Source organism: Schistocerca piceifrons, chromosome 6, assembly GCF_021461385.2.
Source record: "Schistocerca piceifrons isolate TAMUIC-IGC-003096 chromosome 6, iqSchPice1.1, whole genome shotgun sequence".
NCBI lineage: Eukaryota > Metazoa > Arthropoda > Insecta > Orthoptera > Acrididae > Schistocerca > Schistocerca piceifrons.
The window spans coordinates 483,137,844-483,209,932 of NC_060143.1; the positions used below are offsets into that span (position 1 = coordinate 483,137,844).

Sequence of the window (72,089 nt, forward strand, 5' to 3'; positions counted from 1 at the left end):
GAGATTCGCGGAAGTTCCACGGTAATGAGGGATCTATTTCACAATGTCGCAACCGCAAAGATGCGAAACAGATTTTACAGTCCTCATTGGTCACGTCCACCACAACTGCTCTGAGTGTCATGTCTAGTCCCTCAACACGTTCTTCCTGCCATGCCGAACTAATACAAAGGATGCAACCAAATCAAAGAGGTGTGGCACTTTCTCCAAGTAAGGTGACACATACACATCTCGACAGTAAAATTACAAGCACATTTACGTAAAACGTATAAACTCAGAGTTAAACATTTGTAGACATACCTTATTAAGGTACAGCGTACCTAGAGGTTCAAATAGACACCTTTCCTTACTGTATGCCTCAGTCACCAAGCTTATACTTTCTTTGTTTTGTTCCATAGGATGCTATCATTAGTACACAGCTTTTCTAAATGGCAATTCGAAAAAGAGAATGTTTATTTGTTTTATTACTGTATTTACAAAAAATTACTCACTTAAAAATGTGTTGAATATCTCGCTCAATAACCAAAAGAGTCCTCAAGAGCTCATGTATTGCTAATCTGCTGACCACAAGTGAAAACAATAATAAGCAGAAAGCCCACTCAAAAATCTGCGTTCTGCACATGTGCACATACTTCTCTTCTCCAGCACATGTGCAGATCCATGGCAAAATAGACCGGTTCATATTTCTCCCCCGTCAATGAACCATCCACTAAAATCGCAGCTCCAGGCCGCCTACACCTGATTTGTACATGCTATGTGCTTTGTGTAATACTGGCTTAATGATGACTCCTTGTGGGAGACCTTTTGTAAGACTATGTGAATCAATTCATTCATTCTGGATGTGAACTCATATGTTTCTTTTGGCGAGAAAAGTGTTAATTTCGTAAATGAAATGTGGCATGATTCCATTAGTTTACAACTTCCTAGAAAAACAGGTATGTGAACATTACCACATGCTTCAATGACGTCAAGAAAGACAGATGTTACATTATCTTTTCTTGTTGCTGTACTGTGTCAGAAGCCAAGATATTTCAGTCATCGATTATTCACTTGCCTTTTATAAACCCAAACTGACACGATTGCAAGATATTATTTGAATCCAGTCACCAAACTAAACGATTTTTCACCAGATGCTCTAAATTTATGCCTATGCAGGAAGAGAGAGAAATAGGTCTGTATGATGTGCTTTTCAGCTTTATGTGGTTTTAATGTAGGTATCATTATATGAATTTCCAAGTGCTCTATTAATTGTTCATTCATCCATATTTGTTTAAATACCTGTAAAATTTTTCTGAGCGTTACATTAGAGAGATTCCCTGTCGTTTGTTAGTGTATTCTACTCATACCAGGTGAGGGACTTCCCACTTCATTGATGACTTTCATCAGTTTTACATTAAAAATTGTGCCACAAGAGGGTAACTGTAATCCCTTTGCTTAGGGGACGAAATGTCTGCTTGACTGTGGAAGCTAGAAACGATCATTTCAAAAATTCTTCAAGTCATGTATCATTTAATGGCTGGTCATTATTTGAACCCCTGGTTTTTTTAAACGTTACTTTCCTTCATAGTTCAGCTATACTAATATAATTACTTAAGGATTCACAAAAAATTTCCATGTGTTCTTTTAACATTTTTTTAACTTTCTTCGAACTCTCGCCACTGTCTTCTTGAATGCAGTGAAATTTTCTACATCTCTAGATACTCTGCTGTCCACCATGCTGTAGGCTGTTGAGTCAACAGAATGACTTCCTTTTTTCTTGGAACTGAAGTTGATACGACTTTTTCTGTAAATAAAATGAGCTGTTTATACACATCATTCGGACCTCATAAATTGTTAAAGGGTTTAAACTCCTCCTGGGTTGTAGTTACATAAGTCAGCTTCTTTGATTTTACACATGCGTTTGGATAGATAATTTTAATTGGATTTTTATTAAATCTATTACGATTTGCAGTGGGGGGGGGGGGGGGGTCTGAGACAAGAGAACCACATTTGACTGTCGACTCCATTACACATTGGAGGTGAGCTGAGAAGAGCGTCAGATCCATGGTCGATATTCTGTGTGGATTAGGTGTAGTGGTAGAAGATCCACCGTTTACAGTTGTCAAATTGAATTTTTGTATAAGTTCAGTCAAATCTCCGCCATTTGCACATCCCCATGCTGATTGGTGTGCATCGAAGTTTGTGCAAATGAGAAACGGCGTTTGAAGGTGGGTAATAATTTGATACAGTGCGAAGTTTTGTATTTTACTGTTAGAAAGTTCGTAAATGGGACGATGGTAATTGCATCTTTAGATAAATAAATTACAGCAGCTACTACTTGGTAGTCTGCCATCCTAAATTTGATGTCATATTTTTAAAGTGGATTGTTATTTAATTAAAATGGCTGTACCTCCTTTCCCATTATATTTGTCGTTTCTAACTGCTGCATTACCTTCGGAATGTATTCGATTGCATGGCTTAAGTTTCACGTTTACAAGCAACTGACATCTAGCTGCTGCTAAGTTTTATATAAAGGCTTTCTTTATTTGAAATTGCTCACCACACATTCTACTTGAGCATTTTAAGGACGATTGTCTTCAATAGAGTTCTATATAAGAGATTAGTTGTGTACATACCACTTTAATTTTTTTAGGGAAAGAAAGATTTGCATTATTAGAACACAAAAACTATTAACAGCAGCTTCTCAGTCAGGGTAAAATGAAGTAAAGGGGGTGAGAAAATATGAATTGTTTTGTATAGAACGATTTGGACCCTGAAATTCATATTTCATATTGGAATAGCCAAGCTCATACAGACTGTGAGCGGTTGTTTCAAATCTGTCAGATCTGGGAGTTGTAACCAATGTAACTGCATGCTTTCATCACTGCTGCAGCTGTTTTTCTGCCATGTTCATTCCTTCTGGTTTCTCACGTACTTTAAGTGAGTTACAAGTAGAGAGATGTCATGACATAGGAACATTAGCAGCAAGCTGAGCAAATGACAGTCACAGTGATGAGGTGTCACACATGTAATAAATGCTGTAGGCTTCACTGACCATCTGCTGTTGTGGGTGTAGGATAGTTGAGCGGAGGTATGGAGGTGTGGTTCTGTGATGAGCCAAAGCTCTAATAAGATGCCATTCAACTAACAGTCATTTATTTCCGAGAGTTTTACAATCGCTCTGCCTTCTTCCCAGTGCAGCCAATGCCCATACTGCACAGAGGTGCATGGAAGTGCATCAGTGCCTGCTGAGAAATCTTCTGGTGCAGCCACTGGCATAGCCTGAGATCAGTGTCACAGACACACTGCAGTAAGGTGTGACAGCCAGAATGTCTCTGAACCTGCCATAGCTGTGAATGGCTGTTGGAGCCTCAATGTTCTCGTATGCTTGATCCTGCTGTTGGTTGTCATGATGGCATGTAAGTGGAAGACCCAACAGCAATGCAGAAGGCAGGCCGAGAGGCAATGCGAGCATACAGTTGTCAAGGCAGTATATGTAAGTCATGGGGCAAGGCCAGCATAAGGACAATTTGCTAGTGAGGGTTGCCTACATCAGGGGCAAATGTACATTCAAGGCCATCACTATAGCTTTCTTTTGATTGACAGGTCCTTAACCTATTGTTCTGCTAATTGGACTATGGTCTCTGGGGATAATCTGACGTTCTGAGAAACATCCCCCCTCCCCCACACCTTCCTCCTCACAACCCCTCTGGAAACCTTCAAACCTCCCCCCCACCAGTACAAGTACACTTTCAGGCCTGAGTTATTCGAATATCCCCCTCCTGCTCTATTAATGTGATTGAGCAGTTAATTAAACTGATCGATTAATTAACCCCTCCCATCTGGAAAGAACCCCAGCCCTCCCCTCCCACAACCTACCTGGAAATTTATTTATTTACTTATTCATCCTGACAAGATTAGGGCCATCAGGCTCTCTCTTACTTGGTGGGTGTGTGCTGGAGAGGAAAGAACTCAAGACAGGAAACTCAATTACATAGCAGAGAGTACATTATTTATTTACAAAAAATTCAATCTCTCTTGCTCATCATTCTCTGCTATCTGGGAAGATGTAGTTCTTGTAAAACACATCAAAAATCGATCGCTTTTTTTACTCCGATCCCACAAGGAATACTATTCTGAAACACACATCACACACAAGTACACTGTTAAAAATCCTTCAGTCACGAAGCACACGCCGTCCAAAGACGCAGCAGCTAGCTGGAACGAAGAGTGTGGTGTCCAGTAGACTGCACTGAATCTGCTTGCGATCTCGGGACTGCTGTCATCCACTGCCAGCAGCCTCACAGACTGGATGTCATGCTAATCCCTGAACAAAAGCGTCAGGTGGCGGCATCATTTTAATATTTGATGCCTGATAAATTTCCATTGAAACACATACTCTCTCTCCCTCCCCTCAAGCGGTCACATACTGTAGTGTGCCACAGCTGGTCCTGGACACACCATCAGTCGTGATCAGACCGAACTGCAAAAAAATCAATATGTACCTAGGAAACTCTTTGCTGTGGATATCTTGGAAATATCGCTTCACTCTATCAGATTGATTGACTAATTAATTAATCGATACCCTATGTGTGGGACACTTTTTCCATGCTTCCTACTGGTGGACACTAGGATTGGAATATTTGGTGGGATTCAATCCTGCAACCACACGGTTTCCAAGCCCTACTGGATTTCTTTTCCCTAGCTTCCAGTTGGTGGATACTAGCACAGTCAGGTCATTTGGTAGGAAGTGCATCACTTTCAAATTTCAACTTAGTAGCTTGCTATGTCCTTAAACAACTTGCAGGAGAGGCTGGACAGATACGTGCTCATAATGCAACAGAAACAATAAACTGGTCAATCGGTAATTTGACGTGGATATAGGGTTTTAAAGCACTATACAGTTCCTCAACTGGTCCTCTCCGCTACATTCAGAAGGTGGATGAATGATCTACCATATGATGGGATAATAACAACAACAACAGATACCTCCGTAAGGCAGAGTCCACTGTGATGTATTGAGAAGCACTAAACATGACACACTTAAGCCGTGGTCCAATCTGTAGTAATAAGTTGTCATGGCTACATGTCAGAGATTGCTATCAATCGGGAATTTGATGTCGCGATTGGGTTTTTAAAGCACTATCGAATTCCTAAATTATTTCTGTCCTCTACATTCACAAGGGGGAGGAAGGATCTACCACGTAACTGGATAGTGACAACAGCAACACATACTTCTGCAAGACAGAGTCCACTGCAGTGTATTCAGAAGCACTAAACACGACACACATAAACCACAATCAAGTCCATAGCAGTAGTTGTCATGGCTAGATGACAGATATTGCTGAAACTCTCGCGCATCCCTCACGCTCACGTACCAATGTCCACACGCAGTGTGCCAATCCCCTCATATCCCACTGGTGCTAACACTCAGAGTCCTGTCGAAAGCTGCCACCTCCGCTGCAGCCTGACTCGTAAGGGGACAAAGCAGGAATCAGGGCATATCGTGGATTGCCTACATCAGGGCCAAGTATACAGTCAGGGGCAAACCTGCTGGTCTCTTTTGATTGACAGGTCCTTAACCTATTGTTCTGATAAGAGGATTGAACCCCCATGGGGATAATCCATCCCATTCATTGACAGGCCCTTAACCTATTGTTTGGTTAAGTAGTTTTTCAAGTCACCCCTAACTCTCCTAACCTCTTGGAAGTGCAGCAACATTTCTGATATCAAATTCATTGACAAATTAGTTAAACTGATTAAAAAAATTGCTGAGAAATAGCTCAATTGTGTCACTTCCGGTATTCATGAGCTGCTTCGGGTTATTCAAATACCCCGCACTGCACCCCTACCACTGTAACAGTTTGATTGACTAATTAATTAATTAAATCGACATCCCTCAGTTTTCCTTGCCTCCCTCCCCCTTCTGGAAATATTGATTGATCAATTGCATTGTACCAAATATTGTTTAAACAATTTGGACAATGTGTGAAATATTGTTTATTTTAAAAAAATTAACAGTACGCAGGGTGGTGTATGGAATAAAACTTATTTAAAGAATTTGTCAGGAAATCGATTGCAGTGTATGGAATATATAAACAATTGCATTCTGATCGCATAAGGAAACACGTAATTACACCATCACAGATTGCTTAGACATATATGAAAAAGCTTCTTGCGTCTCATCACCCACACAGGTTGCCGCAGCCATGCCCCGCCGGGCTGCGCCTCATCAGCGAGAGCCTGAGAAGCGGCAGCGTGCTTGGGCATGCACTAATCCTAAGCACACTTCCTGTTGGCATCGAAAGCCATCTGTATGCGTGAATCTACTTGTCGTTACCAGCGCACAGGAGAGTCGCCTTCGTTCCAGAGCAAATGACTGACTGGGAATCGATCCAAAAATACTGCTAAAGTTAATAAATAATTAATTCCTGGTCACATAATCGTGATGCAGAGGAAATAAGGCGGACATGGCAGCTACATCAGACATGCGAATTGACGATGTCACAAAACTTGTAACAGACTGATTCGAAATAGACTTTAAAAAAAGATCGTTGCATACAAAGAGAGGGAGATAGAGAGAGAGAGAGAGAGAGCTGTAGTTTGCTTTGCATATGACGTAGGAACTAGCATGAGATATTTCATTTCGCCATGGACTCTAAACTGCCCCAGCTTTCCTAGTGCACTTTTCATATGGTACACTTCACGAAATGCTTGAGGAGTTTTTAAATCTGGTGCGGAATATCACATCTTGAAGTTTTCACAAATGTTGCTTCAGAAGATGTGCCACAGGAAATGTTAATTAAATCGTTAATATAGGCATTTAAACAATTTGCTTCACACAGTTTAAAATTACTCGAAATAAAAAAAAAAAGTCCGACGTTGCACAGTAGATTGCGTGTATAAACAACAGCGTTATTTTTTTTCACGAGAAATTTCATTGAATGATACAAATCTATTATTATTTGACGTCACGACTGGAAGTGGTGATGTCTCAAATGATAGTCGGAATTTATACCATCACGGTTATTGAGTTCCCCACCACTACAGAACTGATAATTGTATTTTCCTATTAAAAGTACTATAACATTCCTAACTTGATCACTTCTATCTGCTACACCGGAACGAAGAAGGATAGAGAAAAGGGTCTACTGCATGATAGTACAGTAACAGCAACAGTACCGCTACGAAGTATTGAGAAAAACAATCCATTCATGGCTAGATAATCAAGACCGTTCGAAACACCCTTATGTCCATTATACGCTTGAAATAAAGTGAAATAAAGCATTCTTTGCATTCAAGTCAACGGAAGTTTTCACATAACATGCTATTCCTTTTCGAAAATCCGGATCCCACACACAAATGTTACATGATCTAAACAGGTCTGTATCGTTAAGTCACCGTTTCTGACACATATAACGCACATATAACAAACAAAATCTTTGTATGACGCCTTAGCAGGCTCTTGGCTCTTTTTTTTTTTTTTTTTTTTTTTTTTTTTTTTTTTTTTTTTTTTTTTTTTTTTTTGCCAAACTCAGTTTTGCCAGCTGTAACATCATACCAGTCTCGTGATGGTCGTTCCCCTGATCCAAAGTGTTAAAGGGGTACAATGCTTAGCAACTGGAACTTAAAAATGTGATTAGACTATAACTGTTTTGCAGTTTCTCCACCCATTCGCTTGGCCCCCGAAAATTAGCTTTGAATGAACGTACTCTAGTGTATATTGCACTTGCAAACATTCTTTAGTCAGGGGAAATGTGTATGATCTGGATGGTGCTAGGTAGATCTATGGTAGCTATGAATGGAAAGTACTGAACCATACCCTGACTTACGGTCTGTGTACACATAAGCCACTGACCATGATGGTCAGCTGCTTACAGTAAACGATATCAAACTGTGTGATAAACAGAAACACTCCTTTAAAACTGTCAGGCCTGTCAATAATGATAACTTATAAATCTTCAAACTTCTCTGAATATTAATGAAAAACTTAATCAGTTTTCTAATGAGTTTGTGTCAATGTTTGAAACTGTATTTCCAAAAATAATTTTGAGAAACAATCTTCAGGCCGCAAAATGGACACCTTGGATTACTAGAGGGATCAGAATTTCCTGTAGAACAAAAGAAATTTGCATGAATCCCTAAAGCTATGTGATGATCCCATCAAAAAGGAGGACTATAGATTGTATTGTAATATTTTAAAAGGAGTAAAAAAAACCAAAACGATGCATATAACATCTGAAATTGATAACTCAACAAACCAAAAACAATCTGGCAAGTTATAAAAAGGAAGAGTGGTAAAAAAAGTAGAGTACATGACTGACATAGAATCAGTTCAGAATGGAAATATTGTACAAATGCTGAGGAGTTCCTAATATCATCAATATACATTTTTTAACAGCTGCAGAAAAAATTGGCTGTGAAGGCTCAGTGGGTGATGTGATAGCACTTCTGCATAAAGCTAACAATGCCAGTGTTTGCCAGATGCAGATAACCCCACAACAATTAGTGAGACCAATAAGCAACCAGAGAGATGAAGTCAAAAAACTCTTGTGGGGTTTATAATATTACAACTAAGATACTTAAGCACTGTCATGGCTAAGTGCAGTCTTGTGTCACATTTTTAATGAATCCTTGAAAAAAGGTATTGTTCCACCTAGATTAAAATATGCCTGTGTGAAACCACTTCTCAAGAAACGTGAAAAAACTGATGTAACAAACTACCACCCAATATCCCTGCTAACAAGTTTTACAAAGGTCTGTGAGAAGCTGGTATACAGGAGAATTGTTAATCACCTGAACAGCCACAACATTCTCAGTCAATGTCAGTTTGGTTTCCAGCAAGGCCTGTCAATTCATGATGCTATTTTCTCTTTCCCTGACCAAATTCTCGAATCTCTTAGGAGGAAACTGATACCAACTGGAATCTTATGTGACCTAGCCAAAGCTTTCGACTGTGTCAACCACGTAATTCTGCAAAATAAAGCAGACTATTATGAGTTAAGTGGAATAATGGGGACATGGATTAAGTCCTACCTTACAGATAAGAAACAAAGGGTAATAAGTACTGGCAGTAATGGAACCTCAGCTTTGTCGAAGTGGGGCACAGTCAGCACTGGAATGTCTCAAGACTTGGTACTGGGACCCTTACTGTTTCTTATATTTATAAATAACCTCCCACACTGCACCACGTTAGTGAGCAAGTTCATCCTGTTCACTGCAGAAACTTCTCTTCTAGTTGATAAAGAAACAGGGAACACTGGGAAACATTTGTAAACAATGCATTTGATGACATTCCTAAACGGTTGAACAGTAATGGACTCTCTCTGAATATCAAAAAAAACTCATTACATAAGGTTTCATATGGCACGTAAAGAACTGGAGGATATACGCTATGTGATCAAAAGTACCCGGACACCTGGCTGAAAATGACTTACAAGTTCGTGGCGCCCTCCATTGGTAATGCTGGAATTCAATATGGTGTTGGCCCACCCTTAGCCTTGATGACAGCTTCCACTCTCGCAGGCATACGTTCAGTCAGGTGCTGGAAGGTTTCTTGGGGAGTGGCAGCCCATTCTTCATTGAGTGCTGCACTGAGGAGAGGTATCGATGTCGGTCGGTGAGGCCTGTACAAAGTCGGCATTCCAAAACATCCCAAAGGTGTTCTATAGGATTCAGGTCAGGACTCTGTGCAGGCCAGTCCATTACAGGGATGTTATTTTCGTGTAGCCACTCCACCACGGGCTGTGCATTATGAACAGGTGCTCGATCATGTTGAAAGATGCAATCGCCATCCCCAAATTGCTCTTCAACAGTGGGAAGCAAGAAGGTGCTGAAAACGTCAATGTAGGCCTGTGCTGTGATAGTGCCACGCAAAACAACAAGGGGTGCAAGCCCCCTCCATGAAAGACACGACCACACCATAACACTACCGCCTCCGAATTTTACTGTTGGCACTACACACGCTGGAAGATTACGTTCACCAGGCATTCGCCATATCCACACCCTGCCATCGGATCGCCACATCGTGTACCGTGATTCGTCACTCCACACAACGTTTTCCCACTGTTCAATCGTCCAATGTTTACGCTCCTTACACCAAGTGAGGCACTATTTGGCATTTACTGGCGTGATTTGTGGCTTATGAGCAGCCGCTCGACCACGGAATCCAAGTTTTCTCACCTGCTGCCTAACTGTCATAGTACTTGCAGTGGATGCTAATGCAGTTTGGAATTCCTGTGTGATGGTCTGTACAGATGTCTGCCTATTACACATTACGACCCTCTTCAACTGTTCACATTCCCTGTTTGTCAGCAGACGAGGTCAGCATGTACGCTTTGGTGCTGTATGTGTCCTTCACGTTTCCACTTCACTACCACATCGGAAACTGTGGACCTAGGAATGCTTAGGAGTGTGGAAATCTCGCGTACAGACGTATGACACAAGTGACACCAAATCACCTGACCACGTTCGAAGTCCTTGATTTCTGCGGAGCGCTCCATTCTGCTCTCTCACGACGTTTACTGACTACTGAGGTCGCTGATATGGAGTACCTGGCAGTAGGGGGCAGCACAATGGACCTAATATGAAAAACGTATGTTTTTTTGGGTGACAACAAATAAAGCAAGTCAACTCAGCTAAGTACCTGGGCGTGTACATAGACTGCAAACTAAATTGGTCCAACCACATCCTAGACCTGGAAAAAAGCCTACATTCTGCAACATTTGCCTTATGCACAATTGCATCAACCACACATAAGGAGGCCATAAGATGTGCTTACTTTGGTTATTTCCATGCACTTTTGTCTTACAGAATTATCTTTTGGGGCATCCAGACCTTGGCAAAAAAAGTTTTTATTGCTCAAAGAAAGCTATACATATCATGAGTGGTGTGCAACCAAGGCACCCATGCAGGTATCCGTTTAGGAAACTACATGTATTTACAATAATATCTCAGTGCATATACTCCCTCGTATGTTTCATTAAGAAAAACCACTGTCTCTTCAAAACCATTAGTGAATATCATGGTCACAACACAATATCAAAAGAGGACTTTCATAGTAACGATTCAAACCATACCCTTGTACATAAATTAGTAAATTATTATACAGGCATCAAAACTTACAATGCTCTACCCAGTGCCATCAAAAGCCTTGCTCCTGAAACACCAAAGTCCAAGAGAAATCTGAAGGAATACCCAATACAAAAGTCATTCTATTCAATTAGTGAATTTTTTAGTGCATAGGAGCAAGTTTTTATTATACAACCCAGTTAGCCATGCAATGTAAGCATAAATGTGAACTATTTGTTGTTGTAATGTTATATTGTTCCTCAAATACTTTGATATGTTAATCTGAATGTGTACACACAAGTGTTAATTCTGATTTATGTAATATGTTTTTATTTCTTCTAGTGTCCCATGTTGTTACTATGATTCTTGTCATGAATTAACCATATAGTGTGCTGCTGTATTGTTAACATTGTAAAAATACTAACTCGTTTCATATTCTTGCAACTCCATTGATATCAGGATCAACGGAACTTGCAATACAATAAAATAAATGTGTTGGCTGGATTTACAAGTATCAAAAATTACGAAAAGGTTTCGTGGACTTGATGAAATTGGCAAAGCAAAAGATGTTGGGCTTCTTTAAATTATAGTAACGTTCTTGATCCATCGACAAAAATGTAATGGCGGGAGGCTTTTTTGCAGTGTGAAAACAACACCCAGCTGGTGCAAGTGCAAATGTATCACTACTTTTTTAAGAGGAGGGGGGGGGGGGGGTAGGACGTCAAACAGGCTGACTTGGAGCAGGAGAGGCACCACAGGACATTTATTTTCCACTGTCTATAATTTTACAAATAAATTCGTAAAGGTTTGTCAGCATGACCAGGAAGGACTCAGGATTCACACTCATAGCAGTGGAATTTCAAAAACATAACAAAATAAATTTTTTTACATGTGAAATTTCATCATTTTTTCACTTGCTATTGGCTGTACACTTTTCTTCGTAAGTAAGAGAGATTCTTCGATGAATTTTGAACAGCATACAAACCATACTCACAGCTGTTTGAAACTCTGGAATTTACCAAGTCTATTAAAAACTGTGGTAAAAATTGAGATAATTAATTATTAAATTTGAGTTTTTTCTGAACATTAAGTTTAAAATGTAACAGCTCATTCAGTTTTTCATAAATTAAATAAATTCTAGAGTTTTATAGACCTGTAAGTATGGTTTGTATACTGTGCAAAATTCATCGAAGAATCTCTCTTACTTATGAAGAAAAGTGTACCTATAGCAACAAATGCAGCCAATAGTAACAGAAAAAAAGATGAAATTTCACATGTAAAAAATTTATTGTGTTATGTTTTTGAACTTCCACTGCTATGAGTCTGAATCTTGAATCCTTCCTGGCCATGCTGACAAAGTTTTATGAATTTATTAAAAGTATAGACAGTGGAAATTAAAGTCTTCTGTTGTGCTTCTTCTGCTCCAAGTCGGCACGTTTGACGTTCTATCCCCCTTAATACACTTACAACAGATAGTCAGAAATGTTATGCTGCTGCTTGAACATAAAGATACTGAAGCTTATGTTCCGACATATCGCCAGACGTTTATGGGAAATAATCAGGCCACTATGCATGTAAAAATAATTACACATGTCTAGTCGTAAGGGAATGATTGATTTGACTTGATGAATTGTGATTTCAATGCATTGAAGGGTAGATCCGAATGTAAGGAGAGACACATTCATTTCTGCTGTACAATAAAGCAATGTTAGGGTTCAATTGGATCTGCTATAGTCCACAAACGGGATGGGCAATATGGCTGTAACTAAATGGATACACAGAACGTCCCCTCATCAGCTCCCCTAAGCGTATCCTCACGTTTTCTTTGTTGCGCTATCGACTCCGACATTGATTACAGTACGCCAACCTGTAGTGGTGATATCTTTCGAACCCTTTCGTCCGCTGGAGCGCTGTTGATTATCACATAGTTCTGGATGCCTGTGCTTTTAGAGCACTTGTCTGAGAGAGTCTTGGCAGGATGCAGCACATCGCAGAATAATTTCCTAGAACTGAGGAGAACCGAGACACATAGCCGGTGTGAGTGTGGGCATGCCATAATGTTTTTGGGTGTTGTAAACATGTCAATGATAGCTGCACTGCTAGTGTGAAATGTCTTTATTTTGCAGTGTAAAGTTACTGTGGCTTATGTTCCGGCATGTCCAAAGAAAATGAGTGTATGTTCTATGATGAGGGAGGTATAGATTCAGCACATTGATAGCCATAAGGGTATGAGATAGATTTTATGTGGAAAATTATTTGCGCTATGGATATTGCAATTTCAATGTGAGATTCATTCCAGAGCCACAGCTATGAAGAGGAAACATTTCCAGTACATCGACAGGCGTCAGGCTGCAGCAGCATTCGTAATTTTTAATTGTAGTAACACTGATAAGTATGTGTCTGGTTCCCAATATTCTTGTGGGTCTGGAGATGAACGTAGAAAGCTTACCAGCAAACAAGCAGGTCAGAGCCCGAAACAATATCTCAGTGGACGCCTTTGTTCTGGACTGGGGCTGGCCCATCCTTTCTACAACAGTTCAGAGATTCAGAGCGAACTTCCGGCTTATGATGATTTGGCCTCCGACTCCTCCTAGACGGGTGAATAGTGAACTAATACCCAGATTGTGTTGCGCCGTCTTCGGGATCGCGTGTATCTCCGTCAAAATTTGAGAAAATTCAATAGGATGAGTGTTCGCGCTGGGACTATTGATAGCATTGGAACTCCTACCACTTGGGTCCTCCTGGGATGAGGACCCTCCACGTCTGGCGGGCATCTCTCTGGCTGACACACTTGTGCAGCTGTCATGCTGGGCCGCGTTTATGGCAGCAGTTTCGTCTGTTGGCGCCGTACTGGGGCACGGTTCGCGTGAGTGTCCGGAAGGCGAATCAGTTATGTGAAGGGGAAGGAGGAAATCTCATAGATGCGTCGAATCCTAAAGATTCCTGCTACTGAAGACCTGAAATTCTACAGGTGTCCCGCTCTCCAACTCAAGAAGAAGAAGAAGAAGAAGAAGCAGAAGCAGAAGAAGAAGATGTCTGAAAATAGTGTTGCTGATTTACCTGCTTATGAAAATATAAAATTACTTTGAAAAAACCGAGCGAGGTGGCGCAGTGGTTAGCACACTGGACTCGCATTCAGAAATATGAAAATACAGTTATCCTAATTTAGGTTTTCCGTTATTTCCCTAAATGGCTTCTGGTTCCTTGAAAGGTCATGGCCGACTTCCTTCTCCATTCTTCCCTAATCTGATGGGACTGACGGCCTTGCAGTTTGGGCCGCTTCCCCAAATTAACCAACCAACAAACTTTGAGAAGTAAATGAATTTCTACCTCATAATATACACACCAAAAAAGTTTTCCATCATCACAGTATCACAGACACAGTCCCTTTGACCTGCCCAAAGATGTAAACAACCATCTGTGAGCAGCGACTATTAGACAGAGGGGGTCCAACAGCCGATGAGTTCCAGTCATTCCACCAGGAAGGAGATACACGGCTCGTGTTGTCTGTAGGTCAACAATGCCTATATGTTCAATACCGTGGTTCGATTGCATCCGCATTATTACTCTGTACCAGGAAGGGCTCTCAACAAGGGAGGTGTCCAGGCGCCTCGGAGTGAACCAAAGCGATGTTGTTTGAACATGGAGGAGATACAGAGAGAAAGGAACTGTCGATGACATGCCTCGCTCAGGCCGCCCAAGGGCTACTACTGCAGTGGATGACCACTACCTGCGGATTATGGCTCGGAGGAACCCTGACAGCAACGGCACCATGTTGAATAATGATTTTTGTGCAGCCACATGACGTCGAGTTACGACTCAAACTGTGCGCAATAGGCTGCATGATGCGAAACTTCACTCCCGACGTGCACGGCGAGGTCCATCTTTGCAACCACGACACCATGCAGTGCGGTACAGATGTGCCCAACAACAGGCCGAATGAACCGCTCAGGATTGGCGTCACGTTCTCTTCACCGATGAGTGTCGCATATGCCTTCAACCAGACAATCGTCGGTGACGTGTTTGGAGGCAACCCGGTCAGGCTGAACGCCTTAGACATACTGTCCAGCGAGTGCAGCAAGGTGGAGGTTTCCTGCTGTTTTGGGGTGGCGTTATGTGGGGCCAACTTACGCCACTCGTGGTAATGGAAGGCGCCGTAACGGCTGTACGATACTTGAATGCCATCCTCTGATCTATAATGCAACCATATCACAGCATATTGGCGAGGTATTCGTTTCATGGACGACAATTCACGCCCCCATGGTGCACATCTTGTGAATGACTTCCTTCGGGATAGCGACATCGCTCGACTAGGGTGTTCAGCATGTTCTCCAGACATGAACCCTGCCGAACATGCATGGGATAGATTGAAAAGGGCTGTTTATGGATGACGTGACCCACTAACCGCTCTGAGGGATCTACGCCGAATTGCCGTTGAGGAGTGGGACAATCTGGACCAACAGTACGTTGATGAACTGGTGGGTGGTATACCACGACGAATACAGGCATGCATCAATGCAAGAGGACGTGCTACTGGGTGTTAGAGGAACTGGTATGCACAGCAATCTGGACCACCACCTCTGAAGGTCTCGCTGTATGGTGGTACAACATACAATGTGTGATTTTTATGAGCAATAAAAAGGGCGGAAATGATGTTTATGTTGATCTCTATTCCAATTTTCTGTACAGGTTCCGGAACTCTTGGAACTCAGGTGATGCGAAACTATTTTTTATGTGTGTATATGTATGATTTCTCTTCAGCTTATTCCCACTTTGATAGGATTTAGTTTCGTAGAGATACTATGTCTGTGGTATTCCTAGATACAATTTTGGACTTGTTTGCTGTATGTCTTTGAAAGCAGATGCAGTCACATGCCTCTTGCTCCCGTAATCCAATATATGCTGCACAATAGGCATAATTCCATGCAACCATTCTATATGTTTTGTTATTCTCTGTCTTCAACTTCAGCACTTTAATAGCGCTCATCTTCAGAAAAACTAACGTCATTTGTGTCCTGCACAGCATTCATATATACAGAGTGGTCCATTGACAGTGACTGGGCCAAATATCTCACGAAATAAGCATCAAATGAAAAAACTACAATGAATGAAACTCGTCTAGCTTGAAGGGGGAAACCAGATAGCGCTATGGTTGGCCCGCTAGATGGCACTGCCATAGGTCAAACGGATATCAACTGCGTTTTTTTAAATAGGAACCCCCATTCTTATTACATATTCGTGTAGTATGTAAAGAAATATGAATGCTTTAGTTGGACCACTTTTTTCGCTTTGTGGTAGATGGCGCTGTAATACTCACAAATGTATAAGTATATTTTATCACGTAACATTCCGCCAGTGCGGACGGTATTTGCTTCGTGGTACATTACCGTGCTAAAATGCACCGTTTACCAACTGCGGAAAATGTCTATATCGTGTTGCTGTATGGCTATTGTGATCAAAATGCCCAACGGGCGTGTGCTATGTGTGCTGCTCGGTATCCTGGACGACATCATCAAAGTGTCCGGACCGTTCGCCGGATAGTTACGCTATTTAAGGAAACAGGAAGTGTTCAGCCACATGTGAAACGTCAACCACAACCTGCAGCAAATGATGATGCCCAAGTAGGTGTTTTAGCTGCTGTCGTGGCTAATCCGCACATCAGTAGCAGACAAATTGCGCGAGAATCGGGAATCTCAAAAAAGTCGGTGTTGAGAATGCTACATCAACATCGATTGCACCCGTACCATATTTCTATGCACAAGGAATTCCATGGCGACGACTCTGAACGTAGTGTACAGTTCTGCCACTGGACACAAGAGAAATTACGGGACGATGACAGATTTTTTGAACGCGTTCTATTTAGCGACGAAGCGTCATTCACCAACAGCGGTAACGTAAACCGGCATAATATGCACTGTTGGGCAACGGAAAATCCACGATGGCTGCGACAAGTGGAACATCAGCGACCTTGGCGGGTTAATGCATGGTGCGGCATTATGGGAGGAAGGATAATTGGTCCCCATTTCATCGATGGCAATTTACATGTATGCTGATTTCCTACATAATGTTCTACCGATGTTACTACAAGATGTTTCACTGCATGACGGAACGGCAATGTACTTCCAACATAATGGATGTCCGGCACGCAGCTCGCGTGCGGTTGAAGCGGTATTGAATAGCGTATTTCATAACAGGTGGATTGGTCGTCGAAGCAACATACCATGGCCCGCACGTTCTCCGGATCTGACGTCCCCAGATTTCTTTCTGTGGGGAAAGTTGAAGGATATTTCCTACTGTGATGGACCGACCACGCCTGACAACACGCATCAGCACACTGTCAATGCATGTGCGAACATTACGGAAGGCGAAATACTCGCTGTTGCGAGGAATGTCGTTACACGTATTGCCAAATGCATTGAGCTTGACGGACATCATTTTGAGCATTTATTGCATTAGTGTGGTATAACAACATGCGTTCTCAGAAATGATAAGTTTACAAAGGTACATGTATCTCATTGGAACAACCGAAATAAAATGTTCAAACGTCCCTATGTTCTGTATTTTAATTTAAAAAACCTACCTGTTACCAACTGTTCGTCTAAAATTGTGAGCCATATGTTTGTGACTATTACAGCGCCATCTATCACAAAGCGAAAGAAGTGGACCAACTAAAACATTCATATTTCTTTACGTACTACACGAGTATGTAATAAAAATGGGGGTTCCTATTTTAAAAAACGCAGTTCATATCCGTTTAACCTATGGCAGCGCCATCTAGCGGGCCAACCATAGCGTCATCTGGTTTCCCTTTTCAAGTTAGAAAGTTTCGTTCTTTGTAGTTTTGTCGTTTGACGCTTATTTCGTGACATATATGGCCCTATCACGAACAATGGACCATCCTGTATAATACAACTACTCGCCTGACGAAAGATCCGTACCCAAGACTGGAAAGTTGCACAGGTCACACCAATATTCAGGGAAGGCGGTAGGAGTAATCCCCAAGATTACAGGCCCATATCATGAACGACGATATGAAGCAGGATTTTGGAACATATATTGCGTTCGATCAATGTGAATTACCTTCAATAAAGCGATCTAATGAGACACAGTCAACGCGGATTTAGTAAATATCTGTCTTGTGAAACACAACTACCTTTTTACACACTCGGAGTGTTGAGTGACATTAACGAGTTATTTCAAATATATTCATTATTTCTAGATTTCGAAACGGCTAGTGAAATTGCGTGCTTGTGGAACATCATCCCCGTTATGTCACTGGATTCGTGATATCCTGTCTGAGAGGTCCCCTGTCGTTTATCGTCTAGTAAACTTATCAGAAGATCAAAACAAATTGCAAAACGATTTAGAAAACATATATAAATGGTGCGAAAACTGGCAGTAGTCTCTAAGTAATGAAAAGTGTGAGGTCATCTACATGAGTGCTAAAAGGAATCCATTAAACTTCGGTTACACGATAAATCAGGCCTTAAATTCAACTAAATACCTAGGAAATACAATTATGAACAATTTAAATTGGAAAGAACACACAGAAAATTTTGTGGAGAAATTAAACTAAAGACTACATTTTATTGGGAGAACACGTAGAAAATGTTGTGACAGATGGTTACATTGGGGTGAATGTAGTGGCATGGGAATTGGGGAAGTAAATGGGTCTCTTCCATGGTATTGCAGATTATGTTCAAGGGATAGGAAAATAGCGGAACAGGAAGGGAGGATTAGGGCCCTTCAGGTTGAACTGGATAGTGCTAGGGAGGAACTGATGAGGTTAAGGGGGGCAGAGGGTGAAGACAGGTGGGAAGTGGTAGCAATGAACGGGGGCCACAGAGAGAAAGATCAGTATCAGACCGTTTCATCATTGGCACAAACAATAGATTGGCCTTGCTACCTCAGTCACCTAAGGAAGAGGCTCAAGTAGATGTAGGTGTAGTCAGCACTCAACAGGCTTTCACTAGGAAACCAACCATTGCGAAAAAAGTAGAAAGTAGGAGGAAAGTTCTGTTGTTAGGTAGTAGCCATGGAAGAGGCGTGGGCCAGACCTTGCAGGAAAAATTAGGTGACAGGTACCAGGTCACAAGTATTTTCAAGCCCAGTGCATGTCTTAGCCAAGTGACAGAGGCTGTAGGATCATTGTGCAAGGGTTTTTCGAAGCAGGATCATGTTGTGGTAGTGAGTGGCGCGGGAAATAGTACTGGTAGGGATCAGGGCTACAATATTGAGTGTGACCTGGTAAAAGCAGCATCTGCAACAAGCGATAAAATGTTGGCTTGGTCCCTGCTTTCATGCGGCATGACCAGCCCCAATTGAATAGCTCTGTCAGGAGGGTCAATATGGAGCTAGATCAGCTGCTTTGGGCGGTTACTTTGTCGGGCATAGGTTTGGTTCCTGTTGATGGTATTGGTAGGTGGTACTTCACATGATATGGGCTGCATCTCAATAGAAAAGGGAAGGGTAAACTGGCTGGGATGTTAACAAAATTTTTAGGGGGGGGGGCACTGAAACTCATGGGAGTACTTTTTTAGGCTAAGATCAGTGTCCAATGGTCCTACATTGACTGAAATTAAGCTTAATGAGAAGTTCAGACAGGCAGATACTAGAGATGCGAAAATATCACCAGATCCTCATAACAGTACAGTGAAAAATAATGTTAGTATGTAACAAGATTCACATAAAAGCACAGTGAAAAATAATGTTAATATATTGCATCAGAATATCAGGGGATTAAAAATTAAAGTAGCTCAGCTTCTTATTTGTTTAGAGACTGAGGCTGGAATACATGTGCTATGACCGTCTGAACATCATATAGTCACAGCTATGGAAATGGTAAATATAGGTGGATGTAAGCTTTCAGCACATGTAAGTAGAGACACTATGGAGAGAGGAGGAGTCGCCATATATGTTAAAATCAGTCATAGTGTGAAAAATTTGGAAACTAAAAAAAAATTGTGTAGAGCAACATATAGAAGCATGTGCATGCAAGCTTAAACTAAATAATGGCACTTTTATAAATGTAGTCGGTTATAGATCCCCATTGGGAAATTTTTCAACTATTTTTGGAAAACTTGGATTCTTCATTGTACTACCTGCCAGACAAAGGAAAGAAAATTATTGTTTGTGGGGATTTCAATGTAGATTTTCTGAAAGAGTCCGAGAGAAAGCTTGACCTTGAAATATTACTTGGTTCTTTCAATTTGACATCAGTTATTGATTTTCCTGCTTGGGTGATACAGGAAAGCAGCACACTGACAGATAACGTTTTCATAGACCAAGATAAATTTAATCAAATAAAAACTTTTCCTGTTAAGAATGGTCTGTCTGATCACAGATGATGCACAGCTAGGTACAGTATATGATATAGCTCCATACAATAATGCAAAAGAGTTCTCCAAAATAGTGTGTTCCATTAACGATTTAACAATTCAAAATTTTAGGGAAAGCTTGCAACACTTCGACTGGGATGAGGTATACAGGGAACATGATGCTAATTTAAAATTTAACCTATTTGATGTTACCTTTGTGAGTATATTTGAAAACAGTTTCCCTAAGAAAACAGGGAAATATAGCTGTAAGAAACCATGTAAAAAGCCTTGGCTTACTAAAGGGATAAAAATATCTTGTAAACAGAAAACGGAAATGTATCTTATAGCTAGGAGGAATAATGATCCCAAAACAGTGAAACATTCTAAAAACTACTGCACTGTATAAAGAAAAGTTATTAAAAAGTTCAGAAGTACATGCATTATCTCTGAGATTAGCACATCTGATAGTAAAATAAAACAATTTGGAATATTGTGAAAAGGAAAACAGGGCAACCAAGAGCACAGGAAGACTGTATTTGTATCAAACGCAAGTAAAAGTTTGTTAACAAGAAGTCAGAAGTAGAAAATATTTTTAATAATCATTTTTAAGTGTTGTAGAGAAAATAGAATCCAGCTATTCATTAGAAAATGCAAGGCAGTATATAGAAGAGGCAGTACCTATAAAATTTGATAAAATTGAAATTCAACCCACCTCAACTGAAATTAGGAAAATAATAAATTCACTTTAAAGTAAAAGCTTACATGGAATAGATGGCATTTCCAACAGAACACTAAAAGCTTGTTCCCAAAAAATAAATAGGATTCTCAGCCACATATGTAGTAGCTCACTGAAACAGGGCATTTTTCCAGATAGACTGAAATACACTATTGTTAAACCATTGCATTAAAAAAGTGATAGATCTGACACTAACAACTACTTTCCAATCTCACTTTATCCAAAATTCTTGAAAAAAGAATGTATTCAAGAGTAGCATCACATATTTGTAAAAATGAAGTACTAACAAAATGTCAATTTCGATTTCAGAAAGGCTTTTCGACAGAAAATGCTGTATATGCTTTCCCTGATATTAAATGCATTGAATAACCGAACATCACCCACTAGGATATTTTGTGCTCTCTCAAAGGCTTGCGATTGTGTGAATCATGAAATTCTTCTAGATAAGCTTAAGTATTGTGGTATGAGTGGGACAGTGCACAAACTGTTTCATTCATACTTAATTGGAGGAATGCAGAAGGTTGAAATTAACAGTACAGAAAGTTTGCAAAAACCAGTGGAATCCTCTAACTGGGGAGGTATCAAGAATGGTGTCCCACAGGGTTCAGTCTTAGGTCCCTTATTGTTCTTAATGTATATTAACTACTTGACACTAATTATTCATGAGGATGCAAACCTAGATCTTTTTGCTGATGATACAAGTATAGTAATCACACCCAAGTAGCAACAATCAGCTGAGGAAATTGTAAATAATGTCTTTCAGAAAATTATTAAGTGGTTCTCTGCAAATGGACTGTCACTAAATTTTGAGAAAACACAGTTTATACAATTATGTACAGTAAATGGCATAACACATTGATAAATATAGACTATGAATGGAAGTCTGTTGCTAAGGCAGAATACTCAAAATTTCTGACTGTGCATTGATGAGGAATTGAATTGGAAGAAGCACAACGATGATCTGCTGAAACAGTAAAGTTCAACTACTTACGCTATTAGGGTGATTGCAAATTTTGGCGATAAATATATCATTAAATTAGCCCACTATGCCTATTTTCATTCACTGCTTTCATAAGGCATCATATTTTAGGGCAATTCGTCATTAAGAGAGAAAGTATTCATTGCACAAAAGTGTGTAATCAGAATACTAGCTGGAACTCACCCAAGATCACCTTGCAGACATTTTTTTGAAGAACTCAGGATATTCACAGTACCTTCGCAATACATGTATTCACTTATGAAATTTGTCATTAATAACCCATCCCAATTCAAAAATAATAGGAAAGTGTGTAGCTACAACACTAGAAGAAAAGATGGTATTCACTATTCTGGATTAAATCTCACTTTGGCACAGAAAGAGGTGAATTATGCTGCCACAAAAATCGTTGGTCATTTGCCAAATAATAGGAAAAGTCTGACAGTTAGCCAACCAACATTTAAAAGCAAATTAAAAGAATTTCTGAATGACAACTCCTGCTACTCAATAGATGAATTCTTATATATGAAGTAGTAACTGTTAAAAATTAATTAATTAATTAATTAACAGATCTATGTATGTATGTATATATGTATGTATGTATGTAACAGATCTACTAACGAGACTTCCTACACTCCTCTCGTCCATCCTTTCTTGGAGTACTGCTATGTAGTCTTGGATCCTTACCAGATAAAATTAGTGGAGTATATCGAGAAAATTCAAAGAAGAACAACACATTTTGTATTATCGCGAAATAGGGGAGAGAATGTCACAGTCACAATACAGGACTTAGGATGGACACCATTAAAACAAAGACGTTTTTCGTTGCAGCGAAATCTTCTCACGAAATTTCAATCACTGACCTTCTCCTCCGAATGTGAAAATATTTTGTTGATGTTGACTTATGTAGGGAGAAACGATTACCATAATAAAACGAAGTCAGAGCTCACACAGAAAGATATAGATGTTCATTTTTAACATATGCTGTTGAAGAGTGGAATAATAGACAATTATTGTGGTGTCAGGCACTTAAGTGTGATTTGCAGAGTATCCATATATATATATATATATATATATATATATATATATATATATATATATATAATTTTTGGCTTAAGATACAACCAATAATAAACTGTCCTGCGTTGAGAGGAAAAGGATGTGTTTTCAGTAACAAAATTTTGCTTTCCCCGGAGATATCTGGAGAGGATAAAGATTTGTATGATAATTAAAATAGATCATCCTAACCCACCTTCCAATAATTGAAGCACAACACTATTAGTAAAAAAAGGGAATTTGATGGTGGTGGAAAGGTAAGCCTAGTATCTTTTCTGCCAATTGTTTCGCCTATTATCATTATATGTAGGCACATGAGAAGGGACAACGTGGTGGGTAATGAGTTACTAGTGATTTCACATGATACTTTACACAGTTCCTGTTTGACAAGTTTATTGTTCACTAAGGATGTGGTGAAGACTAAAATGTTATAGAGACTAATCTAACTCCAGATTTTTTAAATATCCTCAAAACTAATCGTTTGAAAATGGTGTTTTCATTGTCATATGCCCACGCAACTTTCTCAAGGTAAAGATAGCATGGGTAAAATGCACAACATATGTGACTGTTTGTCCGGATGCTTCACTAGCACAAATGACAGAGATAGCTCGATGCTAATACTCCTGCACGAAATTTTATTGCCAAGTGTTTGCATTGAGCAGGTCTGAACATTTCTGAAGGTATACCATTCTGCTCAAACTAAATGAGCAATATCTGTCCTATCCATAACCGACGTTTAATTTTTAAACTTAAAAAAAGAAAATTTGCTACTTAAAAGGTGCACAACTAACTTCAGAACGATAATTTCAGAAAGCAGCTGCACTATTCCGCACCTTTATTAAACTGTGCCATCTGCTCTAGCGCCAATGTGGTGACTCCACAAGGAACACTGCAGTCCAGACTTTCCCTATGTAGACCATATTACTCACAAGTGACAACAATTTGAAAGCTGCAACTGGCATTCGAATTGGGTCACGTGAAGTCCCTGGCTCGCTGCTTTGTAGATGCCATATTGAATTTTAGTGTATTTAGTTGTTTCCGGATTATAACCTGACTGTTACGACAGTACGTCATTCAGAGCACTGGCGCATTTAGGATTTATAACAAATTTCACTCTTTGTGCGATTTGATACAATTAAATGTCAGTTAACAAGATATCGACAGTAAAAATACTTCGGGAGATCCTAGGATAAACAATACTAATGCTGCAAACTTCTTGTTATCGATGCGGTTAGCTGATTAGAGTCATGCGGGTGTGGAGCTGGAGGAAGTAGGTTCACATCCTGCTACACACTAAAATATTTCCCCATCTTCGGGTTTGTCTGGTTCTTTCTTATTCATGTGATAGATCTATGTTCTGCAACATTCACTGTTACTTACAGATACGAACTCTCTCTCTCAGGAACCATTTTCTTCGATTTTGTGACTTAAGTCTGAGAAAACAGCGAAAGACGAAACTCCTGCAAGTGAAACGATCAGCAACAACGTGTATGTTCTTGCTTGTCACGAATATTAGCTGTGATGGCATCATTAATAACGATGTCGTAAATGCGGCGGTCAAGGCAAAGATTGCACAACACAGTGGACTAGCATTGCCACATGATGTGAACGTCATACAGATGCCGAATGCGGGTTGTGGCTTCAGAATTTCAGTCACTCGTCCTTTGCTCTCTTCACTTTGTTCAAACGTTTCTGATTTAAATAATGAAACATTGCACCAGGTACATATTTTTTCATGTTTAGCACTACGTATTTCGAGAATATATTGTCATTGTCAAAAATTTATCAAGCATTTTGTGCGATGCTTGTATGTGTGTTGTGCCTCTCTTGCACTGTGCTATCTCATCACTCACATTGTGTGTGAAATTTCACTCTACACGTGTAGTTTTCCGCATAATGCAGGAGGTGCGGTACCTTATAAACGCTAAAAGACGACTGCAGTCCAAGAGAAGCAGAACACCACACAAAACACTTCTGTAATGGAACTTCCTGGGAGATTAAAACTGAGTGTTTGATCGAGACTCGAACTCGGGAGCTTTGCATTGCATGGTCAAGTGCTCTACCAGCTGATCTACTCAGGCATGGATCACGACCTGCACTCACAGCTTTACCTCCGCCAGTACCTCATCTCTGACCTTCCATACCTCACAGAAGCTCTCCTGCCGAGCTAGCAAAACTAGCTCTTCTGGAAGGAAGGATATTGCCGAGACATGGCTAGCCACAGCCTGGAGGATGTTACCACAATGACTTTTTCCACTCCACCGTGGAGTGTGCGCTCATATGAAACTTTCTGGCAGATCAAAACTGTTGACTGGACTGAGATTCGAAATTGGGAGCTCTGCCTTTCTTGGTCAAGCACTCTAGCGACAAGCATGACTCACGACCCATCCTCACAGCTTTACTTCCGCCAGTACCTCATCTTCTAGCTCCATCCCAAATTGACAGAAACTCTTCTGTGAAACTTACAAGACTAGCACTCCTGGAAGAAAAGATACTGTGGAGACATGGCTTAGCCACAGCCTGGAGAATGTTTCCAGAATGAAATTTGCCACTCTGCAATGGAGTGTGCGCTGATTTGAAATTCTGTGGCAGATTAAAACTATATGCTGGACTGAGACTCGAGCTCAGTGCCTTTGTTTTTTCGTGGACAAGTTCTCTACTGACTGAGCTACCAAAGTCTGGCACACAGTTTTAATCTGCCCAGATGTTTCATATTAGTGCACATCCCGCTGCAGAGTAGAAAATTTCATTGTGGAAACTTCTATTAACATTAGGTCATGACTGAGACGTTCTCAAAACGCGTTGTGCTAAGCATGAAAAAATGGGTTACTGCTGCAGTGTTTTATTTTCAAATAATGACTGATACAGCTTCAGGCTACCCAGAAACATCGATTAAGATAAATGAAAGAGTCAAACGTTTCTGGTTCCCATTTGTGATCAGCATTTCTTGGAGCAGAAGCGATACAGAACGTTAACTGAAGAAATTCTGATTTAGTTCTGACACTTACTGCTTTCAACATTAATATACTGTTACTAATAAACAGTTTTTAGAATTTTTATACATAATTTTATTATATGTATATTATGACAATTTGTTGCTGATTGTCAGTACTTAGCAGATAATTAGTACCAATGCTAATAACCTAAAGTGTAGTAAATGCCCAAATAGTACAAATGCTGGAAATTATCTAATTTCAATAAAAATAATCATTATTTAAGTTGGTTTATAGGGAGTGGCGGCAATGTATCTGGTGGTTATGAATCTGGTATGAAGCTTAATTTCACCAATATGTATGTAATGGTATAGCACACATATTCCTACCAATGCCACCACCCATCTAATGTGGGCCAAGTTAATGTATGCAAGTCGTTTGTAGCAAGGAGTATAGTATATGACCCACAATCATCCGACCTTTGTGATCCGATCTTTGCTTTCAATGCCCAAAAAATAAAAAAAAATAAAAACCCCTCAAGGAAATAAAATTACACTGGGATCTATTAAATTTCCACAATATTGTGATGTACCATCCCTTTAAAAGGCTGGCAGTAACAGGAACCTAGTACTAGAAGGCTACAAGACAGCACAAAAAGATTTGTGCTTGTATTGGTGTCTCTCTTTGGAGCAACGCTATTAAAGCCTTTCTATGCATATATCTGTACTCCGGGGAGGGCTGTGAAGTGCATAGCACAAGGTGTTTCCTACTGTACCAGTTATTAGGACTTCTTCCCATTTCATTCACGTAAAGAGTGCAGGAAAGATCACTGTTTAAATGCTTCAGTGTATGTGTAATCTATCCGATCTTATTCTCATGATCCGTATGGGAGTGATATGTAGGGGGTTGTGGTATATTCCTAGAGTCATTGTTTAAAGCTGGTTCTTGAAACTTTATCTGTAGACTTTATCAGGATAGTTTCAATCTACACTCCTGGAAATGAAAAAAAGAACACATTGACACCGGTGTGTCAGACCCACCATACTTGCTCCGGACACTGCGAGAGGGCTGTACAAGCAATGATCACACGCACGGCACAGCGGACACACCAGGAACCACGGTGTTGGCCGTCGAATGGCGCTAGCTGCGCAGCATTTGTGCACCGCCGCCGTCAGTGTCAGCCAGTTTGCCGTGGCACACGGAGCTCCATCGCAGTCTTTAACACTGGTAGCATGCCGTGACAGCGTGGACGTGAACCGTATGTGCAGTTGACGGACTTTGAGCGAGGGCGTATAGTGGGCATGCGGGAGGCCGGGTGGACGTACCGCCGAATTGCTCAACACGTGGGGCGTGAGGTCTCCACAGTACATCGATGTTGTCGCCAGTGGTCGGCGGAAGGTGCACGTGCCCGTCGACCTGGGACCGGACCGCAGCGACGCACGGATGCACGCCAAGACCGTAGGATCCTACGCAGTGCCGTAGGGGACCGCACCGCCACTTCCCAGCAAATTAGGGACACTGTTGCTCCTGGGGTATCGGCGAGGACCATTCGCAACCGTCTCCATGAAGCTGGGCTACGGTCCCGCACACCGTTAGGCCGTCTTCCGCTCACGCCCCAACATCGTGCAGCCCGCCTCCAGTGGTGTCGCAACAGGCGTGAATGGAGGGACGAATGGAGACGTGTCGTCTTCAGCGATGAGAGTCGCTTCTGCCTTGGTGCCAATGATGGTCGTATGCGTGTTTGGCGCCGTGCAGGTGAGCGCCACAATCAGGACTGCATACGACCGAGGCACACAGGGCCAACACCCGGCATCATGGAGTGGGGAGCGATCTCCTACACTGGCCGTACACCACTGGTGATCGTCGAGGGGACACTGAATAGTGCACGGTACATCCAAACCGTCATCGAACCCATCGTTCTACCATTCCTAGACCGGCAAGGGAACTTGCTGTTCCAACAGGACAATGCACGTCCGCATGTATCCCGTGCCACCCAACGTGCTCTAGAAGGTGTAAGTCAACTACCCTGACCAGCAAGATCTCCAGATCTGTCCCCCATTGAGCATGTTTGGGACTGGATGAAGCGTCGTCTCACGCGGTCTGCACGTCCAGCACGAACGCTGGTCCAACTGAGGCGCCAGGTGGAAATGGCATGGCAAGCCGTTCCACAGGACTACATCCAGCATCTCTACGATCGTCTCCATGGGAGAATAGCAGCCTGCATTGCTGCGAAAGGTGGATATACACTGTACTAGTGCCGACATTGTGCATGCTCTGTTGCCTGTGTCTATGTGCCTGTGGTTCTGTCAGTGTGATCATGTGATGTATCTGACCCCAGGAATGTGTCAATAAAGTTTCCCCTTCCTGGGACAATGAATTCACGGTGTTCTTATTTCAATTTCCAGGAGTGTATTTTCAAGAATCTGCCAGAACAGTTCTTTCAGGAATCGTCAGAAAATGTACCTCTGCTCAGCCAATACTCGTTACCACCAGCCACTGGTCGTCACTCGAACAGTTTTACTTGTGTCTAGGGGCAGTAAGTCCTGGTGCAGATTGGGTGAGCCAATCGACTGCTCTTGGCTGCATGTCATAACGTTTTCTTGGGGCAAACAGCGAAAGTTTACATTCACTTTTAGGATAAGCAATTGTTTGATTCATTCCACATGAAATTCAAAATTGTTAATTACTGAAGTTTTTAACCATGTGTAATTTATCACAATCTCTATGTTTTAGGACCTACAGTTCACTTTACAAAAAATTCCTCAAAAATTATTATCTTAACTGACTAATTCTACACATTCCTGAACATAGAAGACTACACAGTTAGATTGGTCTGAATCTGATGTTAGTCATCGATGTCTGCATAAACATCATGTCCTTTGGTTTCCTTTACTAACCTGGAGCTTAATTTGATCTTTAAATAATGGAGCTTTGTGTACTTCTCTCAAGAAGTTCATATCCAACTACAGTGGTTTTTGAGTAGTTATGTGTTTTTATGTAACATTCCTTTTAGTTGACTGAATTTTCCAATAGCACTAAATATATTGTAACTATAACTTATAGTCCTTGAGATGGAGAAGTATTTATTAATGTATTGGACTGGAATGGAGAATCAGAAACAACTGACAGGTCTTGCGATATAAGCTAATTAGCTTAAGGAATCTATTATTAGAGCAAGATATACACAATTTCAGTGTCTACGAATTTTTATAGGTGTTCGAAATCTTTGTAAATTGGGTGAACTGTTTCTATAGACCATAGTCACAATAGCTGTGACTTACAAAATTTTCTTGTTCAAGATGGTTCGCATGAAGGAATTGCCTATAAGATACACTGTGTTGTAGTAATTAAAGATTATTGATATTAAGACTACTTTAGTACAACCATATGAGTTTGGAATAAAACTACCTGTGCTGTCTGATTACCATTAGTGTTTTGCCGATAAATAAAAATGAAATGAAAGTTATCACTGTGAATGACAGTGAGTTAAGAAGGTAAAGCAAATTGTTAAAGCACAATTTTTATGGGCAGAAGCGTGATAAAACAGGTGACAGTATGTTTCTTTGATACGATTTGTAAACTTATGAAGGCCTCAGAAATGAGATACTTAAATTGCACGCACATCAAATGAGACAATCCACATCAGATTCTTCAAATACATCTTTTTTATTTCATCAGTTTCGGTTTTGACGAAATTCTGTATGAACTACACACATGAAAAGTCTAATATTTGGTATGCGGAAAGGAGAACCTTGTGGCAACATCATTCTTTCCGTAATTTTTGGGGATAGCAAGGTTTGAGATGTTCAAGTCAGGGAGAGTGATCTTGAAATGTAATCTGTAGTATGGCTATGCACGTTAACGGGAAACCTGTATTTATCTTGGACAATTTGGCAATATAACTTTGTATTACTGTCCTATGTTTCAGTGCACAAATTGCAACTATATTTTTCAAATTTCAACTATATTTTGACGTTACCCAAATGAAAGTAGTATTAACATAATCAACGCACAATAACCAAAACACGTGAACAATACACAGGATACTACTGGCTTTCATCATCTGCTACGAGCTGCAAAATCCGAGCGTAACAGATCGGCATCAAGATTTGCTGTTCCTAGATACAAGTAATGGCTTTCGGCCAATTACAAGGAGAACTAACTGGAATTGGGGACTGTCGCTGCCGGACGAAACCGCTAGATTACTACAGCTGCAATCGTTAGTCGAACAAACGCAGTTTGTAAACTGGTTCTGCTACGCATGCGCGGCTCGGAACAGTTTGGGATTTCCGCTGCGTTCGAAAGCTCCCCGTTTTCGTCACTTACCGCGTTGAGCGCTGCACGTCATGAAAGCAGCAGGAGTGGACAAATCCGCTAATATCCTCACTGCGCATGCGCAAGACGGTTGGAAACTGGTACATAAACAAAATTGGTATTCCGCTGCAAATTGCGAAAATCGTGATGGAAAGCGCCAAAGGTAAAACATGCTGTACCACAATAATTAATAGACAGTTGTTAGTTGTGTATGTGTATGACTCGTACAGTGTGACAGCAGATGGGAGTTTGTAATTTTGTGCTTGTATTTGCAGATGTCGGCGTACAGAGCGACCTTCCAGTATTCTGGAGCCGAGAAGCGACGCTAGCTTTGTTGAACGCGTATGAAGTACAGAGGGATCGCTTAGGTAAAGACTTTCGTTTTAAGAACTACATGTGGGTTGCAATATCCCTTGCACTGAAGAATGAGATGGGGATGAACTTCACACCAGCCCAGTGCGAGAACAGGTGGAGAGTTCTTTTGCGCAGTTACAAGAGAGCGATGGACAATAATTTGAAGTTATCGAGGAGAAGAAAGGACTTTGTGTACCAAGATGCGATGCAGAAGATACTGAAGGGAGAAGACATCATCAGACCAGTGTCGCAGTCGGATGAGACAGGTGTGCTTTCTAGTGGTGGAAAATCGAATGTACAGGTAGGGAACAGTGGTAGTGAACCTGAGACAGTGCCAAATAGTGGTAACGAATTACTAATTAATAGTGGAAAATCTAATGCGAACAGTGAAGTGATTAGTAGTGAACCTGAGCCAACAGCAGGTAGTGGTAAACAATTATTCATTATCAGAGGAAACTCCAGTGTGAATAGTGATGGGATTAGTAGTGAACCTGCGCCTTTACCAAGTAAAAATTTCTTCATTATCAGTACAAAACCCACTATGAACAGTGATGTGATTTGTAGGCCTAGTGAAACCGAACCCTCACTAAATAGCGGTAAACAGTTATTCATTATCACTGGAAAACCCTGTGTGAACAATGATAGGATTAGTGGTGAACCTGAGCCAGCACCAGGTAGTAATAAACAATTATTCATTATCAGTGCAAAAACGAATGGGAACAGTGATAGGATTAACAGTGAACCTGCGCTAACACCAAGTAGTAGTAAACAATTGTTACTCATCAGTGGAAAATCCAATGGGAACAGTGATGGGATTAGTAGTGAGCCTGAGCTGACACCAAGTAGTAGTAGTAAACAATTATCACTCATCAGTGGAAAATCCAATGGGAACAGTGATGGGATTAGTAGTGAACCTGAGCTGACACCAAGTAGTAGTAGTACACAATTATTACTTATCAGTGGAAAATCCAATGTGAACAGTGATAGGAGTAGTAATAAACCTGAGCCACCACCAAGTAGTAATGAACCTGCACCAGCAGCAAGCAGTAGCAAACAGTTATTTACCAATCCTTCTGAATCATCAGTTAGTCCACCAGAAAAGAGAAGGAAGCTGAAACAGTCGTTCTTACAACAGATAAGAGCTGACAGGAAACTTTACTACGAGAAAAAACTGGAAGTAGACAGGGAGAGACTTGAAGGCTTAGAAAGGAGAAATGATGAGTTACTGCAGTTAAAGAAAATGAAGCTTCAACAAGCAGAGAGAATGATTGCATTTGAAGAAGAAAAGCTCAAATGTGAAAAAGAAAAACTTGTAATTTCTAGTGAAAAATTAAAAATGTATCGTAGGTTAGTTCAGCTACAAGAAGAAAGCAATGACATTTTGAGATCTATTAATGACCAATTTGATTTTTTACTATAAGTGATCGAGCCCCTTGTGTGACTATTCACATGTTCTTTTCTGGTAATTGATTTTCGCTGATGTTTTTTTGCCATTTGTAGAACTTTCTTGATACATGCTCACATTCTATTTTTGGCTCCTTGTATGACAGACGGCACTTCCCTTTGCACTACCTATTAGTGGTACTTCCCATTCCATTCACGTATTGAGCAAGAGAAGAATGATTGCTTAAATGCATCTGTGTGCATTATAATTAGCCTATTCTTGTTTTACTGGTGCTTTGGGAGTGATACATTGGGGATTTTAGTTTATTCCTAGAGCACTCTCTTGAAACTTAGAAGTAGGTTTCGAATATAGTTTGCATCTATCTTCAAGTGTCTACCAGTTCAAGTTTTCAGAATTTCCGTGAAGTTATCCCATGAGTCAAACAAACCTGGGATCATTCGTGTAGCACTTCTTTCCTGTGTATTCAGTATTCCCTGTTACTTCTGTTTCATTGGCTGCAGGGTGGTGGTGGTTGGGGGGGGGGGGGGGGGCTCGTTGTATGAATCTTCTCACTCTGAACATTGGATCCCACATCTGTCTCTGTAGCAACAGGTGGTTTGTTTCTTCATAATCCTGTGCATCTGGTATTGATACATAAGATCCTTTCTCTCCCCCCCTCCTCCTCCTCCTCCCAACTTCCTGACATATTTTCTTTTTCTTTATTTTATTGAAGCATACTTCTTATAGCTGCACTCTATGAATCTTCTCGCACCGGTCCGGTGTGAAAAGCATATCTCTCCATTGCTTCAGCTCACATATTATTGCACCCAAGATTTATGTTACCTTTCCTATATATTGTATCAAAACTAGTTTATAGCCTTGCCATGTCATATTGGAAGCAACTAAAAATTTTCTTAGATTTGTGGCTGCATGTAAACTCGATTAAATTATGAGTATAAAATAGCTATGGTGTGATTTTATTTGTGTTCCTTATAAAAATCTGCATCCTAATGATTACAGTTTCATTCTGATAAAGTGGTTTTTGCCATCAAATCGAAGTATCTGTAGATAGTAAAAATGTTCACAGCCATCCACAGGTGCAGGCGCGCGCGCGCGCGCGCGCACACACACACACACACACACACACACACACACACACACACACACACACACACGATAAATTGATGAAAACATCATTTTCTGACTATTGGGTACCATGTTCAATTTGCAAAATGTTTCATGATAGACTAGCAATATTAAATTTATTTGTGGTGCACACTTGTTCCAGCTAACATAAAAGAAATTAGTGTAAAAATGATTTGTGAAACTGGGATTATTTCACATGTTTAGTTTTAGTTTATTTAAGCCCATGGATCATATTTTGCAATTATATACAGATCATGTTATAAGTTTTATACAGAATGAACAAATTTGATTAAAATTTACCACTGACACAGGTAAACAAAAGATATTTTAAAGAAATATTATTGATAACAGTGAAAAACTGTTTTACAATAAAATTTGCTCTAATCCACAGCACCAGAGAAAGCTTTCCACATACTCTATACATTCTCTTTTCCTTTTTTAGGGCTGCACTTTGTTTTTCTTTTTAACGTTGTTAGAAAACTGGTTTCCACATTTAGTAGTAGTGCTCTTAATGGTGTGCTTCTGGATGTTATGCCAAACTGTTGATTCCATTTTATGCACCATATATTGACAACTGACACAACCAACTTCTTTAAGGTGCTGCCAGTTTTGCTGTTATGTGAACTGATACCTAGCCTCCAGCCAATCGGGGTGGAGTCCAGGCATTGAGTACACTGAACACCAAAACTCACAGTGCCTGAGGATGATGGTTGGTTCGGTCATCGAATTATTCCCCATAAAAGGGAAACAACAACTCAGCAAAACACCTGGAAGCACACCGTTAATCATACTGAAAAATCCTGATAGATCGCAACACCATACCTTAGTGTCACGAGCGTGAGACTATGCCCTGAATGGCCTTGGAAATATTTGTGTAGAGTAGCCCAGACTTTCATTAACTGTGTCCTATTTGAAGTAAACAGCATACTATACTTCTTGATGTAGTGTGTTACATGTCAATTTATTAATTGAATTTTCTGTAAAGTTACAACCATATGACAACATTAAAGTAATTCAGTGTGGGCCACACATTCATTAGTCAATGCCTTATGCTGGCCATGTCAAATGCAATTCTACATAAATGTAACATAACAAAATCAGCCTATTTTAGGTAAACCACTTGTAAATTGATAAGGACTGTGTGAAGTACTGCGGTAAATTGATCATTGCCTGAGATTTCTTGTGTTGCTTCTAGTGGTACTTGTACATACAGGGTGTTACAAAAAGGTACCGCCAAACTTTCAGGAAAAATTCCTCACACACAAATAAAGAAAAGATGTTATGTGGACATGTGTCCGGAAACGCTTAATTTCCATGTTAGAGCTCATTTTAGTTTCTTCCACCTACGCTCAATGGAGCACGTTGTCATGATTTCATACGGGATACTCTACCTGTGCTGCTAGAACATGTGCCTTTACAAGTACGACACATCATGTGGTTCATGCACGATGGAGCTCCTGCACATTTCAGTTGAAGTGTTCGTACGCTTCTCAACAACAGATTCGGTGACTGATGGATTGGTAGAGGCAGGCCAATTCCGTGGCTTCCACGCTCTCCTGATCTCAACCCTCTTGACTTTCATTTATGGGGGCATTTGAAAGCTCTTGTCTACACAACCCCGGTACCAAATGTAGAGACTCTTCGTGCTCGTATTGTGGACGTCCGTGATACAATACACCATTCTCCAGGGCTGCATCAGCGCATCAGGGATTCCATGCAACGGAGGGTGGATGCATCTATCCTCGCTAACGGAGGACATTTTGAACATTTCCTGTAACAAAGTGTTTGAAGTCACGCTGGTACGTTCTGTTGCTGTGTGTTTCCATTCCATGATTAATGTGATTTGAAGAGAAGTAATAAAATGAGCTCTAACATGGAAAGTAAGCGTTTCCGGACACATGTCCACGTAACATATTTTCTTTCTTTGTGTGTGAGGAATGTTTCCTGAAAGTTTGGCTGTACCTTTTTGTAACACCCTGTATATTGGTGTATGGAATCAAGCAGTAAGAAATATCTACAAAAAAGTATGATGGTAACTAGTATTATAACAATATTGGTCATTCCTTTTTTAGCTGTAGTTATTTATGGGAAATTTGCATTTGTATACAGTTATGTAAATGAAAGAAAGTCTCTCTGATTCTGAACTTCGAGGGTATCACTAATGTATTTTGTCAGACTGAACACACTGTTGACTGTTTTACAATACAGTGAGCTTGTCACTGAACAAAAATTCCTTTTTGGGTACTGTGACCCTTACTCAGTTTCTTGGCTGTTAGTGGTTGAAGTCACATTTGACATAAAATTAGCCCTACTTACTCATGTATTAGCTAAGAAACTAAGTGGGGCCCTTCTACTAATCTGAGTTCATGAATGTCTTGTAAATATCAAACTGGCTTAGTTATTACTTGGGGCTCAGAATGTTAATATTGCATTTCCTATAAAAATGAGATTAATTTGCCAGAAATTAAAGGCCAGCCTCCAGTTTTGATAATCTTATTGGTTTACTTGATCTTTTTGTTCTAATTATCACTCAATATCACTAATATCTTGAAGTTGGCCACAGCTGAGGCTGCCTTATAATTTAAAGAGAGGGAAGTAGTACTTCAAGCGCTGCCATAATGGGACTCTGCTATACAGGAGGTGGCCAAGATTAGAGCAAACCACAACAGTTTTATCAGAGGCTTATGGGTACATGCTTTGCAGGACATGGGGGTAGGCTTTGGGTATTGAATGAAGACAAAGCATGCTCCTGACACTTGTTGGGAGACGGGAGTGACAGTTACAGATGTGACATCAGGCCTTCACGCCATCTGATGTCACTGGTCTTGCAGTGGGGCCAGAGCTGCTATGAGCTACACAACTTACCTTCCCGTATTTCAGTTCCTGTCTTGAAGGTCCCAGACGTTGCTTTGTGTCTATACAAGCAAAACACCATGCCAGCCCTGGCAGTCAGGTTTTTTCTTTTTTTAACTCCTGATGACAGTGGTGGAGATAGCTCCACCCGAACAGGCCATGAAGGCCCAATGGTACTAACTGGCCGCCATGTCATCCTCAGCCCATAGGTGTCACCGGATGCAGATATGAAGGGGCATGTGGTCAGCACACTGCTCTCCCGGCCGTATGTCATTTTACAAGACCGAAGCCACTACTTCTCAATCAAGTAGCTCCTCAGTTTGCCTCACAAGGGCTGAGTGCACCCTGCTTGCCAACAGTGCTCAGCAGACTGGATGGTCACCCATCCAAGTCCTAGCCCAGCCAGACAGCGCTTAGCTTTGTTGATCTGACAGGAACCACCGCGGCAAGGTCTTTGGTGCTGCTGTTAGATATTAAAATGTTTTATTCGAAGTCATGCGGCTTGTAAACTAAGATGATTTCATTTGGCCATGCCTTTGAAAGACTGGTGAATAAATCTTTGACCTTTTGGTTTGTAGTCTGCTACTTGACCAGTGAACCACTGCAACACACAGCTTTTTTAGTGTAACCAATGAGGCAAGAGTTTTTTCACTGTAGTAGCTTTCTTTCTAATTTACTTTATTAAATTTAGCTGTTGTAAGCAAGGACAGGAAAAAAGTTACTGATATGCAGTGAAAAAAACATAAAAATAATTGCGACTGAGAACACTTGAACTGCCACATGATGAAAGGGCCTTAGTTATTCCAACAAAATTTCTACATCTACGTAGATACTCTCCACAAGCCACCATACGGTGTGTGGCTGAGGATACCCTGTACCACTGCTTGTCATTTCCTTTCCTGCTCCAGTCACAAATAGAGTGAGGGGAAAATGACTGTCTGTATGCCTCTGTATGAGCTCTAATTGCTCGTATCTTATCTTCATGGTCCTTATGCGCAATATATGTTGGTGGCAGTAGAATCATTTGGGGGTCAGCTTCAATTGCCGGTTCTCTAAATGTTCTCAAAGGTGTTTCTCAAAAAGATCATCGCCTTCCCTCCAGGGATTCAAATTTGAGTTCCTGAAACATATCCATGACACTTACGTGTTGTTCGAACCTGCTGGTAACAAATCTAGCAGCCCACCTCTGAACTGCTTTGATGTCTTGCTTCACTCCAACCTGGTACGAATCTAAAACACTTGAGCATTACTCAAGAATAGGTTGCACCAGTGTCCTATATGCGGTTTCCTTTACAAATGAACCACTCTTTCCTAAAATTCTCCCAATAAACAGAAGTTGACCATTCATCTTCCCTACAACAGTTCTCATATGCTCATTCCACCTCATATTGCTTTGCAACGTTATGCCCAGATATTTAAATGACTTCACTGCACCAAGCAGGACACTGTATCCTCTAACATTACAGGTTTGATCTTCCTACTCATCCGCATTAACTTACATTTGCAACGTTATGCCCAGATATTTAAATGACTTCACTGCACCAAGCAGGACACTAGTAATCTGTATCCGAACATTACAGGTTTGATCTTTCTACTCATCTGCATTAACTTACATTTTTTCACAACAACTGGAAATTTTGTATAAGTCATCTTGTATCTTCCTAGGATCACTCAGCTTCAACACCTTACAGTACACTACACCATCATCAGAAAACAACTGCATATTGCCACCCACCATGTCAGCCAAATCATTTATGTATGTAGAGAAAAAAAAGGTCCTATCACACTTCTCTGGGGCACTCCTGACGATAACCTTGTTTGTGGTGAACACTCGTCATCGAGGACAACATAGTGGGTTCTATTATGTAAGAAGAACCACTCACATATCTGTGAACTTATTCCATACGGTTGTACCTTCGTTAACAGCCTGCAATGGGGCACCGTGTCAAATGCTTTCTGGAAATCTAAAAATATGTAATCTGCCTGTTGCTCTTCATCGATAGTTCTCATTATATCATGTGAGAAGAGGGCAAGCTGAATTTTGCACAAGTGGTGCTTTCTAAAACCATGCTGATATGTGCACATAAGCTTCTCAGTCTCAAGAAAGTTTATTATATTCGAACTGAGAATATGTTCAAGGATTCTGCAGCAAACAGAAGTTAGGGATATTGGTCTGTAATTTTCCTGGTCTATTCTTTTACCTGGAGTCACCTGCACTTTTTTCCAGTCACCTGGGACTCTGCACTGGGTGAGGGATTCAGAAAACTAATAAAAATCAATTACACTTAAACTGTTCTTTCCTTTCTGCTAAAAAGAATATCAGTAATGCATAATATTGGTGTGAATATCAGTGTTCTTTTCATGGTGTGGAAAAATAAAAAAATATGTGCACATAAAATAGTTTAAACTTAGATGCCTGAGGTCCTTTTAGCACGTTTTGAGACCTTCTGTAACAGTTACTGTTTTTTTCCTTGATAAATGAGTTCAACAGTAGCTTTAATAATTACAAATGTATTTCAAAGGTAGTACACTGATACTGTATTTAAAATGTACCATATTTCTGATAACAAGGTGGATTTTCTTATCTCTTGGAACACTTTTATAGCAAGTTTCAACTGAAACACAAGTTTTCTTGTAAAACTGCTGCAACCAAGTCTTGAAATACAGTACATGTATGGCATCAATGTCTGTCACAATAAATTTTTGGCCTTCACTGGATTTTATCATGAGCTTTGTTAGTTTGTGTATCATGTAGAACTTTTCATACTTTCTAGGTTCTGTTTTGGTTATGCTGAGATCCCTGTCGCAAGAGAGACAAGAATGTCACCTGATAGGGAACACAATGTGTGTGTGTGTGTGTGTGTGTGTGTGTGTGTGTGTGTGTGAGGGCGCGTGCACTTGTTTTTAAGGTCAAGAATACAAACAAAATACACTCCTGGAAATTGAAATAAGAACACCGTGAATTCATTGTCCCAGGAAGGGGAAACTTTATTGACACATTCCTGGGGTCAGATACATCACATGATCACACTGACAGAACCACAGGCACATAGGCACAGGCAACAGAGCATGCACAATGTCGGCACTAGTACAGTGTATATCCACCTTTCGCAGCAATGCAGGCTGCTATTCTCCCATGGAGACGATCGTAGAGATGCTGGATGTAGTCCTGTGGAACGGCTTGCCATGCCATTTCCACCTGGCGCCTCAGTTGGACCAGCGTTCGTGCTGGACGTGCAGACCGCGTGAGACGACGCTTCATCCAGTCCCAAACATGCTCAATGGGGGACAGATCCGGAGATCTTGCTGGCCAGGGTAGTTGACTTACACCTTCTAGAGCACGTTGGGTGGCACGGGATACATGCGGACGTGCATTGTCCTGTTGGAACAGCAAGTTCCCTTGCCGGTCTAGGAATGGTAGAACGATGGGTTCGATGACGGTTTGGATGTACCATGCACTATTCAGTGTCCCCTCAACGATCACCAGTGGTGTACGGCCAGTGTAGGAGATCGCTCCCCACTCCATGATGCCGGGTGTTGGCCCTGTGTGCCTCGGTCGTATGCAGTCCTGATTGTGGCGCTCACCTGCACGGCGCCAAACACGCATACGACCATCATTGGCACCAAGGCAGAAGCGACTCTCATCGCTGAAGACGACACGTCTCCATTCGTCCCTCCATTCACGCCTGTCGCGACACCACTGGAGGCGGGCTGCACGATGTTGGGGCGTGAGCGGAAGACGGCCTAACGGTGTGCGGGACCGTAGCCCAGCTTCATGGAGACGGTTGCGAATGGTCCTCGCCGATACCCCAGGAGCAACAGTGTCCCTAATTTGCTGGGAAGTGGCGGTGCGGTCCCCTACGGCACTGCGTAGGATCCTACGGTCTTGGCGTGCATCCGTGCGTCGCTGCGGTGCGGTCCCAGGTCGACGGGCACGTGCACCTTCCGCCGACCACTGGCGACAACATCGATGTACTGTGGAGACCTCACGCCCCACGTGTTGAGCAATTCGGTGGTACGTCCACCCGGCCTCCCGCATGCCCACTATACGCCCTCGCTCAAAGTCCGTCAACTGCACATACGGTTCACGTCCACGCTGTCGCGGCATGCTACCAGTGTTAAAGACTGCGATGGAGCTCCGTATGCCACGGCAAACTGGCTGATACTGACGGCGGCGGTGCACAAATGCTGCGCAGCTAGCACCATTCGACGGCCAACACCGTGGTTCCTGGTGTGTCCGCTGTGCCGTGCGTGTGATCATTGCTTGTACAGCCCTCTCGCAGTGTCCGGAGCAAGTATGGTGGGTCTGACACACCGGTGTCAATGTGTTCTTTTTTCCATTTCCAGGAGTGTATATGAGGTATCAACCGTCACAGATAAAATGCTTGATGGACGGGAATCTGTGGAATTTGTACATTTTGCATGTAGTCAAAACTAATAGCAAGTACATTGGGCTCGCCTATGCTTTTGGTTTCTTCTGTAAGCTTAGTATGGAATTTTAGGGCTCTTCTCTCTTGAACCACTAACCACTATCTCTCCAAGTGGCACATAGCTTTGCAACATCGTTAAGGTGAAGTATTCCCATTTTCATTGTCTGCTCTTCACAAGGTCATCCAAAATGCAAACTGAAATTTTCCTTGAAAAATGTTGCCTAAGGTGACCTTCGTCTGGGGCTGATTATCCTTAATCAACTTATAAATCACTACCAGGTGTTCCGGTATGAAATGAGCATTTTTTTTATTTTTTTATTTTTTTTAATTAATTAATTTATTTATTTTTTTTGTGAAAATGAAACACTAATTTTGAATTGAAAAGTAAAAACATTTTATTCAAAGTACTGACCATTGCTTTCTATACATTTTGACCACCTTTCTGGCAATTTGTGGACACCACACCAATAGAAATGCTAATCTTTTGAAGCAAACCAATCAGACACCCAATTTTTGACTTCTTCATAGGAAATGAAGTGTTCATCAGATAATGCGTGTCCCATTGATGAAAACAAATGGTAGTCGGAAGGGGCCAAGTGTGGTGAATACGGCAGGTGGGGTAGCGGCTCCCAGCCAAGTGTTTTGATTGTATCTTGAACCAGTTTTGCTTTGTGTGCAGGTGCATTGTCGTGTAAAAAAATTACTTTGCCATGTCTTCTGGCCCATTAAGGTCTTTTTTTGATCAATGCATAGTTCAAATTGATCATTTGTTGTCTGTAGCGATTAGTATTCATAGTTTCACCGGGTTTTAGAAGCTCATGATACACCTCACCTTTCTGATCCCACCAAACACAGAGAATTGTCTTCTTTCCGAATCGATCTGGTTTTGCAGTCAATGTTGATGGTTGTCCCGGATTAACCCATGATTTTTCCCGTTTAGTATTCTTAAAATAAATCCATTTTTCATCGCCAGTAACAATTTGATGCAAAATTGATTTTCTTTCATGTCTTTGAAGCAAAATTTGACAAATGGTTTTTCGGTTTTCCATCTGTCTTTCATTCAATTCATGTGGCACCCATTTTCGACACTTTTGGATCATTCCCATAGCTTTCAAACGGTCAGAAATTGTTTGTTGTGCAACATTTAGCATTGCTGCCATTTGCTTCTGACTCAAAGTATCATCTTCACCCAGTATTGGTTGCAATTCGGCGTCTTCGAACTTTTTTGGTGGTCTTCCACGTTCTTTATTTCTTACATCAAAATCATTATTTCTGAACGTTGAAACTGCCTTTTGCATGTTGCTTCTGATAAAGCATGATCACCATATGCCTCAACAAGCATTTGATGCAACTCCTCAGCACTTTTTTTCAAATGAAAACAAAAAATTAATGCTTTTCACAAATCATCACTTTCTGGTACAAAATTTGACATTGTTAACACAATGAAAACATATACATATGATGTTTGTTCCATGTCTCGATGTATACTAAATATCTTTGACAGATGTCCAAACAAATGTTCCCTATCCAAACATTTGTATCTTAACGCTCATTTCATACCGGTACACCTGGTAGAATGTTAAATCTGACATCTAAATGTTTAGTGCCCTTGCCAGCATAATTACTTCTTTTTAGTGGTAAACTTTCAATGTTTTACCGCATAGCTTCTCCAGTTTCTGCTGGAACAGCTCACTTGACATGCTACAAGAACTTCACTTATGTAACCAAGCATCTGACTTGTGGCTTCTAGCATTAAAAGATGTGCCTACTCTGCAGAACATCTGAATGTTCTTAACTTCATGTAGGATATTTCGTGACTGGGACCCTTTTAGCATGTAGCGTCTCAGTTAAAAAACACAAGTGAATAAAAATTGTGACTTAACATGTTGTCATTGTGGTACTCAAACTGAAGACTATTTCCCCTGCTACAGTTCCCTGTGCCAGTCTGTCATGCACAAGACTCATCATCTCTGCATAAGCACTGCACCCTAAATCTGTATGAACCTGAGTGCTGTAGTCTAGCCATGGCTTTATGGCTTTCCATGATTCTTACCATCCACACATCCCTTCCAGTTTCAAGATAAATATTCCTTGATGCCTCAAGATATGTCACATCAAACAGACCTTTAAGTTGGTCAAGTTGCACCATAAATTTCTTTATTCATCAATTGAATTCAGTACTTCCTCTTTGGTTATCTTGTCTACCTACTGTTTCTTCAACTTTCATCTGTTGTAACCACATTTCAAATGCTTCTACACTCTTCTTGTCTGTATTGCTTATCATTCATCTTTCCCTTCCGTATAAGACTGTATTGCCCAACAAATACATTGTGAAAAGACTTCCTGACACTTAAATTTATATTTTATGCTGACGTATTTATCTTCCTCAGGAACAGCTTTCTTGTAGTTGCTAGTCTGCATCTTACATCCTCTCTGCTTCTGCAACTATCAATTTTTTTTACAGGCCAAAAAACGGAACTCGTCTACAATCTTTATTGTTTTATCTCCTAATTCAATTTTCTCAGCATCATCTGATTTAATTCAACTACACTCTATCATCCTTGTTTCGCTTTTGTTGATATGTATTATAACTCCTTTCAAAAACTCTATGAATTTCATTCAACTGAACTTCCAAGCCCTATGTCATTTCTGCCAAAATTACAGTATCATTGACAAATCTTAAAAGTTTCTATTTCTTGTCTCTGAACTTCAGTTCCCTTCCAAATGTCTCCTTTGTTTCCTTCAGAACTTACTCAGTGTACAGACTGAAAATATCATAGGAATTATGCCACAGCCCTGTCTCATTCCCTTCTCAGTTACTGCCTCCCTTTCCTATCCTTCCCTTATGACTACAGTTGGTACATGAAATGTAATATTAACAGAAAAAATATACATAGTTATGGTACCATAGGATAGTCAAATATCCACCAAATGTTTTCCTGATCCTATCAGAAGAGTCTAATTCACTGTGGTGTCACACTGTACAGTAACACATTACAACAAGTATAAATTGCTTTGCAGCTAATATTTGAGGGAAAAATAAAGACAATCTTTATACAAACTGTTTTTGTTCTGTACAAGAATATGTAAAAGCTGTAATATTTATTCAAATCTAAATCAATCACTGAACCAAAGTATAAGCATATTTTTCTCTTTTGTTTGTAACTATTTTTTATTTTGTTTCAGATCAACTAAGGACCACATCAAGTTAATTATTTATTTCTCTTTTCCATTGTCCTTTTCCTGAATGAGCTCTTTACCTCTCAGCTGACCATCTGACTGCAGTAATTTTCAGTTTGTGTCAATTTTCAGGAAAATCTCTGATTTTGTTGACTTCTAGTCTGAAACTGTCCCATTGATTAATGTCACCTGTTCAATCTGCATTTCTTATAATTGTAAGTCCATTTTTGTCTTGCCTCCCCACCCAATTTCTTTGTCTGTTTTGGAAGAATGTATGAATCTTCTTTGTTAATCCATCTTCCTTCATTCTGTCTAGATGTCCATAGAGTGTTAGATGTCTTTTCCTATTCTAATCTGCTTTAGGGAAGAGTGAGTATATTTCCTTATTCAGTATCAAAATGCAATTGCCACCTTTATTCTCGACTGGACCTAACATTTTCCTGAAAATTCTTATTTCGAACTTTTACAAATCTTCTGACAACCAGATAAAAGTAGTGTTTCTGACACATGGAGGATTTCTAGTTTTACAACTGTGTTACAATATCTTTATTTAATATCTTTAGAAAAAACATTTTTATTGTATATATGTCTCACTTTCACATATGATCTTTTCGTTTTTTCAGTTATGACTTTGATTGCTTCTTTTTCACTTTTATGTTTTCACCCAGATATTTAAGTTTCCTCCTGTGGGCCTCACCTTGACGTGGTAGGAGGGCTCAGTACCCAGTGATCCGGATGTTTGGTCCAGAGAAGTCTAGTTCACTAGCTTGATGGATGGGAAGAGGTGAGGGGAAGCTAAGATGGACCTACAACAGATAAAGAAGGTAAGAACACTGAAATCACAATTCCCTGTCCTCCAGGACTAGAGGTTAGCTAGAGGCCAGTAGACTCTACTGGTATAAAAAATTAACCTCTTACTGGCTTCTGCTGATAATGGAATTAAGAAGCTGAAGCCAGAACAGGTTCCTCAAACCTAACTTATGAATTTAGATGATGATGATGATATTGATAACACCAGCCTCTATGGCCGAGCGGTTCTAGATGCTTCAGTCTGGAACCACGCTGCTGCTATGGTTGCAGGTTCGAATCCTGCCTCGGGCATAACTCTGTGTGTTGTCCTTAGGTTAGTTAGGTTTAAGTCGTTCTAAGTCTAGGGGACTGATGACCTCATATGTTAAGTCACATAGTGCTTAGAGCCATTTGATATTGATATTTAAAGTTTTTTGTCATCTTGATGTTACCATACTTGGCTTTTAAATTTATTAGTGAGTTACATTCATTGGTCATGTTTCCTGTCTTTTTGAAATTATGCTTTGTTATGGCTTTTTGACCAGACCAAAAGCACTTGTATAACTTTCACTGCAAGCTAAAGTTGGACCAATAAATATACAATGCAATCTACTGGCACAATATTGCTGGAGTATGATTGCTGTGTTCCACATTACTACTTTCATCCCTGGAACTTCCACAAAGTCATGACTGAGAACTTCATAAAAAAGTCTTGAAAAATTGATTTTGGTGTAAACCATTTCATTCCAAAGCAATGTTTCAAATGATAGAGAGGTATTAAAAGATTCATACTGAAATTCCCAAATAGTGGTACAAGTTTTTATTATACAGCATATTTCTTCCTGGTGAAGTTTACAGAATAGTTGTACAAAAGCAAACTTAATACAATTCACAGAGCTATTTAATAGCTAGTTATGAGTGTTGCTAATTTATATTTACAGTAGACAATAAATCAGTATGAAACTTCCTGGTAGATTAAAACTGTGTGCCCGACCGAGACTCGAACTCGGGACCTTTGCCTTTCACGGGCAAGTGCTCTACCATCTGAGCTACCGAAGCATGACTCACGCCCGGTCCTCACAGCTTCACTTCTGCCAGTATCTCATCTCTTACCTTCCAAACATTCTGGAAACATCCCCCAGGCTGTGGCTAAGCCATGTCTCCGCAGTATCCTTTCTTTCAGGAGTGCTAATTCTGCAAGGCTCGCAGAAGAGCTTCTGTATAGTTTGGAAGGTAGGAGACGAGATACTGGCAGAAGTGAAACTGTGAGGACCGGGTGAGAGTCGTGCTTCGGTAGCTCAGATGGTAGAGCACTTGCCCGCGAAAGGCAAAGGTCCCGAGTTCAAGTCTCAGTCTGGCACACAGTTTTAATCTGCCAGGAAGTTTCATATCAGTGCACACTCCACTGCAGAGTGAAAATCTCATTCAATAAATCAGTAATTTCTCACCTAGTAATGATGACTTCTCAATGTACTGTAATATACACATTCATTCACACATCATGTTTGGTCAGTCCCATCAGGGATTTAGAATGAGTCAAGTTATGCATTAAAAGGCAGAAGCAACCACTGCTGGTTACTTCTGTAAAGTATACAAAAACAGATTATGACTAGTACTAATCTACTCAAACTGATAATTATTGAAATTACTTCTAGATTTTATGTCTGTGTTAGGAGGAAAACAGATACTCTGAAATAGCCACTGCTCCTGTCTCTATACTACTCAGCTGCATTATTATCCAATACCTCAAACAAAGCATTTTAGCCTTGCACACACCACTATTGGCTATCTATGTATTGACAAAATCAGGATCTATCTGATGGATGTAATAGAGTTAGGCACAGTTAATGTTCCTAAGAATTCAGATATATTGTAGAAGGAGTGGTTTTCTTTTGCTTTGTATTTGACTAATTTGGTATTTTATTAACTTCACACAGTATTCTTATTGGATACTCCTGTAGGGATAGGCAGATCGGAGGGGGAGGGGGCAGGTAGAGGGAGGGTCATTTGAACCCTCCCCTCCCAGCAGCACAGGGACCAGTGCTGAAAAAGTTCGAGTCTTCATAACTCGTGATTGCGACTCCAAGATGGTGAGTGAAAGAGTGGACTGTTTGTGGATTAGGTCTCCCGTGCCATTTCCTCTCACAGTGCCAATCCTCCCACCACCCCCAAAAACCAGCCACAAAGGAGTGGCCCCTTCATCACCCAGTACCACCCCAGACTGCAACAACTGAGCCATATCCTTCGCCAGGGCTTTGATTACCTATCATCATGCCCTGAAATGAGGGACATCCTACCTGAGATACTTCCCACCCCTTCTAAAGTCGAGTTCTGTCACCCACCCAACCTCCACAACATCCTAGTCCATCCCTATGCCACTCCAAATTCCAAGCCCTTGCCACAAGGATCATACCCCTGTGGAAGACCGAGGTGCAAAACCTGCCCTATTCACCCACCCAGCACTTGCTATTCCAGTCTTGTCACAGGCTTATTCTGCCCCATCAGGGGCTAGGCCCCCTGTGGAAGCAGCCATGTCATTTACCAGCACTGCTGCAGTCATTGCACAGCTTTTTACATTGGTATGGCCACCAAACTTCTGTCCACCAAGTTGAGCGGCCACTGCCAAATTGTGGTCAAGGCAGTTGAACATAAAACACTTGATTTTAATGGCTGCTTAGCTACCTGAGCCATCTGGATCCTTCCCTCCACCACCTGTTTTTCTGACCTGTGCAGATGAGAGTTATCCTTACAACACATTCTCCACTCCCATAATTATCTCGGCCTCAACCTATGGTAACATACTGTTCCCACATCCCCCTCTGTCCTATCATCTTCTCCCCATTCTTGTCTCCCAAACTCTTTGTTTTCTGTCCTCTGCCTACGCACACACCCATCTTTCCCCACTTCTCTTCTTTCATTCTTTTTTTCCCTGCCCCACAACCTCCTGATGCTGTTGGCAGTCTAGTCCCTGTGCACCCCACCAGACAGCGTTTGTACACTAGTATCCTTTTCCCTTCCTCGCCCCCTCCAGATTGCTGCTTGCATCCTCTTTGATAGTTTGATTCTGACCTGAGATGCTGGAGTTGGCAGTCGTTTGTGCATGAGGTGTACTTGCTTTTCCCTTTGTGTGTGTGTGTGTGTGTGTGTGTGTGTGTGTGTGTGTGTGTGTGTGTCTGTGTCTGTGTCTGTGTGTCTGTCTTTCTTTTACTGATGAAGGCTGTGGCCGAAAGCTTTATGCAAGTTCTTTTGATTGTGCCTGTCTGCAACTTTACGTGTCTTCTTTACGTTACGTGTCTTCTTTATGGTAAGTAGCACTCTGCCTTTGCCTGCATTGCTGATATTGCTACATGGAGTTTTCATTGTTTGAAATGATGTCAATATCAAAAAGCTAATTGCCCCAGAGAGAGAGTAACTTTGTAGTCCCACAACACACACACACACACACACACACACACACACACACACACACACACGTGCACATGCACTGAAAAATAATAGTGCCAACAAGAAGAAAAAATTACAAACAATAGATGCAACAAGGTAACTGAAGACTTGCTACAAACAAAGAATATGTGTAGAGTTCAGAATTAAGTTATAAAAGAAATGAGCTTATGGTATAGGTCATGTGTGTTTTGCAAAAAATATGTTGCGTTAAGAATACAATTTACAATAGTATGAAAGTGATGTAAAAACATAGAAAAGTAACAATTTAACTTATATTAAAAATCTCTTTATTTCATCTTAATAACTTTAACAGGTGTAACAGTTTCACAGTTGGCCAGTTATTCATCTGTTCCTTTAAACATGACACAAACCAAACAGCACTGGGCATTAGGCTGCAGATAAAAATTTGAAGTGTGTCCATTACCAACAGTGTGACAGAAATTTGTGTAGTAGCAACAATTTTCCAAATTTGATCTTATGTACGAGCTGCTTCTGGCATAGATTTCTGAAATCAAAACATGTCTTGAAACATTTACCGAATTTATGCAACTTCACAAAAAAAAAGTCTTCAAAAATAGTTCCTTGACCTTACAGTCAGGACAGAAGGTCATTCACACATTCAGTAGAACTAATAGACAATTTAATTAAGTGTAGAAGTATGTTCTCTCTTGCTTCAGCTTGATAAATGTGTTTCTGAAAGACCTTTTCAAGATCCATTAGGTGCATGCATCAGTGTCCCATGGCCTATAGATGGGAGTACACTCTTGAGAGAGATTCCCTAGCAGTTGGGGGGGGGGGGGGGGGAATACATGCAACTGAATTACAAATTCTTTTAAGTTTTTGCACAACCCAGTCTGATAAATGATACAGTCGCAGGTTGGATAATATATGAGAATTTTTTCTGCTTTCTTTTCTGTTTAATGTACCTATGGAAATCAACATGCAGAGGAAAGATTAAGTGAGGTCCCGAGATATGGAGGAAAATGTACTGTTTGAGTGAAGAACTGTTTTTCTGCTGCTGAGTGTTAGTTCTAATTCGCAGTTCTAATTTACTTAAAAAATAGTGTTTCCATTTTAAAAAATTGCTTCTCAGTGTTCCTGCAGTATAGCACACTGTAAAGCATTTTGTATACGTTACTTTTATCTGTACAATTGAGTGTTATCTATTTAGTTATTAGTACTTATCTAGATAAAAGTAGTTGTTATTACTAGTATTTGGGGAAATGGGGCATAGTAAAATGAAAAATGTAAATTTGTCTTTTATATTGGGTTAGTACAAAATTTCATAGTGTTTTTCCATAAGTTTAATAAACACAGTGGATACACATAACAGAAACTTTAGCCATCAATAATATATATTGTTTCAATATTTACAACAATGTGCCAGTGCTGGGCTAACTTTCTGATTCCACGACTGCAGAAATCAAGCGTTTTAGATGTGAACAACTCATTGAGCCATTTTCGGAGCGTGTTTTCATCTGGAAACAAAGTTCCTTGAAGGTTGTTCCACGGGAGCAGAAAAGGTAAAAGTCTGAGGTGGGTGCAGAATTACTTCCCAACCCAACACCTGTATAGAGTTTTTTGTCCGTGTAGCAGAATGTGAGCAGGCATTATTGTGGAGTAGCATCACTTTACGCAGTCTTCCTGGCCATTGTTCTTGGACTGTCTCTGGAATACATCTCAGTTGTTGACAATAAATGTCAGTAGTGATGGTTACACCTCAAAGAAGCAATTCATGGTACACCACACAATCAATGTTCCAGAAGTTGCATAATATTATCGTTTGTGGATACACGTAGGTCTTTGTTCAGGGAGTTGCTTCTTTGTTTGGGCTCAGCCATTCCGTTCATTTCCATATGGTAGCAAAAGGACACCATTTCTCATCACCAGTAATGATACAGGATAGGAATGGCTGGTGTTGTCATGAGACAATTGATGACAAGCAGGCACATAAAGGCCACCTGTTGATATTTATAATTTTGGCTTAGAGTGTGCAGTACCCATACACCCAGTTTTTGAACCTTCCCCATTGTATGCAAATGTCACATGGTGGTGAAATGATCACAACTCATCACATTTGCCACTTCTTGGGTTCAGTGATGTGATTCATTGTGGATTAATTTGTTTAAACGACCTTCATCAAACCCCAAAGACTTCCTGAATGTGGAGAGTCACTAGTGTCAAAACAAGTCTCAGAATGAGAAAACCATTTTCTTCCCTTGCTCTATCCAGTGGCATTACGCCATACATGGCACAAATGTTTCAGGAAGCCTCCACTGCTGTAACTCCTCTATTGAAATCAAACAGAAGAATATGTCAAAAATGTTCAAATTTCTCCACTCGGCACACTATTTTCTAGTATCCACAGCTCCACTCAATATCTCCAAATGACAAAATGTCAATAAGTAAACTCAAATAGCAACAGTGAACTACAAATAAAAAATGAGGATCAATAAAGAAACCCAAAGTAACTGGAATACCAACGTGCAAAACAAAAATGTTACGAACTAACACACCAACCTAATAGTATAGTAGTGGTATGACTCAAGCATTTACTCCATGCTAGTGGCTCTGCAACTATGACTTGGGTGATGGGGGCAATAACATGCATTTCAAAATGTTTTAGCAGGCCATGTAGATGATCTCGACCACAATAATACCTGCCTTATCATGTATAAAAGCACTGCAAAGTTAAATTGAAGAGGGAATGTTAGAACTATTGTGTAGTGTTCCCAGTAAATGTTGGTATGAGGCACCCCATGTGAAATAAGTGGCCGACTGTTGTTTAACTGGCAGAATTGGAGGAAGAGTGTGCAAATTTTTGTGATAAGGGATCACAGTTACCTGTAGCCAGTAAGAATGTATTTGGTGTAAGGAATCTGAACCAGCCCTCTAGGCTAAGTGGGGTAGTAAGAGGAAATATTAACTCTTGTGTTTCTACAATGTTGGGTTTCTGAGTTGGGAAGGGGAAGGGGTGCAGGGTAGGGGAGGGAGGGCATTAAAGGCTTTTGGGCTTCTGTGGAAGTTCTCCCCAGCATAGGCTTAAGCTATGAAGTCATATTGGGGATAGATTTCTTGATTCAACATCACACTGAAGTCTATATACAGCAGCACAGAGTAGAGCTGGGTGGACCTAGTTCCATCTCAGTTTTAGAGTTAAAAGAAGAAACTGAAAGATACTAGACACTTCAGGTGCTGTCTAAACTGACAAAGCTGTATTCCAGGTCACTGAGACTTGACTTGCAGAATATACCGAAAGGTACAGGGAAGATATATGGGTGAAAGTATTTTGTGTGTGGATGAGCCCGTGGCAGAAAACAATGAATTGGATAAGGCACAATGTTTTATTTGCCACTGTTTGTCCTGTGTACAAGAAGTTGATGCAAGCCGGATAGCACACATCAGCGTGACAATTTTGGTTCATTAGAAGTGGAGCTCTCACAGGGCTTACTGATAGCTACTTTGTAGGAGGAAGAAAGTGATTTCAGGGAATAATATTCAAATCTGGTACTGTCTTTTAACTTAACCCGTCTGTGCGGGAAAGTGTCACATTTGGAAGGATGTGATAGGAAGGAAATGGGAATATTATTAGAAGAATAAAAAATGGAAAACCCAGGATGAAATAATGATAATATTATGAAAAGTGCTAAACATGTGACCTCTGGCCAAAAGGCATCCTTTGAAAGTCGACAACACACATACATTTACACAAGCACAATTCACACACATATGACCACTGTCTCACCAACGCACCCACAGTCTTTTTTTCCCCTCCTCTACTTCCCCCCACCCCCCCCCCCCTCCCTCTAACCCTCTGACTGTACGTCGCTGCCTTACCCTGTCCCCACCCATCCCATCTTTGCATGCTCCCACAAGCAGTGCTTTACACTCCCCTACCCCTATCCTGCTATCACCCCCCCCCCCTCCCCCTCCCTACCCCAGCCTCCTCCTTATCCCCACCACCCAGACTGCTTCTTCCATCATGCAAAGTTGCTCACAGTCCGGCCTCAGCGGCCAGAGGTAGTGTGAATTGTGTTTGCATGAATAACATGAGTTCTGTGCGTAAAACATGACATACGACTGACTTTCCCATGGCTATTGCTGTTGCTCCTGATATGGCTTCCAACAATGACAAAACTGTATTGTACATTGTTTCAGTCACACTTATTTGAGTTTACGATTAAGATTTGAATACTTTAACAAAACTGATTATGGATCTTGCTTTAGGAATCATTGTGATGTTTTTTTGAATTAGCTAGTATGTCAAAATATTATAATGCTCATGGCAAAATTACATGAAATACACATTCATAACTAAGTTTTAATTGTTTTCATTAATAATTTTATAAGTACAAATTGGTCTCTGTTCCTAATATAAATCATGTGACTTTGCAATTAGCTGTATCGTAATTACCATCACTTTTCTATGTTCAAATTTTGTGAATGAGAAACTGGACTTTCGTTTGCATTGATTTTGATGTATTTTCAGTTTTTAGTTTGATATCTGTATCAGTTAATTACAGTTCATCATAATTGGTCTCAGTACATCTCAAGTTGACTTAATTTCATTAATACAGAAATCTAATAATGTTAGTACAAGCTCTTTCATTTATGTAACTTCATGTAAACTTCACTGTCAAGTATTGGATTCTTCGTTATCACCAGAAAAATGGTTTTTGTTAAATTTTGTCATATTATGCTACATTGCATGCGGATACCATCAATTAGAGGCAGCACCAGAGGATCGACTCAGTCATTTTCAGTACCAGTGAATGTCACTTGGATTAAACCACTGACATTCAAGCACCTATTGAACATGTGCTACATCGTTTGAAACCAAAACACTGTTTGATATAACTTGATGATATTGTCTTTTCTAAGGATGTTCTGGTGTGATAACATGATGTCTTTAATCAATTACCACTAATACTTGATTTGACAAAGTATCATTTTGTACTAATAGAAGATCACTATTTGATCCATATTATTGACGAGGATGGAGTGCAAACTGATCCTCATCTTGTACAAGCTGTGCAGGAATTCCCGATACCTAGAACCAAGTAAGAGCTGCACTCCTATACTGAGATAACGTATTATTATAGGGAATTTGTCAAAATTTGCAGAAATAGCAAGGCACATTCACTGAAAAAGGAGGCGAAGTTTCATTGTATTCTGAAATGCGAAGAAACCGTTGTGCAATAGTCCTGTTCTTGCATTCCCAAACTATCAGAAACAACTTATAATATCATGTGATGTGAGCAATAATGGCTTAGGATACATCCTGTCTAGGAATTGATGGAATAGAGTACCTAATAGTTTATGATTCTGGACAGCTAAATAGGACAGAGAAAATTTGCTTGACTACTGAGAAAGATATGCTCAGTTTGATTTACGAAATCACTCATTTCCATTGCTACTTGTACGGTTAACATTGTAAAGTCACAACAAATCACACAGCACTGAAATAGCTTCTGGGACTTCGGGATCCAGCCACTTGAGGCAGTGCTTTACTATTGAGTGAGTTCGATCCTGAAGTCATACATTGTCCTAGAAAGACTCATGGTAATGCAGATAATCTGAGTCACAATATATGCAATGTGGAACTTACACCTGCAGAAGGGTGGTGAAAGGATCAGGCTACTGACTGTGATTGTGTAAGCATGCAGGAGAACCAAGCCTGTTCTTTATCAATACGGAAAAAATCATAAGGCAGATTTTAACTTGGGAGCATGTAAGACCCAGACATGGCAGAGGAGCTGGACAGTGCTAAACAGGACAGACAGCACAGAGATGTGGTGGACACTTGGCTGGTGGGGCCATTACGCAGGCTAATGACGAGGCATTGTGGATTAATAGGACATAATTAAGGGAGGAAAGTTCTTGAGTGATAAAGGAATGAGCAAGGAGGCAGAATCAATAAAGCATGGATCTTGAGTAATAAAGAAGTAATGAGACATATTTAATGGTGGAAGGTTCTTGAGCAATAAAGGAAAGAGTAAGGAGACAGAATCATTGAAGTGAGGTCATTAAGAAACAAATGGGCAAGAAATGAGACAATTAATCACTCACAGGAGTGCAACATACCAGAATATTCTGTGTGAGGTGAATCACAGGAGCAGAGACTTGACATAAAATGAAAATTGGTGCCAGGTGATGTGGGGTTGTGCACAGATATTGCTAGACCTGTTACAGCCACTGTAGCACTGACAGAAGAGTGGGAATGCACAAGTTATCTTAAAAGATGTGCCCTTGGTAATCATCTGAACACTAATAAACTCAAAGCATATCACATACAAGATAATTTAGAAATTTTACACAAGGCACCTAGCACCTGTGATGAAATGGAAATCCTTGTTCGTGGCAAAAGAGATCCACAGTGCCTACTTAACAAACAAAATGATTTCAGTTTAAATTGTTAATTTCTAGGGTAGTAGTCTGGTGAGAGGGGGCAGGTTGGGCTGAGGATGGTGGTCACCTGCCATCCATCATATGTGCGTTGACTGCGCCAGGCATGGCTGTCCTTGTGTACCAAAAATATAGCAGTCGCGAGATGGCAGCGATATTAAGTGCACAGTTCTTCTTTATGGTAATGTTATAATGCTCATGCTATGTATTTTAATAATAAAGTGATTACATTTTATACCCTCACTTTATGAAAAAAGAAATTGGTTGCATTGCAGATTTACATACTTTATTGTACCACCCCTACCCACTTGTGCCTGTGCCCATCTCACAAGTCTCAGGCATGTATGTAAATTGGAACAGTCTGCCATATGGTATTTATGTAATTCATTGCTCTTAAACCCTTACAAAAAAATTCATTGATATTTAGTATTCAGTAAACATAAGCTCATATTAGTGGGGAAAAAAAGTCAGTCGCACGTTACATGGACTCTGCTCCAAATTACTCACGCCATCAATTCTCAAATTCTTTAGGTATGGAAAAATAAGAATAAGCTTGACTATCTGGACTGTAGTTAAGCTAATCATCTTTAGAAACTTACATAATGCTAGTGCTACAGTGAAACCCCTGAACACCATTTTAATGACTCTCTGAGAACCTAAATATTTTTCCTGAAATGAGGGTTTGACCCAAATATTTTTTCCTGAAGTAAAGGTTTGTCCTCAAATGGAGGTTTTGCTTAAGTACATGGAAGGAGTGACCCAGAATCATAATTCAAGAAGGTATAGGTGATGAAAGAGCTGTTTAGTTAAAAACTTACTGATAATCTGCTACAAATTTAAATGCAGCAAACATGCATATCGAATTTTTTGTGAGTTGTTTTTTCATTCCAGCATACTGGTGCTCCAGTTGTCTGATGTTTGTTAAAGCTGTCTCGCCTATACAGATGAAAAGTAGTTCCTGACAGTGTGAAGTCCTTGCACATCAGCTGCAAAACTTGGTGCAACAGCCTCCTCCTTCTCCTCCTTTTCTTCTTCTTCTTCTTATTATTATTCTTATTCTTCACAATTTTTGTCACCATTACCTCCTACCTCACAGTGTTCCTTCAGTGGAACTTCACACATCTCATTCATAGTCATCTCAGGCATGGAAGTCAAAACATAGACATAAACAAGAAACAAAGTTCTGGAATGTCACATTTTCAGGAATGTCTCTGATTCTACTCTATTCTTCTTGTGGAACAACACCATCTTCATCAGCAACTGATGTAACACATTCAGCCTTTGCAAAATAATTTAGCACAGCCTGTTGTACAATATGATTTCAGGCAACAACAAATGTGTGCATGGCGTGTAAAATGATAAGCCTCACCACTTCCTTTGTCTTAAGGAATATAGCTGGTTTCTGAATGACTGCTACACTGTATTTGGCTTTAATGGCATGTATTATGCTCAGGTCCAAAGACTACTGATGACTTGTGCAGTTCAATGGAAGAAACGCAACATTAATATTTCTCAGAAATGTTTCCTTTGGCTGTGCAGGGCATCACTCAATTATTAGTACTATTTTCTTAACTGCTGCACTCATTTTACATGTAAATGCTGAGAAATCTTGTTAAGATTTCCCATATCATCCAGGCATTGCTGTTGCACTTGTAAGTACATGGTAGTGTATTTATGTTTTTAAGGCACCTGGGAGTTTCAAGTTTACCTAGTATCAATGGAGGCAACTTCTCTCTCCATCATTATTTACACACAATGGTGCAGTCGTATTTTCTTTGTTTTATTTTTATTTATTTTTTTACCTCCGTAGCATTTTTCTCCCTTCACAGATTTGAAGAACTTCACATTTGAATATTATTTTGTTAATGATCATTTTAATTGGCATTTTATTGTTTTGTATATCTTACCAACCAATGTTCTCACTGTCACTCACATTTTATAATTCATTTTATTTTTCGTTTCTTGATTATGTAACAGTAACTGCTTTTGTAGGTGCTCTACTTAACTTCTAGACTTTATATCACTTACTGTTGTATATTTTTTTGTTTCAAATTTATCAGCTTACGTAAGTTGTTTAATTCATCTTACCCCCACTACTTGTGACACAACTTCGCGCTTCCCATTAACTTCCACTTTTACCTTAGTTGACTCCAAGTTCTTCATGCTTCAGCACACATTTCATGGGCAGCAGCATTTGTTTATTAGTGAGTGTCAGGCAGCAACAACCAGCCGTGACATACGCAGCAACAGGAAAGTGACCAATTTTGTGTCATTTTACAAGTTTCTAACCAGGAGCGAATTGTATAGTTTCATCTGTGTGCATTGATAGTTCAGTTCTGTGAGTGTCTGCATGTTAGTTTAATATTTAATAGCCACAGTTCTCATGTTTTCATTTGTGTCACAACATTAACTGATGTTGTGACACATTAGAAGTTCCTAATCAGGAGCAAATTATTTAGACTCACCTGAGTGCTTTGGAAGTCCAGTTTTTGAATCTCCGTGTATTAATCTAATTTATTAGACACGGTTTTTGTATTTTCATCAGTGTCTACAGCAGAGATCCGCAGCACGTGTTGGTAGTCTGTTTGTCTGTGGATTGTAGTTTTCTATGGTCTTTAGTATCGATAGCGACTGTCATTGCTTTGTGCGGATGCAAGCTGAGTTTGTGACACTTCACTGTCAACTTCAGGCTGTGATGGCTTTGGTCACACACCTTGAAGCTGGAGTGGATGGGTATCTCTGTTATGGGCTGGATGTGGGGATCAAACGGACATCCAGCATGTCTGAGGCCTCTGATAGGTCTGAACCAGTGGCCAGCTCAGTTACTGCTTGCATTGAGGTTGATTCCTCACCTGTGGTCAACTGGGAGGTCACCTTGGGGCATGGTAGGGATGAAAGACTTCTCAGGTGGCCACACATAAGGCCTCCCAGATTAGTCTGTCAAACAGGCTCCAGGTGCTGTCTGTGGCTGACACTATTGCTCAGCCAAATGCAGTCACTTGTCCTGTTTCAGAGGAAACCTCTCAGCCTGCAAGATTCAGGCAATCACAGAGGGTGGGAGTATTAGTAGTTGGGAGCTCCATTTTTAAGCATGTTATGGGTCTCTTTAGGGACATGGCTGCCAAGGAGGGGAAGAAAGCCGGTATGCACTCTATGTGCATACCAGGTGGAATCATTCCAGATGTGGAACAGGTCCTTCCGGATGCTATGAAGAGCACAAGGAGCTGTCAATTGCAGGTGGTGGCTCATGTCAGTACCAATGATGTGTGTCACTTTGCATTGGAAGAGATTCTCTTTGGTTTTGAGTGGCTAACAGAAGGGTAAAGGCTGCCAGTCGAGCTTGCAAGATGAAAGCAGAGCTCACCTTTTGCAGCATTGTCGACAGAACCAATTGTGGACCTCTGGTACAGAGATGAGTGGAGGTTCTGAATCAGAGGCTCAGACAGATCTGCGAGTGTATAGGTTGCAGATTCCTCGACTTGCACCATACTGTGGTTGGGTATCGGGTTCCACTGAATAGGTCAGTAGGTCAGGAGTCCACTAGGTGCAGGAGGCAGCTACACAGGTAGCAGGGGCTGTGTGGTGTGGGCAGGGTGGTTTTTTTAGGTTAGAGGGTCATGGGGAAACACAAACAGGGCTTCAGTCTCAAAGGGTGCAGGCTGAACACAGGACACACGTAGATACAGGAACCATTAGTATAACAGTTGTAAATTGTCGTAGCTGTGTTGGAAAAGTACCAGAGCTCCAAGCACTAATAGAAATCACTGCTGTTCAAATTGTTAAAGGCACTGAAAGCTGGCTAAAGCCGGAGATAAGTTCAGCCGAAATTTTTGCAAAGACCCTAAAGGTGTTCCGAAAGGATAGGCTAAACACAGTTGGCGGTGGCATGTTTTTTGCTGTTAGAAGTAGTTTATCTTGTCACAAAATTGAAGTGAATAGTTCCTGTGAGTTGGTATGGGCAGAGGTCATTCTTGGCAACTGAAATAAAGTAATAATTGGATCCTCTTACCAACCTCCCAACTCAGATGGTGCAGTTGCTGAAAGGTTCAAAGAAAACTTGAGTTTAATTGCAAATGTGTACCTGACGCATACACTCATAGTTGGCAGTGATTTCAATTTACCCTCAATATGTTGGTGAAAATACATATTTAAATCCAGAGGTACGCAAAAACATAATCCTAAATTGTGCTAAACGCATTCTCTGAAAAGTATTTTGAGCAGTTAGTTCATGAGCACACGCAAACAGTAAATGGTTGTGAAAACACACACGAAGCAACAAATAATCCTGAGCTACAAAGCTCAAAGCTACAAGCATCAACACGGATGCAGGGATTAGTGAACACAGGGTTGTCATAGCGAGATTGAATATTGTAAACCCTAAATCCTCCAAAAATAAATGAAAAATATATCTAATCAGAAAAACAGATAAAAATGCACTTGATGCTTTCCTGAGAGGCGATCTCCCCTCCTTCCAAACTAACATTGTAAGTACGGACCAGATGTGGCTTGAATTCAAAGAAATAGTATTGATAGCAATTGAGATTTATACCAAATAAATTAACAAATGATGGAGCTGATCCTCTTCGGTACACAAAATGAGTCGAACACTTTTGCAGACACAACAAAAAAAGCATGCCAAATTGAAACGAACACAAAATCTCCATAATTGGTGATCTTTTACAGAAGCTCAAAATTTAGTGTTGGCGTCAATGTGAGATGCTTATAATAATTTCCATAACAAAACTTTGTTTCGAAATTTGGCAGAAACTGCAAAGAGATTCTGGTCATATATAAAGTATGCTACTGGCAAGAAACAATCAATGCCTTCTCTGCACAGTAGCAATGGAAATACTATTGATGACAATGCTGCCAAAGCAGAGTTACTAAACACAGCCTTCCGAAATTCTTCACCAAAGACGACAACATAAATATTACAGAATACGAATCAAGAACAGCTGCCAACATGCATAACTTAGAAGTAGATATCCTCGGAGTAGTGAAGCAACTTAAATCACTTAATAAAAGGAAGTCTTCTGGTCCAGACTGTATACCAGTTAGGTTCCTTTCAGTGTATGCTGATTCAATAGCTCCATTCTTAACAATCATATACAAGCACTTGCTCGCTGAAAGATCCATACCCACAGACTGGATAGTTGCACAGGTCACACCAATATTCAAGAAAGGTGGTAAGAGCAATCCATTAACTTGCAGACCCATATCATTAACGTCAATATGCAGCAGGATTTTGGAACACACATTGTGTTCGAACATTATGAATTGCCTTGAAGAGAACAGCTTATTGACACTTAGTCAACACAGATTTAGAAAACATCGTTCTTGTGAAACACAACTAGCTCTTTACACATGAAGTGTTGAGTGCTATTGACATGGGATTTCAAATTTATTCTGTATTTCTATATTTCCAGAAGGCTTTTGACACTACCATACAAGTGGCTTATAGTGAAATGCATACTTATGGAATATCATTTCAGTTATGTGACTGGATTTGTGATTTCTTGTCAGAGAGGTCACAGTTCGTAGTAATTGCTGGAAAGTCATCAAGTAAACCAGAAGTGGTTTCTGGCTTTCCCCAAGGTGCTGTTATAGGCCCTTTGCTGTTCCTTATGTATATCTACGATTTAGAAGGTAACCTTGGGTTGTTTGCAGATGATGCTGTCATTTATCATCTAGTACAGTCATCAGAAGATCAAAACAATTTAGAAAACTTATCTGTATAGTGCAAAATTTGGCAATTGACCTTAAATAACAAAAAGTGTGAGGTCATCCAGATGAATGCTAAAAGAAATTGGTTAAACTTCAGTTACATGGTCAGTTAGTCAAATGTAAAGGCTGTAAATTCAACTAAATACCTAGGAATTACAATTACAAACAACTTAAATTGGGAAGAACACACAGAAAATGTTGTGGGGAAGGCAAACCAAAGACTGTGTTTTATTAGCAGGACACTTAGAAAATGTAACAGATTCTACACTACACTTGTCCATCCTACTTTGGAGTACTGTTGCATGGTATGGGATCCTTGCCAGATAGGATCAACAGAGTACATCGAGAAAGTTCAGAGAAGGGCAGCATGTTTTGTATTATGAAATAGGGAGAGAGGGTCACTGAAATAATACAGGAATTGAGGTGGACATAGTTAAAAGAAAGGCATTTTTCTTTGTAATGGAATCTTCTCACAAAATTTCAATCACCAGCTTTCTCCTCCAAATGTGAAAATATTTTGTTGGCGCTGACTTTCAAAGGGAGAAACAGTCGTCATAATAAATAAGCAAAATCAGGACTCGCACAGAAAGATACAGGTGTTTGTATTTTCCGTGCGCTGTTCGAGACTGGAATAAAAGAGAATTATTGTGAAGGTGGTTCGATGAAACCTCTGTCAGGCACATAAGTGTGATTTGTGGAGTCTCCATATAGATGTAGACATGTCCCTGTGAACACTGGTCTATACACACCATTTGCTACTGGTGCTTGGTGAGTTCATTTGCTTCACTTATACTGAACACTCGGCATTACATGTGTATTGTGGTTTTTCATTCCAGCATGGTTATTTTTTGTATAATTTTGAATTTTTATCTTCTGTTTGATGATTGCAACTACATTTCAACCATTTTTTCCACGATTTTAATTTTAACTAAGGTGATTGATTGCCACCGTTGCTTTTAATGCTGACTAGTGTGACTGCTGCTGCCTTTCTGAGATACATCTGCATCCTCGCAGCAGCCTATTCTGCTGTTAATGGTTTAGTTAGGGTTGAGAATCAAAACTTTCAGGTAATAATGACTTTGTCACATTCTGCAGTTAATCTGATGATGCGCTAACAGCATAAAACATGTTATCAGTCAGTAAACACTGCAAGGAGGCTGTCTTTTATTTGAAAAGGAACCACTGTTGCTGCACCAGGCCAGAGCAGAATGGAGCAATTTGCACTTAGTCACAGTACTTAATTGTCATTTTAAAATAATCTGTTAACACATTTTAGATGAAATATAAAGTCTAACCTCCATTTATGTATTACATTCAAAGTAGTTACAAGGGGTTTAGTGCTTTTATATAATGTACAGTTGTTCAACGATGTTCACTGTACTGCAGTGTTAATGTGCATAACAAAGTTATCTGCATTTGTTAATTCTTGGTGATTCAGTTATCTTCACCAAGGTACACATGAAAATGGTCCTTACTAAATTGATGTCTTTTCTTCTTATTTCTCAATTTCAACTCAAACTTGGTCACTGCAGATTCATTTCTCATCAGTCACCACATGAAAGGATCTCAGTTGGCAAAAAAATATTAATTCTTGGTTTGAGTTTTCTTTGTAAAATCTTGATTACTACATATTTTTCTATTTCTACTTTTTCAAAATTATCTTCAGTGATGATGTGTAACAATCAATATTTATTAATATAATGGAAGGAAACATTCCACGTGGGAAAAATTATATATAAAAACAAAGATGAGGTGACTTACCGAACAAAAGCGCTGGCACGTCGATAGACACACAAACAAACAAACACAAACATACACACAAAATTCAAGCTTTCGCAACAAACTGTTGCCTCATCAGGAAAGAGGGAAGGAGAGGGGAAGACGAAAGGAAGTGGGTTTTAAGGGAGAGGGTAAGGAGTCATTCCAATCCCGGGAGCGGGAAGACTTACCTTAGGGGGGAAAAAAGGTCAGGTATACACTCGCACACACGCACATATCCATCCACACATACAGACACAAGCAGACATATTTAAAGACCAAATATGTCTGCTTGTGTCTGTATGTGTGGATGGATATGTGCGTGTGTGCGAGTGTATACCTGTCCTTTTTTCCCCCTAAGGTAAGTCTTTCCGCTCCCGGGATTGGAATGACTCCTTACCCTCTCCCTTAAAACCCACTTCCTTTCGTCTTCCCCTCTCCTTCCCTCTTTCCTGATGAGGCAACAGTTTGTTGCGAAAGCTTGAATTTTGTGTGTATGTTTGTGTTTGTTTGTTTGTGTGTCTATCGACCTGCCAGCGCTTTTGTTCGGTAAGTCACCTCATCTTTGTTTTTATATATAATCAATATTTATTAAATGATTGTGTACAGAGATGTATGTTGAGCAGATAATAAGCTCACACTCAGATTTTACAAGATTTTCACTATCAGTGTTGTTAACATTACTGTCTTGAGTCTTCAGTGGTGACTCTTGCAGTGGAGTATTCTGAAGCCCTCCTTGACAGTCTGTGTGGTGTTATCATCCCCATGCAGCTCCTGCTGTGGTGTAGGGATATCTGCTTATGAACTCTAATCACTGTACACTGGCCAAGGAGCACCACAAACAAATAATAAGATGCAAAACAAATATCTGAACTAATATTGAATTTCATATACACGGAAATGTTATACTTCTATGGTTTTTAAACATCATAACCCTTTTTAAAAAAATTAGAGATACACTTGCTCATTTATACTTGATGAGGTTACAGACAACTTCACACTCCTAACACCTGTGGGAAAAATTCCACATTTAATTCAGCAGAATTGTGTACCCTCACATCCTTGCCAACCAGTACAAACAAAACTGACCCCTCAATAATCTCTGTTTTACATATTGTTAACTAATCCACACCTAGAATATCTACACTTAACTCAGGTACTACCAAAAAAATGCCAAACTCATGCTGCCAATTTTATATTCCAAAAGTTTTTGATACTTAACAGCTTCACTAATTTACCAGAAGCACACACTATTTTTAGTCCAGATACTGGCATGTTGATTAAATCATTATGTTCCTTTACACAATCAAAAAAAGGTTTCAGCAACTGAATTAATTTCAGTACCAGTGTCTAAAAGGGTTTTCTCTTCTCTACCATAAATACAAATTTTCACAAGAGGTAGTTAAGTGCTAATCTCATAAGTTTCATGTAATAAGTCCTGCTCAGTATCGCTCTTTGTCCAGTTATTATTTCTCACTTATTTTTAATATATATTGCCTTCTGATTCCATTAGAATTGCGAATAAATCTGCTGCCTTCATTTTACAAGTTGCTACAACTTTATCCTCATCAACTTAATAATTTCAGAAAATATTCTTTCTCTTCCCTCATTCTCTTCCTCAAAACTATTATGTGAAGGAAATGCACTGCCCTGTATTCTTTCTGCTTCCTCTTCTCTACTACTACTGCCACCACTACTGCTGCTGCTGCTGCTACCTGCTGGCTATTGGTTGGACTCCAGTAGTGCTTGATATAGCCACTTCTGCCTTGCCAGTGCAGCACAGCACAGGTACACCTTGTCTGGACTTGATTGCAGAACAATAAATAAATAACAAATGTAGCTTTTTTAATATGATAATTCATTTAAAATTTAAAATACAAAATCATTACACATATTTATACGTGCCTGGCATTACTCACTGGAACATATCAGTGTTTAACATGACTATTGTAAACACTACATGTAGGCTGCTCATATGTTTTAGTGTACTTATCTGCCTTCCATGGTACTCTTTTACACTTTTTCCAGTTCTCCTATCATACTATGGTGCCTTCGTAAAGACTTCAATAATATTACTTTGTTATTCTTTAGACCAGTATAGTTCTATAAATCCTGAGGCAAAATCCTGAAAAGGCTCATATCTTTCCAGTGCATCCACTCCTCAATCGAAACTTTCTCCCATCAAGCAACATTTTCCCTTCTCAGTTTATCTTTCTCTGCACATTCTGCAGTTAAATAACTCCTTAAACTGTTCATGAAAGAAAGGGGGAGTACTTCCTCAATAGGATCAAGAGCTATACAGGCTGAGGCAGAGAGATGTTAACATTAAATGGGTATTCTCTGTTTTACTTTTTTTCACAGATTAAACCATGGTGTCCCAATATTCCATTGAGGAACGAGGGAAGGTAGCTGCCTGGATGAAGGTCTTTCAGTTCTGAAGCATCGTACAAGAAAAATTCAAGGCCTGGACCAAACAGGATGCACCATTGTGCCTGACAATTGGTCGGATCTACAAGAAGTTTGTAAGGAGAGGGTCTGTTCAAGAGGATTTCAAGAGAAACGGTGGTAGGAGAGCTGTCTGAACTGAAGAGAATATCATCCTTGCCCAGGGAGTGATGGTAGCCAGCCCAACCAAGTCGTCTCCCCGACTTTCTCTAGAGACTAACATTTCCCAAAGATCAGTGGTTAGAAATTTGCACCATTATTGTGCAGCAGCTCACAAATGTGAAAAAGCAAGCTCATGTGAGTGCTGCGAAAATTATCTGGGAAATAGCGCATCCCCCTCTGGGTTCAGGGGTTAGAATAGTCCTGAGGTATTCCTGCTTGTCATAAGAGCTGACTAAATGGAGTCTCCTAGTTTTCAGCCTTCAGTATCATGGTCCCCTTTATGGTTTGATCTGCACAATTTCCAAGTTTTTCTGAATAGAGGGCCATTTGGGGAAGGACATATTACATAGTGCTTCATATATCCATCATTGGAGAGTCACGTTTCTTCTGGGAGTACAGCTTCAAGCAGCAAGATCTCAACATCTCTGAGAAGATCGTCAAGAAAAACAAAAAAAAGTGTCAGCTAATAACAAATATTTTTTTATGGTCAAGTCACATCTTTCGCAAGAGGACACAGCAGACATAAATCTTCCTCACATAGAACAATTTGACAACCTTAACATATACTGTTATAATGTACAAGGATTGAGAAATAAAGTAAGTGAACTTGAAATTCTTGCAATTGATACTCATGTTTTGTCAGACATGCACTTACTGTGTATTAGTGAACACTAGCTAAAAGAATCAGAATTACCTTATCAGTATATTCAAAACTTCAGATTAGTCCACCACTATTCTAGGAAAAATTACGAAGGTGGTGGAACTTGTATACACATAAGAAATAGCATTAGCTGTGAACCTTTCCATCCCTGTGAAGTGTATTCCTTAGACAAAGACACTAAAATAGCTGGGTAGTACTTGCCGACCTAAATATGTATATAATGTGTGTATATAGATCACCTAGTGGTAACTTTTCAGTCTTCCTCAGAAACTTTGCACTATTGCTAGAAAAAGCATTTCACAACAACTGAAAAAATATAATAATATGTGGTGATCTCAACATTGATTTCCTTGAAGAATCTGCTCAAAAGTCCCAATTAGTAAATTTAATGATGTCATTCAACTTAAATATGAAAGTTATATGTCCCATGAGATTAAACAATGTGGTGTCACCGCCAGACACCACACTTGGTAGGTGGTAGCCTTTAAATCGGCCGCGGTCCGGTAGTATACGTCGGACCCGCGTGTCGCCACTGTCAGTGATCGCAGACCGAGCGCCGCCACACGGCAGGTCTAGAGAGACTTCCTAGCACTCGCCCCAGTTGTACAGCCGACTTTGCTAGCCATGGTTCACTGACAATTACGCTCTCATTTGCCGAGACGATAGTTAGCATAGCCTTCAGCTAAGTCAATTGCTACGACCTAGCAAGGCGCCATCACCAAGTTATATTGAGATGATAATACTGTATCAACAAGACCAATGTTATACAATTATGGATTAAAGTTAAGTATTCCAGAAGCTACGTACTTTTCTTTATAGCATTCATTACGTATCCTGTTTCAGACCTCACGCCAGCCTGCGTGAGTTTAAGCGCGTGCCTTTCGGCTTCCTCTCATTGTGTCTAGGCTGTCTTGTCTAGACACAACAAACAGCTGTCTTGATCAGGTTGCTACTAACACTGATTGCACTATAAAAATTATAGATGTTGGTTTTTCAGATCACAGTGCACTAACAATATATTTTAATCCACCACTCAATGTACTCCCAACAGGAGAAACAGTTATTAAATGTAGAAGTTATAGTGATAGCAACATAAACAACTTTGTACTTAGCTTAGAGCAGGGGTCTCCAAACTTTTTAGTCCGCGGGCCACATTGACTCCTCCACGAAGTTATAAGGACTAAGATCTACCTAGTGGGATTAAAGGACCCTAGCACTCTACGATCACCGTAATGTAAGGCTAAAGGAAAGATGAAATCGCAAAAATCTAAGGTTGTGGGAATAGCTAGCACTGAAACAAACTAAGATTTTTATTTAATTACATAATTTTTTATAGGTGGATGTACCTGACCGAAATTCTGGCATATTTTATTCTGGCGAATTTCACCGACAAAAAAGTATGTCACTGCACATTCTTCATGAAAACGTCCTGCAAAGTTAACGAAATCTCAAAATCATTATTGGCAACACTATTACTGCAAGACGTAACAGAGGTAGAGTATGTCAACGCATTGTTATTTCAAGCAGCGCAACAATAAGTTTAGTTATGTAGTCTTGTATCGAGTAGCAGAGCCAATGTTATGGTGTATTTTGGTCGCAATAGGCCTCAAAACTCAATTGTTGGCAGTATAGGTACCACATCAAATATTTGACGGGCCGGATACCGGGGATGTGCAGTCAGCTAACGCAGGCCGGTTTGCCGGCCCTCGTGGGCCGGTTTCGGCCCACAGACCGTAGTTTGGAGACCCCTGACTTCGAGAAAGAAGACTGGCAATGTGTATTTACTTCCTCAACAACTAATGAAAAATATGACAATTTTCTGCAGATATTTGAATATCACTTTAATTGCCATTTCCCAGAGAAAATAAAGACTATCACTAACAAAAAACAGAATGCTTGGGTCACAAAGGGTATTAAAACTTCATGAGAAAAGATGAGGTTGCTGCACAGACTTAGCAAAGTACAGTGGCAAATCCAAAGAGTTCAAGGTATACTATAAAAATTACAAAAACACATACAGGAGAGTTATCAAATGGGCTAAAAAAGCTCATAATGATAAAACAATGAGGTGCTCTTCCAACGAATGTAAGACCATCTGGGGTATAGTAAATGAACAGACTGGTAGAAAGTTAAGGATACAGGATAAAATCACACTAAATATAGAAGGACAAAAGACTGAAAATGCACATAAAATTGCCAATATATTCAACAGCTATTTTTCAGAAATTTCCACAAATCTCCTAACCAACTCTTCAAATACTGTTCACTCTCCTCCCACAAATCTCCTGACTAACTCTCCAAACACTGCACACTCTTGTCTCAAAAATAATACTCCTCTGAACTCCTTTTTCCTATCTCCTACAACACTGTATGAAATTGAAGATATTATTAAAAAAAGAGTCAAAAAGATTTATTCTGCAGGGCATGATCTGATGCCCTGCTTCTTACTTCATAAGTGTTCAAATTACATCAGTGAACCCCTGTCAAATATCATAAATACCTCATTTGTAGAGGGAACATTTCCAAACCAGCTAAAACTTGCTAAAATTATACCTCTCTACAAGAAGGGAGAGAAAACAGACATGACAAACTATAGGCCAATTGCTATACTAACTGCCTTCTCAAACATATTTGAATACTGTATGTTAACTAGATTAGAAATATGTTTAAATTCTAACAACATAATCGCATCTTCCCAATACAGATTTCGGAAAAATAGGTCCACCACACATGCTTTGTATGCATTTCTAGAAAAGTGCTCAAGTTTCATTGACCATAAACAACCTGCTGTCAGTATGTTTCTTGATCAGTCCAAGGCCTTTGACATGGTCGACCACAAGCTGCTGCGTATGCAACTCCACAAGTATGCCCTCAGGGATCTGTCCTTGGCCCTGTTCTTTTCATATTGTTCATAAATGATCTCCCAGAACACATACCAAATACCAGCTCCTCTCTGTATGTGGACGACACAAATATCCTGATAACCAGTAGAGGTGACACATTGAAAGATGCAGTTAATGAAACTACTTGTCATTTACAATCGTGGTTTGAAGCAAATAGTCTACGCATAAATACTCAAAAAACTGTAAGTATGAACTTCCATACTAGACAAAATCTAACCCCCTTCAATGCAGTTATAGTTATCGGCAAAGATGACATTACGAACAGACAGGACACCAAATTTCTTGGACTTACCATCAGTAACACACTAAATTGGAAACCACATTTTGAGGCATTGTCACAAAAGCTTAGTAAAACCTGCTATCTATTACAATCATTAAAAGACACAGCCAGTGTAGATACCTTGAAGCTGGTTTGAGTGTGTCTTGAGCTATGGCCTAATCTTCTGGGGAAAGAGCTCTGATTCTTCCACAATTTTCAAGTTACAAAAACAAGTAGTAAGGATAATGAAATGTAAAAAAATAACTGAACACTGTAAACCACTATTTCAACAGCTAAAAATCCTGCCACTGCCATGCCTCTATATATTGGAACTAGCTTGTTTTACAGTACAGCACTTGGACGCCCTCGACAGAAATGCAGACCACCACACATAACACCAGAAACAAAACACAGTTACAAATTATAGCCCACAACACAAAATTATATGCGAATGGGGTTAAATGTATGGGCATTAAAACATACAAACACCTCCCAACAGACATAAAAACAAGCAAAAACCCAAAAATAATGAGAATTAAATTAAAGGAATTGCTACTAAATCACTGTTTCTATTCCGTACATGAATTTCTTGAAACAAAATTTTAAGTACTTGCAATAAGCTGTTTATTCAGTTGTAGATGTTTCTACTCAGTAAGATAATTTAATTATTGTGTCTTATCTATATTCTGTCTGTACCTCATATATGTATTCTGCTATGTGAACTATGTACCACAATATTTTAATTACTTGTAATAAGCTGTTTATTCACTTGTAGATATTTCTACTTAGTAAGATAATTTAATTATTGTTTGTTACTCATATTCTGTCTGTATCTCTTATCTGTATTCTGCTATGTGCAGTATGCACCTCCGTCATCTCTCATCACACACCACCTTTTTTATATTTTGTCTATATATCCTATACGTATTCTGCTATGTGAGTTATGTGCCACTACTGTCATCTCTCGTCATATACCATCTTAACATAATTTTTCAAATTGACTTGTCCTATATCATGATGTGCTTTGCTGTACAAATTGTATGATCTACAGGACCAATAATAAATCAAATCAAATCATGCGCTTAGACTTTCTGCACTGCTTATTGTCATGGCTCTGCAACTCCACTCGTAATCCAACGGTATGTGCGAGGGCATCATACGGCGTGCATCGTCTACATCTGTTGTCCACCTTCCTCTTTTGCCCCCATGAGAATACGGGATTTCTTTTAACCAAATATCCAGCATGGTAACCAGTCTGTCATGGTGGGACTGTCATGTACCCACTTGGTTGTATCCCCCTGACAGCCCAGGGATCGCACCGAGCGAGGTGGCGCAGTGGTTAGACACTGGACTCGCATTCGGGAGGACGATGGTTCAATCCCGCGTCCGGCCATCCTGATTTAGGTTTTCCGTGATTTCCCTAAATCACTCCAGGCAAATGCCGGGATGGTTCCTCTGAAAGGGCACGGCCGACTTCCTTCCCCATCCTTCCCTAATCCGATGAGACCGATGACCTCGCCGTCTGGTCTGCTTCCCCAAACAACCAACCAACCAACCAGGGATCGCACTGCTGATGCCCGTGCTCCAAATTCCCCATGTATGCCAAGGAGTAGAAGCCCTTCTGCCTGGGTCATCAGAACTCCCAGCAATGATCATCCTGCTAGGTGGCCTTTGCTGTGGATGGGTGACACCTGTGGGGAGAGCCCCTGGTCAGAGTGGGTGGCATCAGGGTGGATACTCCACAATGAAGAAAACCAAGTCATCTTTTTGCTGGTGACCAAATGGCCCCAGCAGTCTCTAAGAAAGGAAAGGTAGACTTCAATGCAGTGAAGTATGTCACCAAATTGGTCCCCTCCCTGGCTGCATCATGGGAGGAATGTTGGGCTACTGAAAAAAAAAAGAGAGCCGTATTTGCCTCAATACTTAGCATGCCTGCAGGACCGATGAGGACCCCTTTCTGGCTACAAAGCCTCATTTTTTGCAGAAAACCTGGAGGATAAGTTTGGAGAAGTGGAGGTGCTGTCCAAAATGTGAAATGGGTCAGTCCTGATTCAGACAGCATCTCCAGCACGGCGTTCCGAGCCCAGTCACTTGTGTTGCTCGCCTGTGACAAGTTGGGTGATATTCCTGTTCCAATCACTCCCCACAAAAGCCTAAACATGGTCAAGGGGTTTATCTTTCATCAAGACCTCTTACTGCAGCCCAACGACGAGCTATGTGCCAATGTAGAATGGCGGGGTGCTCACATCATCCAGTGTGTCTATAGGGAACCTAAAGATAATAGGATCACTACAGGTGTCGTCATCTGGGCCTAGGCCTTTGAAGGTGGTTCATTACCTGAAAAGGTCAAGGTGATGGTATACCAACATGACATACAACCGTATGTCCCTCCCCCTACACAGTGGCTTAAGTGCTGGAAATCGCGGCACATCTCGTACCGGTGTAATTCCAACGCCACATGTAGAGACTGTGGACATCCACTGCATCCGAATACTCCATGTGCCCCTTCTCCCTGCTCATCGGACTGTGTGGTACTCTAAAAGGAGAGGAAAATTATGGCATACAAGACCCTGGATATGCTGACTTATCCGGAGGCTAAGAAGCAGTATGACCAGTTGCGTCCTGTTCACTTGACATCTTCCTATGCCGCAGCTGCAGATACAGCATTGCCCTCACTGGCAACAATCGCCCCCTCATCTGTGCCTTGTACAGTTGGCCCTCAGGGCTGCCCAACTGCTCCCCCCCCCTCCTCCCCCCCCCCCCCCCCCCTGCTCTCCTCCTCGGTGGTTGAGGGAACTTCTTCTTCTGTTGCTCTCAAATCATCTAATTTTAGAGCAATGCCCACCCAAACACTGGGGTCATCGGTCCCGTCCCCCCAACCAGAGAAGCAACAGCCTTGTGGCTTCTCTTGTGTGGAAGTGGTCCCTTGGTACTCTACCTTCCAAGGTCTCCCCCTGTGCAAAAGTGGACACCAGCCAGTGGCTGAAGGAGTCACAAGCCGCCAGCCGAAGGGCTTCATGTTCTTTCTCTGTACCAGAGGCTACTTCAGAGAGGTCCTCCCACCAAGCCCGTAAAAAGAAGAGAGAGGGCAAACAGACAAAGAAGAAATCTACTAAGAAACCAGAAACTGCGGTGGCCCCCACAGCACCGTTTCCTACCAGTTCTGCATCTGAAGATGAGATGGAGATTTTAGTGTCCCTCAAAGACCTAGATCTCGCTGACATCTTGGCAGCAATGGTCATAGGTATGTGCACTCATGCACTCAGCTGGTGGCCACAGATGACCCTAAGGCATAGAATGCTTCTTTGATCTCTTCATGCCTTCCCAAACTACAGAAAGCATTGTCCTGCAAGTGGAATTGTGGCAGTTTTTTCCACCATCTGACTGAGCTACGACAACTCTTAAGCATTAGCCTTGCTTTCTGCATTGCCCTTCAGGAAAACTGGTTTCCACCAATGTGATCCGCCCTTAGTGGCTATTGGGGGTATTATAAAAATCATACTGAATTGTTCCAGGTTGGTCTGGGCTGTGTGGTGGTTTGTTATACTTCACCTCATGCACCAAACACTTAAAGAAGTTACCAGCTGAGCATTTCTTTTATGTACAATGAATGTTGCTTACTGACTATTCGGCCGCCGTTGAGTGTTATTAATGAGGGCCCAGCTAGTCTGTGCCCTGAATCCGTATGCCGTCTTCCTCCAACTGGGCTCAGACCTTGTCTCCTGACAAGCTGTGGATATAGCTGCTGAAAATTAACTTCTCATTTTCATTCACTCCACCACATAAATAAGTGAGATTCAATCCACCTTCTTAT

At 40.4% G+C, this 72,089-nt stretch overlaps 1 protein-coding gene across 1 annotated transcript; it reads left to right on the plus strand.

Moving 5' to 3' along the window:
- Positions 1-30,287: 30,287 nt before the first annotated feature.
- Positions 30,288-32,631, plus strand: LOC124802625 (suppressor protein SRP40-like). Its single transcript, XM_047263515.1, has 2 exons — positions 30,288-30,541; positions 30,654-32,631. The coding sequence occupies exons 1-2, from the start codon at positions 30,457-30,459 to the stop codon at positions 32,150-32,152; spliced, it is 1,584 nt and encodes a 527-aa protein (XP_047119471.1). The 5' UTR covers positions 30,288-30,456; the 3' UTR covers positions 32,153-32,631.
- The last annotated feature ends 39,458 nt before the right edge of the window (positions 32,632-72,089 follow it).

What these genes read in the sequence shown, in the direction of transcription:
- LOC124802625 (XM_047263515.1), top strand. Translation starts at nt 30,457, where the DNA reads ATGCGCAAGACGGTTGGAAACTGGTACATAAACAAAATTGGTATTCCG. An exon ending in CGTGATGGAAAGCGCCAAAG is followed by an intron (nt 30,542 to 30,653) that starts GTAAAACATGCT and finishes TTGTATTTGCAG; the next exon opens with ATGTCGGCGTACAGAGCGAC.